Source organism: Notamacropus eugenii, chromosome 4, assembly GCF_028372415.1.
Source record: "Notamacropus eugenii isolate mMacEug1 chromosome 4, mMacEug1.pri_v2, whole genome shotgun sequence".
Lineage (NCBI taxonomy): Eukaryota > Metazoa > Chordata > Mammalia > Diprotodontia > Macropodidae > Notamacropus > Notamacropus eugenii.
This window is the reverse complement of record NC_092875.1, coordinates 85,935,907-86,006,787: the sequence shown is the minus strand read 5'-3', so window position 1 is coordinate 86,006,787 and position 70,881 is coordinate 85,935,907. Positions and strand designations below refer to the sequence as shown.

The 70,881-nt window shown below is 42.7% G+C and overlaps 3 protein-coding genes and 1 long non-coding RNA gene across 7 annotated transcripts in view; 1 reads left to right on the top strand and 3 right to left on the bottom strand.

Moving 5' to 3' along the window:
• The window catches only part of CYC1 (cytochrome c1), a 4,770-nt gene extending 17 nt beyond the window's left edge, over positions 1 to 4,753 (bottom strand). Inside the window, exons 1-7 of the mRNA XM_072602670.1 lie at positions 4,156 to 4,753; positions 1,885 to 2,081; positions 1,566 to 1,692; positions 1,178 to 1,335; positions 870 to 1,030; positions 469 to 569; positions 1 to 315 (exon numbers count right to left, since the gene is read on the bottom strand). The exon at positions 1 to 315 is cut by the window's left edge and continues 17 nt beyond it. Coding sequence (XP_072458771.1) covers positions 211 to 315; positions 469 to 569; positions 870 to 1,030; positions 1,178 to 1,335; positions 1,566 to 1,692; positions 1,885 to 2,081; positions 4,156 to 4,269 — 963 coding nt within the window. The 5' untranslated portion in view covers positions 4,270 to 4,753 and the 3' untranslated portion in view covers positions 1 to 210. The remainder of the gene's footprint in view (positions 316 to 468; positions 570 to 869; positions 1,031 to 1,177; positions 1,336 to 1,565; positions 1,693 to 1,884; positions 2,082 to 4,155) is intronic.
• A 17,722-nt stretch (positions 4,754 to 22,475) lies between these two features.
• GPAA1 (glycosylphosphatidylinositol anchor attachment 1) lies at positions 22,476 to 31,852 on the bottom strand. Of its 4 annotated transcripts, none has more exons than XM_072602661.1 (13): positions 31,765 to 31,852; positions 29,889 to 29,982; positions 29,147 to 29,326; positions 28,895 to 29,006; positions 28,338 to 28,485; positions 28,008 to 28,109; positions 27,306 to 27,502; positions 26,337 to 26,533; positions 24,573 to 24,726; positions 24,287 to 24,379; positions 23,706 to 23,905; positions 23,394 to 23,570; positions 22,476 to 23,210 (listed from the first exon to the last, which is right to left on the bottom strand). In XM_072602661.1, the coding sequence occupies exons 2-13, from the start codon at positions 29,960 to 29,962 to the stop codon at positions 22,967 to 22,969; spliced, it is 1,878 nt and encodes a 625-aa protein (XP_072458762.1). In that variant the 5' UTR covers positions 29,963 to 29,982; positions 31,765 to 31,852; the 3' UTR covers positions 22,476 to 22,966. The 4 variants fall into 4 exon arrangements, with proteins under 4 accessions (XP_072458762.1, XP_072458764.1, XP_072458765.1 ...); XM_072602663.1 differs by lacking the exon at positions 31,765 to 31,852 and adding an exon at positions 31,717 to 31,762; XM_072602664.1 differs by lacking the exon at positions 31,765 to 31,852 and adding an exon at positions 31,742 to 31,760.
• Positions 31,853 to 37,877: 6,025 nt separating this feature from the next.
• Positions 37,878 to 42,228, bottom strand: EXOSC4 (exosome component 4). The gene is made up of 3 exons (XM_072602667.1): positions 42,058 to 42,228; positions 39,870 to 40,076; positions 37,878 to 38,641 (listed from the first exon to the last, which is right to left on the bottom strand). Exons 1-3 carry the CDS (start codon positions 42,226 to 42,228, stop codon positions 38,282 to 38,284), a joined length of 738 nt encoding a protein of 245 aa, XP_072458768.1. The 3' UTR covers positions 37,878 to 38,281.
• A 219-nt stretch (positions 42,229 to 42,447) lies between these two features.
• Positions 42,448 to 70,612, top strand: LOC140500264 (uncharacterized). The gene is made up of 4 exons (XR_011965676.1): positions 42,448 to 43,289; positions 53,712 to 53,955; positions 65,883 to 65,938; positions 70,479 to 70,612. It is a non-coding gene; the product is annotated as an uncharacterized lncRNA (long non-coding RNA).
• The last annotated feature ends 269 nt before the right edge of the window (positions 70,613 to 70,881 follow it).

Sequence of the window (70,881 nt, the reverse complement as noted above, 5' to 3'; positions counted from 1 at the left end):
TTTCTGGTAGAGGGAGGAGGGGACTGGCAGTGCAGGTGGGGCAAAGCCAGTTCTTCTGCCCTACTCCCACCCTTGTCCATCCGAAAGGAGTGGTCAGACTGGGCTAGACCTGATGGCCAGACTGACCATGCCTGTAGGATGAGATGTGCCAGGTTGGGCTGAAGTGAATCAAGCCCAATAGTGAAGAAAGATGTCCATATGAAGGTGCGATCACTTAGGGGGCCGGTATGCCAGTTTCCGACTCTTCAGCACTGACCACTTGTGCCTTTTCATGGCGTAGATGAGGGGGGTCAGCAAAGCAAACATTAGCAGCATCTGGGGAAGGAGACCTCAAAAGGCTCAGGGAGGAACTCCCTTCCTTCCCTCAACATGCTGAGGGCTTCTTGCTCCAACACCCCATCTTTTCCTCTCCTTGCCTCCCAAACCTCCTCCTTCCCCCCATCCCAGCCTCTTCCAGGCCTTTATCACCTTAAGTCCCATGAGTTTGCGATGATCATGCTCTGGTTCAGATGCCCAACGCAGGAAGGTGGCCACATCCTTTGCTACTTGTGACATAGTGGCTGGTGTACCTGTGGGGACCAAAATAGTGACTCAATGAAAGCAAAGTACTACCAATAGGATCTGCTACTAGAGCCCAGACCACTGAAGGGAGCATGGGGCAGGTGCCCTATGGTAAGATAATAGGTTGACAGGACTCTGTGGGTCAGGAAAAGCCTCTTGCAAGGGCCCTGATCTTTTACTTCAACCCTGATAAGGGGACTAGGACTAGTGGGGAATGGGAAGGAGTAAGGCATAGGGAATGGTCTGAGAACAGGACAGAGAACAGAAAGAAAAGAAAACATGGAGGATGGGGATGGTATGAAGCTCACCATCATCATACTCAAGGACCTCATTGTAGATGGGAGGAGCCATGGCAATGGCCTGGCCAGGGAAGTAGGCATTGAAGTAAAGGCCCTCTCGAAGGGAGACTCCAGCAGGTGGGTCACAGTATCCCGTGAGCAGGGAAAAGACATAATCCTCACCGCCGTGCCTGGTCCAGGAGACAGTAGTAAATACTAATTATATCTTCCCAATCCCATGCCCAGACTCCTGATTCACTCACAGGGGTCCCTTTAAGTTCAGGACTTAGCTCAGCTCCCAACCACTGGTTTAAAAAAAAAAAAAAAGGTTGCAGTACCTGGCTCGGATGATGTAGCTGAGGTCGGGGGGTAGTGCCCCATTGTTGGCAGCCCGAGCAGCCTCAGGGTTAGGGTAGGGCTTGGGGAAATAGTCAGAAAGCTTCCCTGGCCTCATGAACATCTCTCCATCTTCATTAGGGCCATCCTGAACCTCTATCTAGAATCCAGACATTAGCCCCTAAATCACCAAGCTATTTAGGTACAGATGATCCCCAGTCACCCAATTCCCCCTTTTCCAAATTCCCCAAAGACTCCCTGGCTATAGCCCAGGCATACACCCTCTCTCCTGTACATCTCCTTCAAGGAGTGCTTCCAGGCCTTTTCTGTCCTGTCTCAATCTCTGAGGACCTAGACCTCTACTCTGATACAGAGATAAAGCTTCCTTACCTCCTCTGCCAAGGCCTTGGCTTCTGATTCAGTGTAGCACACACCCACCAAATGGCGATAAGCCAAGTAGTCCATGCTGTGGCAGGAAGAGCACACCTGCTTATACACCTGGAAACCCCGGCGAATGCTGGAGTGGAAGAGACAGAGAACTCAGGGAAGCTTCAAGTAATTCTTCACTACAAATGAATACACACAATGCACCTCCAGGGTAGACAACTTACTCTGTCCCCCATTCTACCACCTCCCACCCCAAGCTGTCAAAAAGTGCCACCCACTAATTTAAATTCCACAGACTTCAACAGCAAAATCCCAGCCCTACCTGCTATGGTCCAAGGAGGAGAGGAAGCCTCGGTGAGACCAGGGGTAGCTTGGTGGGTGTAGCTCTAGGTCACTGGCACCTACTGCAGTGTGCAGGGCCACAGCAAGCCCTGCACCTCCAGCTGCTAGCACGCCCAGGGCTGATAGCACTACCTTTCGGCCCCTCGAGAGGTTTGAGAATGATGACATTGTGGCAGCCTGCAAGGTACCCACTCAGCTCAGTAATCATGCCACCCTCACTCATGGCTCTCATCAGCTCAGTGCCTAAAGGTTCCCTTCGAGTTCCCAGAAGTATATAAGGCTCCAATTAGTTTATAGCCCACCTCCCCCGCCCTGCCTATTGCAAAGCCCCTATCTCCAAAGAACAGTTATTTACATATAGCCAGATGAACTTCAGACTTCCCCCTTACCCCTCCCACCCCTGGTCCCCCAGGAGAATAGTGGGGAAAAATTAGATCTAGGTTCTACTCTAGACTTAGCCAATGACTCACTGTAACTACACACTAAGCAAGTCCATTCATTAACTACTCTGGTCCTCAGTTTCCTTACCAATAAAAAATGATCTCTAAAGTTACTTTTTCTAACTCCAAATCCTACAATATTCCTATATGGTTGAGGTACTTTCCAGGTCTAAGACTTATTTTACCTATCCTAACTGGAGGAAGGGGAAAACCATCTTCAACAAGGCCTAGGAATCCATTCTTGTCTCCTCTGAAACAGAAAAGGTGACTATCCCCCATCTTTTTCTTCCAATCCAACATGGAGGCCAGCCCCCAGCATTCACCCAACCTTGTCCTAGGCAAGGAATGCATTTTAAGAGGAGGTTTAGACAACGAAGAGGAACACAGGGAAGAAGGGACTCAGAGAGATCTCTTAATTAAGGCAGAAACTCAAGGTCAAAGGTAAGTAGACCAGAACAAGCTGAGGTCATGCCCAGATACCACAATCAGGGAGCAGCACTGTGTAGAGTACAGGTATACAAAGACCTCCATGTCCCTCCATGCAGGATACTCAGGAGGACAACCCAGCTAGGGGCCTTCTGTTTCTAGACAGGCTTGGGGAAGCGGATCTACCTGATTTTTAAAGGATCATACAAATCCTGCTTTAAAGGACCATACAAATCTTACTACCTATCAAGAAGCTAACCTCTCTTCCTCCTGCTGCAACACATCCCTTCTCTCGACACTAAGGCTGCAGGGATGAGAGACAGCATGGCCCCCTCTCTCCTGGAATGCAGGCCTTCAGTCAGCTTCTCCCACTTCCAGGTCTCAGGAGCTCCAGCAGCCATACAAGGCCAAGGTCCCCCATATGGGGGCTGCCAAGGGTGGAGGAATAAGGAGGGAATGAGAGAACCCCTAAATGTTGAGTGGAGTGGGGTAGGCAGACACAGGCCCTAGGAACCCGCAAACAAACCAATCCAAGGGCTAAAACCTACTTCCCCACAGTCAGCCAGCTCTGTGTGAGTCTGGTTTGGGAAGGATTCTCTCTCCGGTGGGATCTCCCTCTCCCAATGCTTAGAGAGGAAGCACTGCCCAGGGCTGGATCCTCCTCTGTACTTTGGGTCAACGTCCCTCCTTAGCCCACAGTCCTGGGTCAAGGTCACCTCAGGTTCCCTGCCAAGGGTAGAGGCATCTAGGGAGGCCAGCCCAAGCTGAGGGGCTCCGTGGCCCTAAAATAATTAGGAGGGGGCCCCACTGATTCAGAGTGGACAGAAAGGTCACGAGGGATCATGCATGGACTGCCTAGGCCAAGGGAGGGTCCGCCCTCCAACTTGACTTGTCCTTGACCTTTCGGGTAACGGAGTGGGGGTGTTAAGGGCAGGCTGGGGCAGACAGGGGACCCCTGGGAGGAAAGGCAGGGTGGGGCGGGGGGCCCGCGGGGGCAGGGAATCGACTCTGTGGAGAGAGGATGGGGGGAACTGAGGCAGGGCTGTGACTCTGGGCAGGGTCCGGGACCAGAGGCATCCAGGTAGGAGTGGATCGGGCCAGCGCTGCGCGGCAGGAACCCTGGGCCGGGGGCCGGGCTCCAGAGCAGAGGCACGTTGCCCGGCCAGGCCTGGGGTGCAGGGAGGGGAGCGGGGACACGGTGCCCGGCCCGGCCCGGGCTGCAGCGCAGGCACCCCGGAGCCGCCCCGGAGCCGAGCCGCGAGCCCGCCGGGTCGGTGCCGGGCCCGAACGCGGGCCCGGCGCCGTGACCTTCAGGCGGCCGCGCCAGGACTGCCGGGCTGGACGCCCGGAGCGGGCGAGGAGGGAAGGGGGCGGTGCACGCTCACCTGGGGCAGCCGCAGCACGAGAGCACCGGGCCTAGCGCCGCCCAGCAGGACCCGGCCGTGGGCGCGCCGAAGCCCCAGCACAGACAAGCGCCCCGCAGCCCCGGACGCCGCCATCTCGGGCCTCCTCCACAACGCCGCCACCGCCGTCCCGTGAGCCCGCGCGGCCCGGCCCAGGAAAGGAGGTCTCGCGAGAGTAGAGCCTCGAGCTCGGGACGCCGCAACGGGGCGGGGCCTCCAGTGAGCCGGCCGGGGTCAGACGGTCCAACCCCAGCGCCACCGCGGAAGGATGGTAGCAGGTGGGGGCGGGGAGAAGTGCGCCTGTGCAGGGAATAAATAATGCCTTAAAGACTTGGAACCTCGAGCGCCCCTACCGCCGCGTTTCCGTGGAAACAGAGGGATGGTGACTGGCCCTCTTCTGTTGTCATAGGAACCGACGTCCTTCCCCCCCATATGGGCGTGCGGCGGTGCCTGCCTTCCTCAGGACACAGAAATAAATGAGGATGAGAGGAAGACGGCTGCTGGAGGACGTCCAGTCCAGTCCAGTCCATCCCTGAGCAGGGATTGCCTCTCCAGCGTCCTCAAGGAACGAACAGAAAAGAGTCGCATTAGACATTTCCACGGGACTTACTTTCCTGCCGCGTCTGACGTCATTGATCACAGGATTTTTTTCTTCTTCTTGGATACTTTGTTTCTTTGGGTCTTCATGGTACTTCTCTCCCGGTTCTCCTCGCCTGCTTAACTGCTCTTTCTTGGGTTCCTTCCGTCATTCATCTTCAAAGTCACCCCCAAAGCCCTGTCGTTGTCCCCTCTCGTCTTCACACTCTCGCTTGGTGACCTCATCAGCGCCCATGGCCTCAAATACTCTCCGCAGTTATCTGGCACCTCATTTTTCCTGAGCTCCAGCCTGACGTCACCATTTGCCAATTTCACTTTGTATCCTAAACTCAACACGTCTAGACCAGAACTCGTCTTAGCGCTCCTCTCAAGGGCATCACCATACTTGCAGTCAACCGTATTTGAAAACTTGCTGCCATCTTTGACTCCTCATTCTCCTTCATCCCACATCAGTTTCCAAATCTTTTCTTCCCCCTCCATGACCTGTCTCACCTCAGTTTCCACATCTATAAAAAGAGGGGCCTGCACTAGAGGGTTTCTGAGGTTCCTTCCATCTCTAAATCTGTGATTCTATATTCCTTCCTCTCCACTGACACAGGAGCTACCGTAGTTCATACCCTCATCACCTCTCACCTGGACACCTATTATAATAGTTTCCTATATGATCTCTCAACTTCAAGCCTCTTCCTAACTCAATCCATCCTTCATACAGCTGCCAAAATAATTTTCCTGAAATGAAGATCTGATCACATCACCTCCTTATCTGTTATTGCTAGGTCAGATATGAACTCCTCTGTTTGACATTTAAATATCTTCACAGATTAGTGGCTCATGGGTAGGCTGAGTCAATAAAATAAAAATGACAATTCTACCCAAATTAATTTACTTATTCAGGGCTGTACAAATCAAGCTAGCAAAATATTGTTTCAGGGAGCTAGAAAAAATAATAAATTCATCTGGAAAAACAAAAAGTCAAGAATATCAAGGGAATCAATTTAAAAATGTGAAGGAAGGTGGCCCAGCAGTACCAGATCTCATCAAAACAATCTGGTACTGGCTGACAGAGTGGTGGGTCAGTGGAACAGATTAGATCTGCAATATACAGTAGTAAATGACTAGTAATCTGGTGTTAGATGAACCCAAAGATCCCTTGCTTTTCAGACAAGAACTCACTATTTGACAAAAATTGCCAAGAAAAGTGGAATATTGGGGGCAGAGCCAAGATGCCTGAGTATAAAGACACATATACTCTAGCACTTTCCCCACAGCCCACAAAATACCTGTAAAAAATGACTCTCAACAAATTCTAGAGCAGCAGAAGCCACAGAACAACAGAGTGAAAGAGGTGTCCAGCCAAAGGTAACCCAGAAGGCTGATAGGAAAGATCTATCTCACAGAACGCTGAGCAGAGTAGAGCCCAGCCCTGACCAAGAGGCACTGGAGGAACAGGAGAATTCTCAACAGAGAGGGTACCAGATCCCCCAACCCATAAGGGACAAAGAAAGCTCCAAAGGTCAGTGGGGGAGGGCTTTCCCAGCTGGGCGAGAGGGGAACAAGGTTCCTCCAGCACTGGTCTCAGGCAGAAGCAGCAGCAGCAACAGCAGCTAGAAGGAGACAATTTGAGTTATTGTGGAAATACAATCAAGATAACACAGAATCTGGCAGTTTCTACATTAAGGGATCAAAGGACTTGAAATATGATATTCCAGAAGTCAAAGGAACTGGGATTAAAACCAAGAATCACCTACCCAGCAAAACTGAGTATAACCTCAGTATTTGGGTAGGTGGAGGGATTATACACACACACACACACACACACACACACACACACACACACACACACACACACACACACACACACATAGACAGAGTACAGGTTGACTTGAATCAGAAGAGATATTCATAAAAAAAATAAAAATCGAGAGGTAAGGGAGGAAAATACTGGAAGGAGAACATTAGAAAAGGAATGGGGCAGGCTTTAACTCGTAAAAGAGATAAGAAAAATTGTGTTCAATGGAGGAGAAAAGGGAGAAGGTGAGAGGAGAAAAGTGAGGCTTACTCTCTTCACATATGGCTTAAGGAGGGAAGAACATGCTCACTAAATTTGGTGTGAAAATCTGTCTTACACTACAGGAAAGTAGGGGGAGGCGACAAGTAGGGTGAGGGGGATGAGGGCAAATGGGAGAAGGGAGTAACTGGAAGTCAACATTTTTGGGAAGGGACAAGGTCCAATGAGAATAAAAAAAGGGGAGGGGGGGACAGGGTAGGATACAGGGCAATATAGTTAGCATTACACAACATGACTATTATGGAAGTCTTTTGTAAAATGACATATATATAGCCTGTATTGAATTGCTTGCCTTCTCAGTGGGGATGGGCAGGGAGGAAGGGAGGAAGAGAAGTTGGAATTCAAAGTATTAGAAACGAATGTGGAGAATTATTATTGCATATAACTGGCAAATAAGAACATAGGTAATGGGGTATAGAAATTTATCTTGGCCTACAAGAAAAGAGAGAAGATGGGGATAAGGGAAGGGTGGAGTGTGATAGAAGGGAGGGTACATTGAGGGAAGGGTAATCAGAATGTAAGATATTATGAGTTAGGGGGAGGGGAGAGACAGAAAAATTGGAACTCAAAATTTTGTGGAAATGAATTTTGAAATCTAAAAATAAATAAATGCAAAAAAATAAAATTAGGTTATTTGTTACCAGTTTTTTTTCAAAAGTGGAATATTGTCACCATATACCAAAACAAGATCAAAATGGGTACACGATTTAGACGTAAAAGGTAACAGTATAAGCAAATTAGGGGAGCATGGAATAGTTTACCTGTAAGATCTATGGGTAAGGGAAGAATTTGTGACCAAATGAAATAGAAAATATTATGGGATATAAAATGGAAAATTTTGATTACATTAAATGAAAAAAGTTTTGCATAAACAAAACCAGTACAGCCAAGATTAGAAGGGAAGCAGGAAACTAGGGAAAAAAATTTATGGCAAGGCCTCATGTCTCAACTGTCTAGAGAAGTGAGTCAAATTTATAAGAATGGGAGTCATTCTGCAATTGATAAATGGTCAGAGTATATGAACAAAGTTTTCAGAAGAAGAAATTAAAGCTGTCAATAGTAATATGAAAAATGCTATAAATCACTATCGATTAGAGAAATGCAAACCTCACACTCATCAGACTGGCTAACGTAACAGAAAGAAAAAATGACAAATGTGGAATGTGGAAAAAATTGGAACACTAATGCTTTGCTCTGGAGTTATGAACTGATTCCACCATTCTGGAGACGAATTTGAAACTATGCCCAAAGGGCTATAAAATTGTGTATACCCCTTGTCCCAGCAGAGTCACTACTAAGTCTGTATCCCAAAGAGATCAAAGGAAAAGGACCTATATGTGGAAAAGCATTTATACCAGCTCTTTTTGTGATGACAAAGATTTGGAAATTGAGAGGATGCCCATCAATTGGGGAATGGGTGAATAAGTTGTGGTACAATATTGTGATGGAATACTATTGTGCTATAAGAAATGATGAGATAGATGCTTTCAGAAAAACCTGAAAAGACTTACATGAACTAATGAAGTGAAGTGAGCGAACTAGGAGAACACTCTACACAGTAATAGCAATACTGTACAATGATCAACTGTGAATGACTTAGATATTCCCAGCAATATAAAGATCCAAGACAATTCTGAACGACCCAGAATAAAAAATGCTTTCCACCTCCAGAGAAACAACTGATGGAGTCTGAACGTAGATTGGAGCATGTTGTTTTTTACGTTCTTTTTTTGGTCTGTGTTTTTTTTCACAACATGACTTATATGGAAATAATGCTTTGCATAACTGTACATATATAGCCTATATCAAATTGCTTGCTTTCTCGATGAGGGGAGAGGAAAGGAAAGGAGGGAGATAATTTGGAATTCAAAATTTTAAAAAACAAATGTTAAAAATTGTTCTTATATATAATTGGGAAAAGAAAATATTAAATATATTTTAAAGAAAAAATTATACAAAATGATCAGGTTGGATTTATAACAGAATGAAAGATTGTTTCAATATAGAGAAAAATTATAAACATAATAGACCATGTTAATAAGTCAATAAAATACATAATTATTTTATTAAATGCTGAAAAGATTTTTGATAAAATTTAATGCATATTTCTACTAAAATTCTAAAAAGCATATGAATATATGAATCTTTTTTAAAATCAAAGACCAACATTTCTGTATAATGACAATGAAACACAAAAAGAAGAGCTAGAAAGGGAAATTAGATTCAAAATCAATACAGAATGTATAAAATTTGGGAGTTCACCTATCAGGACAAAGATAGGAACTATATGAATACAACAGTATATACGTACACATACATATATATTATATATATATTCCTTATAGAAATACAGACCTAAAAAATTGGATTAATAGTAATTACTCATTATTAGGCTGTGTCAGTATAGTAAAAATGACAATACTATTTAAATTAATTTATTATCCAGAGCCATATAAACCAAATGACTGAGGGATTATTTTATAGAGATGGAGCAAATAATCAAACTCATCTAGAAGGGAAAAGAGGTAAAAAATTTCAAGGGAAATAATGGAAAAAAAGAGTTCTATACTAGATCTCAAACTGTACTACAAAGTACTACAAAGTGGTAATGGTTAAAGAAAAGAGGTTGATCAATGCAACAACTTGGGTATGCAACATAAGAAGTAAATAAATGTTGTAGATGGATGTGTTTGGTAGCTGTCTAGTATGTATATATATATATAATGTATGTGTATATATACATATATTCCTATACACGTATGTATATAGACATATACATATATATTCTATGTACATACATCTGGGATGTGACCCATGGTGTGCTAGAACTGGCTCACATTTGCTCACACTAGAGCAGATGGTTAAAGTTTCAGAAATTTTGCAGTCTGGTAACAACTTATAGTTGTTCACTTAGCTCCTGCAGAGTATTTTTAAAAAATGTTATTGTTTATTTTAAATGATTGTGGCTTTAATAATAAATAGTTGACAGCAAACTTATTTGCATTTAGTTCTGATAATGCTAATGCAATGTTGGGAGAAATATATGGTGTAGCTACAAAGGTGTCAAAAAATTTTCCTAAAATACTGTTTAAACCATCAATTGCAATAATCACTTGACAATTCAATATCTGAAATAAAATAAATAATTTTAAAATATTTCTGGATGAATTTATTTTATCACCAATATAATAAAAATAAAACTCAGCTAGAAACGATAACTAAAGAACTGGAAATTACCAAAATTGGCTTAATACTGGGACCAAGATGGGCAGCATGTAGTTTTTGAAATGCTACTGCTGGAGAGAAAGAGAGACAGAAGACAGAGAGAGATAGACAAAGACAGAGAGACAGAGAAAGTCAGAGAGAGTCTCAGAACTCACCCAAGGAAATTTCCTGAAGTCTGGGATAAAGACACAATAGAGCCTGCAAGTTCCACTCAATCTCTTTCCTTCTCATAGTTGGAAGAAGAGAGGTTGGAATCATGCATCATTTCTCTTGAAGCTGGAGGACTGAAGAGCCCAGATCTCTTTTCTTTCCCACTCCCACCCACTCTCCACTTGCCCCTCATACAGGTACTGAGCATTGTTTAATTAGTATCCACCAATGAAGAGAGAGCCCTATTTACCTGGCCCTTTGAACCAAGGCTTACATCAAATTTAATGACAATAAATTTATTAGGAAAAGAGTTAGCTGATTGGATGCAACTCTGCTTATCAGATCATGGCTAAATATTAACCATATTTTGGTTATGGATACGAAACCTGCAAAAATCAAGGAAAGCATTCTATGAAACTCAATTGACTTTATGAAATTTACAACAAAAAGTATTATAGTTTATTATTATTTGTAAATATGGTGCTATATACCCTTTATATAAGTAAAATATAAATACATATATATGTATATGTATAAAATAGAAATACATACACATATATCAAACTTATGTACATAAGGCAAATGTCTGAGGTTCAGCACCAGTGCAGGAGTCAGGAGGACCTGAGTTCAAATCTCACCTCAGACACTTGACACTCACTAGCTGGGTGTTTAACCCCAATTGCCTCATTTTGGGTCATCTCCAGTCATCTTGATGAATATCTGGTCACTAGATTCAGATGGCTCTGGAGGAGAAGTGAGGCTGGTGACCTGCACAACCCTCCCTCACTCAAAACAAAGTCAATGCAAGTCATGTCATCATTTCTCTGATGGCATGGTCTTCTTCGGCAATGAAGGATGAACACACACACACACACACACACACATGTACTGCACCACCTCTCTGACCTCTAAACAAAGGATAGAGACGATCAAAGAAGTTTTAATAAAGTGTATATTTTTTGACCTAGTAATGACACTAATAGGTCTATTCTCCAAAGAGATTAAAGAAGAAAAGACCCAAATGTGCAAGAAAATGTTTATAGCAACTCTTTTTGTGTTGAAAAAAAGTGGTGGAAACTGGAGTGCTCATAAATAGGGGAATGATGGAAAAAATTATTGTATATGAATGTGATAGAATATTATTAGCTTCAAGAAATGATGACAGGGATGGTTTCAGAAAGACCTGGGAAAAGCTATATAAACTGAAGCAAAGTGAAGTGAGCAGAACCATGAGCCCAATAGCACCAATACTGAAAAGACAAACAACACTGAAAGACTTGGAAACTCTGATTCCAGAGGACTCTTGATGAAACATGCTACCTACCTCTTGACATAGAGATGGTGGACTCAGGTTGCAGACTGAGAGACATTTGAAGGGGTGGGGGTGGAGAATGGCTAATATAGGAATTTCTATTTGTTGACATACATGTTTACAGCGGAGTTTTTGTTTTTCTTTGTTTCTCAAAGGAGGTGAAGGGAGGCTGGAAGAGAGAGAAAGTGGACTTTCACTGATTGAAAAATAATAATTTTAAAAAGTGCACAGGAAGAGAACAAAAGGAATTTCTGAGGAAAACAGACAAGCAAGACAACTTTGAAAGCAAATTATTTAATTTATTGTATATTTTTCCAATAAGCAAATCGTGCATGACAGAGATTTTAGAAATAATGCTCTTTTTTGGTTCTACTGTTTAACATAAATATGTACTCTTTTGGGGGTATTTATTAAATTCAGAATGAAAAAAATTGAAAAGAAAGATAAAATGGATGATAAAATTAGAAAGGTTTTGCACAAACAAAACCAATGTAATTAAAATTAGAAGGGAAAGTTAACTGGGAAAATAATTTATAGCAAGTTTCTTTGATAAAGGTCTCAAACCCAATATATATAAAAAACTGGTTCAAATTTTATGTAACATGAGCTATTCTCCCATAGATAAATGGTAAATGGACAATTTGAAAATAGACAGTTTTCAAGACAAAATTCAAATATAAGTTGTGAACAAACATATGAAGAAAACGTTGCTCCAAATCTCTAATAGAAACATGCAAACTAAAGCAATTCCAAGGTTCCATTTTGAACCCATCCAATTGTCAAAGATAGCCAAAAAAAAGGAAAATGATTATTGTTGGGAAAATAAGGCACACTAATGCACCGTTGGTGGAGCCTTGAATGGATACAGCTATTGTATAAAAAAGTACTGATTGTGCATACCCAGCGGGCTATGCCTCAAAGAAAGAAGGAAAGGACCTCTACTATACATATATTTATAAGTAGCACTTTTTATAGTGGCAAAGAATTGAAACTTAAGGAAGTATCTATTAACTGAGGACTGACTGAATGAATTGTGGCATATGAATGTAATTAAATATTATTGTATTATAAGAAAGGACATAAGGGAAAGTTTCAGAGAAAGTTGGGGAGACTTGTATGAGCTGATGAAGATGCAATTTATGTAATAAAAACAACATTGTAAAGGAAACTAACTGTCAAAGACTTAAGAACTCCAATCAACACAATGACCGACCATAATTTCAAAGGACTTGTGATGAAGCACATTATACACCCCTTCGAAAGAGAACTAATGGCCTCAGAGTACAAACTGATACATATTTTCTTCTATCTTTTTTCTTGTTCTTGCCTCTTTTTTTGGACATGGCTAATGCAAAACTTTGTTTTGCATATCTATACATATTTGTAATTGTTTTTACACCTTTCCACTGGGTGGGGGAGAGAAAGAGGGGAAGGACAGAATTCAGAACTGAAAATAAGATAGAATTTTAAAAAGCTGAACTTCAAAAAAAAAAAAAACAACCCTTTAAGAAATCTGACTGATGCAGTGACCAACCACAATTCCAGAAGACTGATGGTCCTGAAGGGGATTATGAACTTAAGATGCAAAATGAAGTACTCACTTTTGGATATAATATAGGCATTTGTTTTGCTTCTATATTTGTTACAAGGTTTTTGTTTTCTTTCCTTTTTTCCCTGTTTGGGAGTGGGGAATGTAAGAAAGAGGACGTTAGGAATAAAGTTGTCAAAAAACAAAATAAAATTAAAGAGTCATTGAAGCATTTTTCAAAACTACACAGACAAGAAGAGAAGGAAGGCCAGGAGAAAACACAGACAAGCAAGACAACTTTCAAAGTTATGTGTTGCATTTATTATATGCTTAAAAGAGATATCCAACCGTATATTATCAACCTCCAGAGTTCAGTCTTAGAAAGATAAACAGAATTAGGCTGGATGCATGTTGATTTCTCTCAAAGAGGGTGGGTAAGCACATGAATATGTGGGAGCTGAAGTTTGGGGTTAAGCTGCACAGATTATAAAGTCATGAAACAAGGAAATGCCCCTGACTCAGGATATCCATCTTTTTGTTGGCCAAGATTACAGTTTCAATAAAGCAAGAAAGTGCCCCTGCCTCAGGATGTCTGTGCAAGCTTAATCTAGTCTTGTAATTGCTGATACAGCAGGAGGAATTTGGGTTTACTCAAAGAGTATGACAAAGGATTGTTGGTATGTCAGTCCAGAAGAGCTCAAATCGTCCTCTCTGCTTGACTAGTCCAGGTTTTCCACCTTCTTTGGGTGATGAGGAGCTTAAGTGAGTCTCACAATATATAGATTTGCAGTTTCATCTAGTACCTATTGTATTGGCGATGCTCATTTTATTTGCTGTTGGTTAAGCTTACAATTTCAAAAAACTAAAAAAGGAAAGAAAACATGAGAAACACACCTCCCTTTCTTGCAAGCACTGCTCTCCCTGGGACTTAAAATGAGCGTAGGGGTTTGGAATGGGTGTGGCAATAGGCAGCTGTGAACCCATAGCAGTGAGAATACTGCATGGTTGCTTAAGTTCTGCAATGTCTTCTGCCTTAGTATTTCTTCCCTGGCACAGGTTTATCAGCAGCAAACAGCAGTTTGTGTGACACGGATATTCCTAGCCTTAGTAGCTACATCATGATTTGAGAGTTCCTGGGTTCCTATGTTGATGCCAGCTACTTTAGTGGGTAGTGCAAACTGTCACTTTTTTTTTCAAATTAAAAAAAAAACCCCTTAAATTTAATACACCAGAAAATGAGGATCTCTATAAACAAAGTAGAATAGAAAAATACTGCCCATAAAATTTCAAATCTTTATCAATACAGCTTTTCCTTTAAGTATATAATGACTTCAACATATAACTTCCAAAGCTGCTCTGGCTATATATGTTTCCTTCTGTACTCTTCTGTACATTTCAAAAAACTACATGCCAATAACCCACTTTATTTTATTTTTCTTTTTGAGGGGCAACTCTGTCCCTAAACTTACTATGAGACCTACCTTTCTACCTCTCCCCCAAAAGGAATTGAAAAAAAGAAAAGAAAAACAAAACCTGGTAACAAATATTCGTAGTCAACAAAAATAAACATTCTCATTGGGTGTGGTCCAATGAGAGGGGTGTGCCCCTCTGAGTCTCTCCACTCTCTGTCAGAAGGCGGGTAACATGCTTCATCAACAATTCTCCTGAAACCTGGCTCTTCTTACTGCACTGATCACAGTTCTGAAGTCTTTCAAAGAGGGTTGTTTTTGTTTGTTTGTTTGTTTTTTAATGTTGTTGCTGATACATACCTTGTTCTCCTGGTTCTGCTCCTTTCGGTTTACTCTGTACCTCTTCTTGTTAATCTCAGATTTCTCTAAAACAGTCCCCCTCCCCTTTTTTTAATAGCACAATAATATTCCATTATATTTACATACTATAATTTGTTTAACCACTCCTTAATCAATGGGCAGTTGATAAGTTTACAGTTATTTGTATGTTAGTCAAACCGTTCTACTCTCTCATATTGAAGAATGCAGGGTTGCTCTCAGTCAGGTGTTAATGAGTAGTCTCCCTTCTCTTCCTCCTTCTCCTCCTCCTTCTCCTCCTTTTTCTCCTCCTCTTCCTTCCCCTTCTCCTCCTTCTCCTTCTCCTCCTCCTTCTCCTCCTCCTTTTTCTCCTCCTCCTTCTTCCTCCTCCTATTCCTTTTCAAATTGTGTGCTTGCAAGGGGAGTTAGTGACAAACAACAACAAAACCAAAATAGTTTACAGCTTCCATATTTTCCAAGTGTGGCCAAGTCAGAAATATAAGAAATCCCCCAAAGTATTTGCCAATACGCATCCTCCAGGAGCCTTCATGTTATAAGAATCTCTGTTATAAGTGTAGTCTACACTAGAATCAGAAGTGGGGAACTTACAGATTGAAAGGAGAGGGTAGAGTGAGGGAGATAAGATCAGACATGGTTGTTGGGGAAACAAGTCCTATGATTGTCTATCCCCAGGTTGCTACCCATTTTCCCACTCTCAGATTGGGTGATCACATGCTCCTTGAAGTCATGACACCACCCTCTCTCCCACCTTTCTGCCTCTCCCCCTCTAGTTAGCTATGTGGCACAGTGGATAGAGAGCCTAGAGTGAGGAAGACTTGAATTTAAATCTGGCCTCAGACACTTATTACCTGTATAACCCTGGGGAAAACTTTTCAACCTATGTCTGCCTCAGTTCCTTACCTGCAAAATAGAGAGGATAATAATGGCACCTACCTCTCAGGGTTATTGTGAAGATTAAATGAGACAGTATTTGTAAAGCACTTAGCCCAGCACATAGAAGGCACTTAAGAAACTTTTCCTCCCTCCCTCCTCTTTTCCTTCCTTCCTTCTTTCCTTCCTTCCTTCCTTCCTTCCTTCCTTCCTTCCTTCCTTCCTTCCTTCCTTCCTTCCTTCCTTCCTTCCTTCCTTCCTTTCTTTCTTCCCCAGAATACCTTCTGCTACTTTGGCAAGTACTACAAATTGAAGTACTGATTACTCATATGAGAAGATCAGGAAAACCCACTCTCAGGATACTTCTTCTCAGGCTACCCCTTTGCCATGGGATTTTGTAGAAACTCTATCAATGTCCTGACTGCTGCCGTAATGCAGGAAAAGATAATTTTCAGAATTTCTAGTCTCATATCTGCGTTCAGAAAGGAGACCTAGGTTTTTAGCCTGGATAACTGGGAGAATGGTTGGAGGAATGATATTTAAGTAGCCTAGAAATACAAGTTGGAGTCAATTAGCAAAGGTATTTGAATTTGTATTTTATCTTAGAGGCAAAGGGAAGCCAATAAAGCTTCTTGAGAAGATGAAGAACATGAGCAGGTTGACAGTTTCATAGAGGGTGGATTGAGGAAAGAGAGACTAGATGCAGGGACATCAATTAGGATGCTATTGCAATAGTCCAGGTGAAAAAAGGTGAATTTGAGTGATTGTGGCATGAATAGAGAGAAGGGAATAGATAGATGCTGAGGAGATGTTATTGATGAGGCTTGGCAGTTAATTCAATATGGCACTGAATGAGAGTGCAGAGTTGGCTCATATGTTTTCAATGAGAATGAGTGGAACAATGATGGTGACCTTGACAGAAATAAGCAAGTTAGGAAGAAAGGTGGGTTTAGGTCAAAAGAGAATGAGTCTGGTTTCATACATTTTGGAGTATGAGACATCTTAGAGACCATCCTGGTGGAGATATCCAGGAGACAGAGATGTAAGGACTGGAGTTTAGAAATTAAGGCTGGATATGTGTATTTAGGAGTCATCTGCATAGAGGGGATAATTGTCCCCACAGGTACAGTTAGAGTCACAAAGAGAGACTATGGTGAGAAGGGAAGCGTATTAAGGACAGGCATATGTCATGGGATGCAACTAGACATAGATGGTGGGACATCCTACAAAGGAAGCCAAGAAGAACCAGTTCTATTCCCTCAGAAGGCTTGTTAAGAAAATCTTGGCGAGTTCTAAAGTTTATCAAATTATCTTGTAGTACACTCTCTGGGCTCTCTCCCAATTCCCACAGCATTGGCAGGTTGAGTCCCTAAAGAGCAGTTACTATTTCTCCCCTCAGGCTTCTGGTTGGGGTGAGGGTCAACCCTAGGGGGTTGAGGAATCGAATAATGAGATTCTGGATGAAGAATTTTTTCAGATGGTCTTTTCAAAAGCAAGGGGACCCAAGTTTGTCCTGGACAGAGCCCCTATAGTACGACATATCTCCAACTTCATTCACGTTGGCAGTTTGGGTCCCCAGAAAAAGAATTCTAGGAATAACTTTAAGAGACTGCAATTTCTAATATAGTTGCCCACAAGCCCTCATTCAATGTATTCCACATTGGTTATTTTTCACTTTGCCCTCTAGTCCTAGTAAGTTGGGGACAGTATTCTTCTATGATTTCTAGTTATATGATATCCACATTCTTTTTATCATGACTTCAGGTATGCTGATGATTCTTACCTATCCTTGATTTATTTTCCAGGATACTTTGTTTTGGCATTAGACACTTCACATTTTTTTCTATTTCTTACAGTCTTTTGACTTTGAATATTTCTGCTGTCTCATGGAATCGTTAACTTCTCTTTGGTATATTTCAAATTTCATAGAGTCTGTTATTTGGAGAAGATTTTGTACCATTTGTATTAAGCTGTTAATTCTCTTTCCAACTCTTTCTTCCAAAACTTTAAATTCTTTTCCAACTCTTTCCACTTGACCACACTTTCATTTATTGTTTGGCCTAGAGGCTGATGGGCTACCCAAGTCTACTTACCTTTCGCAGGTCTTCGGAGGCCAACCGGATAAACGTATGGAGAGAAGAGACTTTCCAGAGTCGAACAAGGGTTAGGCTTTATTCAGGGTCTTAGCTACATATCCATACGCAGGGCGAGTTCTTCCCCAGGAGAAAGGAACCCTCCTCCTCCCCAGGGGCAAGAATCATACAGCAAGAGGATGGGAGCAGAAGAGGGGAGGGACCCTCTTTCCTCTTAGGGCCCCGCAGCAAGAAGGGAAGAGAAGAAGAGGAAGAGGACCTTTAGGCTTTCCTGTCCCCACTTAAGCTCTCCCAGCCACATAGTTTGCATGTGAATATCGTGAGTGCTCTCAGCCCCTAGCTAATTGATGATGGGTGTGCTCTGACCACGGACCAATCTCAAGGGTGGGATGCTCTCCCCAGCAAGTTTCCCACTGAGAAGAGGTGGAAATACACGAGATATCTAGTGTTTCTTGCCTCATTCCCCAGCTGTTCCCTGGGGGGCCTCGTAAGAACTCTGAGGTTTAGAAGTCCTCACTTTTACCTGCCCGAGACTGTCCACGTGAAACTGAGCTTACATCCCAACAATTTATAATTCTAAATTCTATTTAAAACCTTTACTTCTTTTCTTCTAGGATTTCTAATTGACCTTGTGGCCAAGCTGTGCTTTTCTGTGAGGTTTTGCTTATAGATGTTTTAGAGTTATCCAGCTCCTCTGGCTTTACCTTGGGTGTTGTTGACATCAAGATAATTCTTTATCATAGGAGTATTTTTGTGTTTGTTTTTCTGGTCTTACTTTGGACTTTATGCCAAAGTCAGGCTCAGCATATTTCTGGAGGGAATGTTTGGCCTTTGGCCCTGATTTGTATTTTCTGAGGTTCTCCAATTAAATGTTATATTCTTCATAAATTACAGAGGTTGCTTAGGCCAAGGAGCTGTAAATGTTCAGCAGGTCCTAAGCGGTCTATTCCTGCCCTCTTCGACTGAGTTTTCCAGGCTCCAAACCCAGGCTTGGATCTAGGCAACACAACTACAGACTAGCTTCTATGTGGAACTCCAATAAACTGTTACTGGCCCCAGCCTGTCAGTTAACTGGAATGCTTTGCAGTTTCAAAGTAACAGTATTGCAACCCCTACCCTGGTCACTTATTCTTGTGCTGAACTCTAGATATAGTTCTAGGGTCAGAGCAACAGAAATGTTTTCTATCTCCTTCCACAATTTCTGCCCCAATCACTCGTCTACGGACCAGATTTGTGATCTTGGATTGGAAAAATTATCTGACATAGTTTTCTTTTATGTTTACTGCTCACTATATGGCCTGGTGGTCTTCCTACAGCTTTGTTGTAGTAATTGTGAGGACTGCTAGGTTGTACTGCTTCCTCCTACTCCAGCATCTTTTCTGGTCTCTCTAGAACTATTTCCCTTTTACCCAGGTACCCTGAAGGTCTTCCCGTCCCAGTCTGATTTTTTTTTAAAGGGGCCAACCCTCGATTAACTACTTAAAGAGGCCTATTCATTGAATGGGTGTGTCTCACTCAAAGTGAGAATGTGATAAGACCATAACCTTAAATGGTCAGGGCCTCACATTGTAACCTGGGTCATCTCCAGTCATCCTGATGAATTCCAGGTCACTGGACCCAGAGGGCTCTGGAGGAGGAAATGAGGCTGGTGACCTTGCCCAGCCCTCCCTCACTCAAAACAAAGTCATGTCATCATCTTGATGTCATGGTCGACTTCGAGAAAGGACAAACACAATATCCAGCCTACACCCTTGGTTGACCAATTGATTCAATCTAGAAGTCCAACCTTTTTGAGCTCATATAAGTTGGTGTTGGAGTTTCTGTCCTCCCCCTTTTACTTTCTTTTTTTTCCTTTTCCTAAAAGATGGAAAGTTGTGTGAGGGTAAAGGGGAATAAATGCAAGCTACCACCAATCCTACAACTTGCTTGCTATTTGAAAGCTTTATACAGTTTTATTTTTGTGGCTATGTTGTTTTCTAGTTGTATATATTTCAATACATTACATGAATTTTTAAAAGAAAAAAAGTAAATGAATGACAGTTGCAGATAAAGATAGAAGAGTCTAAAGATGAAAGGAGTTTTAAAAGTAGAGATGAGAGGGTTTCTATTTTTAGTAATTTGGGAGCATAGTCAGATCATAATTCTAGGTCTCTACAAACCTGGCAAAACTCAGGAGTTTGATCAGGTTGGAGGGAGGGAGGAGGTTACTCAGGTCTATTTGGATAGCTATCTGGTAGCTACAAGCCCACTGTGAGAATTTATCTCCTGACCATTGCACTGCTTTCTGTAGATTACAGAAAGCAAGGGAAGGAACCAAGCGTGGGTAGATAGAACTATGGCAGTGTTATCACATGTACCTTTAGCTCCCACCATCTATACACTTTTTACTATTTACATTAACTTCTATTCATCCCTCATGTCATTAGAATTCCTTATTTATTATTAAATTTTCTTTGACTGTTGTTCATGCGTACTTCAGTTTCATCATTTTTTCACCCTGCTTTATTCCATAAGGGTCTTTCCAGATTTCCTTGTATTTCTATAGTTGTCCAACTTAATTGTTTTATAATATTCCTCAACCACAACTTAACTAACTACTCTTCTATTGTTGGACTTAAATTTCTTCTTATTTTTTTTCCAACTACCTATAATGATGCTAGAAAAAAATACTCGACGGGTTTTTTTCTGTTGTTTTTGATACTATAGGGTATGAACTATCATTTTAACACTGGAACTATTGGGTCAAAGGATGTGGTTATTTTTTGCAACTTATGTACCACCACATTGATTTCAGGAAACTTCCCACAAGCAATTAATTCATTCTTGGTTTTCCACAACCCTGAACGTATTGAATTTAATTGACTTTAATTTTTTTTCAATTTTATGGGTGCCAGGTGGCATCTCCAAATTGTTCTAATTTATATTTCTGATTATTAGTGTCAAACTTGACCTTTCTTCTAACAAATCAGAATGTACATAATTGACTAGGGAATGACTCATCAGAATTGTAATTTCCTGTGTGTTAAAGTATAATAAATTTCATTTTTGGTGATATCATATGGTTCTCTCAATGTCCAAGAAAGTAAATATTCTTAAAGTATGCATGATATATAGGCTTCTGTGTAGTCTATAAGCATCTGGCCTCTCATTTCTAAATACTAAACCATATATTCTAAAATTTTGGAATTCTTTTGCCATTCTTCTATGCCCGCTTTTGCATGAAAGTCATCAAGTATCCAAAGATATGTGCATTTAGTTTGAGGGTCATATCAAACTCTTCATAGAATTTCTCTACTGCTTCATTTTCTGCAACAGAAATTGATATATAACCTACAATCATTTACCAATACTTGTCGTGAATCCTACAATTTAAGATGATCAGACATCTATGAAACATTTCTTCATGCCTTTGGATGCATGATAAAACCAAGCAGAGAAGCAGGCAGTGTACAATAGTGACAAGAACATTGGATTTAGATCCAAAGGGATCCAGATCAAAAAGATCTGGACTAAAATTTTAGCTGTTACTCAATGATCTGAGCAGGTCATTTGAGCCCTTTGTGCCTCATCTGGGAAATAGGGATTAGATGACTGGAGATCCCTTGCAGCTCTGGATGTGAACTTTGCCAACTCCTTCATTTGCCTCTCCAGGGAGAACCTGGCAGCTTTCCATTCCTTTAGCTGCAATGTCCAGTTGTCTTCCCATTTATGGTGAGAATTTCCAAGTCGATGTGATTCAGTTTCTCCAGGTGTACCTACTCTCAGGCACTGGCAAAAATCTCACACCAAGAATGCCAACAACTAAACTGCTTACACACAGCTGGGGAAATGAGATGGTTCTAAGCTCTCCCTGTTCCTTTTCCAACACCCAGTCAGCAAAGGACTGAGGGCTGTTTGGCATTTTTCTTCATGGGTTGTCAGTGAGTGACCAGGATATTTTATACTTTGCTAGGTAGATCTTGGTCAGTGGTGAGACCCATCCTCAAAGCCTTTTCAGCATGCTACACCTGACAGAACTTGTACTACACAGACTCCTAGAGCACCTGAAGTCACCTCACACCATCATGGGGTGTAAGAGTCACATTTTGTGAAACTTCATCAGTCAGAAAATGGTAACAGTTACTATTTACATGGTGCTTAAAGGTACACAAAGTGCTTTACCTATTTCATCTCCTTTGATCTTTATAATAACCCTCTGAGGTAGGTATTATCATTCTCCCCATTTTGCAGATGAGGACCCTGAGGTCTTCCAGAGTTCAAATTCAGCATTCTACCTACTATGATCACCTAGTTGCCGTAAGCAATGTGGTGCTCAGAACTTGAAATAATGCTTTATATGTAGTAGGAGCAGGTAATGCATTGGGACCATCACCTCCACCTGGATACCAGGCCTCTCCTCATGTAGCTGAAAGTTCTATTAGCATTTTGTGTGGCCCTTTTACAGCACTGATTCCTATCAACCTTGCAGTCCACTAAAATTCCCACATCTTATGATATTGACTGATACATAGTGGAGTTGGTGCTCTCTTCTCTGCATCCCCCCAATTCTGGGAGCTGAAGTGTTCTCTCTGTGGCTGTTGACCTCATCACCTATTATGACTCCCCCCCAAAGGATTAGATTAGGAAGAAGAGGCTCAGGAACCAAGAAACCCACAAAATCCACACACAAAAATCCCCCAGACCTGTTTATTTCCTTGGGATGGGGGAGAAACACACAGAGAGGTCCTCCCAAAGCAACCCAATCAAACTGCTGCTTTGGAGCAGATGTGGACCTCCCTTTCCCCTCTTTAGCCTCCCTGCCCCCACTGTAAGCAGTCACACAATCCTACTTCCTTCCAGCAGTAGATACTGGCCTAGGTTAACGAGTCCCCAGGTAGTATTGAAGTAGGGATTGCTAAAGGCTGTGGGAATGTCTCCCTCAGAACTTTGGCCTGCAGGTAAGACCTGAGTTAGAGTCCCAGCTCTGTTAACTCACTGTGTGACCTTGTCTTTTCCCTGCTCCAATACCATTTTCCTCTTTAAAAGATGAGGTTGGACTGGATGACCCTGAAGAGCCCATCCAACTGTACGTACATTTATAAAATTCTTCACCACAGACATGAGGGAACTACTCCTCAGCTCCCTCTTGGCCTGAGGGATAGTGAGGGGGTGGGGATGGGGTCACTATTTCCAGAAGAGGACATTCCAAAAGAGAAGCCAGCAGGGGTAGAGGCCTAGGGAGAGCAGTGGGAAAAGCAGGGCGCCATAGAGGTGGTGATCTAGGACACCTTGGGCCAGAGCATTGAGGAACAGCTGCCAGCCCTCAGCAAGCGTCAGGGGTGCCTCCTGCAGCTCACGCCACAGGAAAAGGCTGCCCAGGAGTGTGGCTCCTGGACTCACCAGCACTAGTAACACTGCATACAGAAACCTAGGAAGAGGAAAAAGAGGCAAGATCAGGGGATGAGATTTCCAGGAAGGAGAGGCCCCTATGGGAAGGAATCCAGGAGATGGGAAATTTCCAGGTTGGGGGTGGGGGTGGGGGTGGGGAGGGAGGAAACACTGGACTGTGTAATATGCTTAGGGTGGGAATAGAGGGTAAATTGGGGCAGACCTGGGTCCACTGGGCTGTGTGAGGGCAGCAGCAGGCACCATGGTAACAGCAAGCAAAAAGCCCAGAGAGAAGTTGAAGAGGGAGATACAGCCCAGCTGTATTGCCAGGTAGAGCAGGGCTAGGAGCTTCAGGGCCATCCATCCGCTGTCTGGGCCTCGGGGAGTGCTGCTCACAACCCTGGGGACAAGGAGATGCGGCTCAGAGGTTTCAGACCACACACTGTCACAATCTGAGCCATCCCATCCCCCCCATAAGTCCCCCTACTTTTATTTCAAAATAGGTGTGGTGAGTCCCATTCCTGTAGGAGCTCACCGGTGGGTGCTGTGAGGCAGGGCCAGACCAGCCACGTAGATGGCGAGCAGTGTGAGCACCACAGCCTCAGCCTCAGCCACAGGGAAATGTTGGGCAGCCACATGCTGGCCCATGACAGGCAGCAGGTACAGGGCCAAACCAGTGGCCTGAGATATTAGCACAGGGGCCACCAGAGGGGTAAGGGCCACACCTCGGGCATCCTAGAAAGACATAGGAGATCAAAGTTATATACTTTGGGTCAAATCACATCCTGGGGGTAGCAGGGAATTACAAGGAAGTAGCATCACACTTTAGGGGGAAATGCAGAGAGTGAGTTACAATAGAGGAACCAGCAGGGAACCAGTATCAGAGCTGCTCCCCAGGGTATCCTAGGTGTGTGTGCTGGGGCTAAGAGGACAGGACCCAAGTCAGGCTGGTAAAGGGGAATGGTTGGGGAGGACAAGATTTCTTCCCCTTCAGGGCTACATTTCCAAGTACAATGGCAGGTTAATCCAAGTCATTTTTCCCTGTCCACTGTGAATGACTCTTACCGCCCCCCTCCTCCCCCCCCCCAGCCCACTTGGTTTTTCTTTTCCTCTCACCTGTCCAATAGGTTGGGCAGGGCTGTGATTGGGGCCTGACTGCTCCTCAGGGCCGAAGTCCACCTTATTGAGCTTCACCCACAGTTCCAAGGCATGACCCAGTCAAGGGCAATGACAGGACTGGGGAGATCCTTTCCATTCCCACCCTACCAGATCATGTGATTCCCAGCCTCTCCTGCCTTCCCTGTCCCTTGTTCATCAGGGGACATCCCTTGAGTCCCTAGGCAATCTCCCATTGCCACCTCTCCCCCTCCCCAACACCCAAGCACAACACAAGGAAGGATATCTTCAGACTAGGGATGAAAAGTAGGAAGCCGATGGCAGGCATGTAGAGGCCAATGGAGACAAAGCGTGACAGCGATGGCAAGAGGTAGAAAAAGTAGGACTGGTGCAGTCGTTCAAGAAGATTGTTCAGTTTGCGGAACATTCCCTCCAAAGTCCTGGGGAAGGAAGGTGATCCACTCAGTCATCCCCCAAGAAAGCCCCTCTGACACAGAACCATAGCTCTCTGTGCCAAGATGAGAATAAGCTGGAGTGGATCCTTTAAAAGCTGTCAGAGAAATGGAGAGGCAGCGGGATGAAATGGAAGGAACACTGGGCCAGGGGTGGAAGGACTTGAACCCAAGGCCTGGCTTGTGTAGCTCTGGCCACGTCAATTGCTCACACTGCGCTGCAGTTTCCTTGTCTGCAAAATGAGGTTTGGACCGGATCAAGGGTTCTTAACCTGGAGGTCTGTGACCTTAATTATTAAACATTTTCATAAGTGCATTTCAGTACTGTCAGTTTCTTTTGTATCCTGCTTTTTTTTTTTTTAATGCATTTAAAAGCATCCTATGAGAGCCATAGCTTCACTGGAGGATTTCAGGTACTACAAAGGTTGAAGACTCTTGAAGACCGAGAGAATTTCTAAGGTCCCTCCAGGTTAAACAATGAATTATCTTTAAAATGCAGAAGTGTTCTGTAAATCCCTGAGGAGTCTCTAGTGAAAAAGGATTGAAAGCTTCCTTAGGGAGAGCTGCAAGGGCCAGCTCAGGGTCCATATTCAGAGGAGAGGTAGGTTCTCCACTGCCTAATGCCAATCTCCCCTTCCAGCCTCATCTCACATTATTCCACTCCATGCTCCAGCCAAATCAGATTCCTTTCTGGCTCCCAAACATGACTTTTGCTTTCCCCCTGACCCTGGCTCCATGTTCACATTGGTCATTCCTAACCAGTTTTTAAAGCCCTTCTCAAAACACTCTTTTATGAAGTCTTCCCTGATTCTGCTTTCCCCCCTCCCCCATCCAAGTTGGTAAAGACTTTACTGCTCAAACCTCACAGTGCATTTTACTGCGAAACTCTCAAAGCCTTCATCATGCACTATGGTGCCCAGAGCTATCTGCATTGGTGCCTTATTGTCCTAGACTAGTAGTCTAGCTCCACTAAGAGCAGGGACTCTAGTTTTTCTAAACTTTGTATTTCTTCCAGCTTTGGGCATATGGCTCTGCACACAGTGGGTACTAAATTTCTGGGGGGTAGATGCAGTGGGGGGAGGGGAAGAAGAGGAGGGAAGGACCAGGCCATGTGACAGAGAAGAAGGCTTTCATCCAGAGACAAGGGGAAGGACAACCTCTGTCCCAGGCTGAAGAGAGGAGACAGATAGGGCAGTCTGGACCCCCAAATCCCCATGCTGTGCGGGGGTATGGGAGGGAGCTACAGTGGCTAAGGTCGGGGCAAAGAAACTCTTGAAGAACAGTGAAATTAGCCAGCTACTAAAAAGCTAGAGTGAGCAGAGAGAGGAAGGGAAGGAGGTACATTTTGGTATAGTAGAAGATTTTTGCATTAATTACCTTGTAAAGAAGGGTGCTTTGTAATGTTTAAAGTTTTAGAAATGTCAACTATTATTATCAACAAAGTGCCTTAGTTACAGTGGTGAGAGGAAGGCTACCAAAGATCAGACAAAGCAGAGGCCTAGCTAGAAGTCTACCCAAGATCCACTGACTTTCTTTGGTTGCCTATCCCTGCAAAGGGGCGCTGCCCATGTCACTCTTACTCCTTTCTAGCAACTTACTTGCCCACAGCAGTCATGTCGTACTTATACTGGCGGAAGCTGTTGATACCACGTAGGGTGATAGCTTCTACGTGGTAGCGCAGGAAAAGGCCATGGGGCCCATGAGGGCGGCCAGAAGCCTGACGCAGGACCATAAGCATCAACGTCTGCAGTCCATGCAGGGAGTCTCCCAGAGATGCCCAGTCTGAGTGCTGGAGCTGTGGAAGGAGCACAGGGTCAATGGCCTAGAATACCTTCCAACATGGATGGCCATGGATAGCTATGGGGAAGCACAGAGATTTGGGGGTTCCCAGGCAAGTATGTAGGTACCTATGGAGATAGCCCACTGGGTCCAAAAACTAGAACACCCCCAGGGGATCCAGGGAACCCAGTTTGGAAGCTGCATCTATGGTAAAGCATAGAGGCTCAGAGGTCTAGGTCACCCCACCCCACCTTGGGGATACCCTGCTTAGCCTGGGCCATTACAGGGGAGCATAAGACATCAGGGTCTAAATATCCCTAGCAAAAGTACTCCATCTAGCCCTAGCAATTACAAGGGGAACACAGGGATTCAGAGTGCCAGGGAGCCCCCTCCACTGGCATACCATCTAACCATTATGGCTATAGGGAGACACAAAGGGATTAAGGATCCCCACAAAAAAGACAGTCCATCTGGGGTATAACAACTGTGGGAGGAGCAAGGGAAAGCAGAATCAGAAGGGCACAGTGATGGGATACAAGATTACAGGGTCCAACAGGATCCAAGGTCAGGGGAAGGGATGAAGACTCCCACCTGGGATATATTATCTGGTTGCAATAGCTTTAGAGAACAGAGCAGAGAAAAGGAAATGGGTAATAGCAGGTCAGAAGGTGTGAGACAGAAAGCCAGAACACCTTATGTAGCACTGACATCTATAGGAAGAAGGGACAGATGGAGGAACACCCCCATCTAGCCAGGGTAGCTAAGTGGAGAGCAGGGTTTGGTACCACCTTCCCCTGCAGTGTGCAGAGCAGAGACTCCTTCTGGCAGAAGGCGTGGAAGAGATTGAGAAGGTCCAGGTTAGGTAGCTGCCCATTCAGGCCCTCCACAGCCACATCCAGGCTGGTGACCACATCACTATTCAGCTCCAGGGCCACTGCTGCCTGGATGGCTCCTGCACGGCCCCGCAGTGCAGATGACTGCATCCCTGCAGGGAAGGGAAGAAAAAAAGGGCATGTCATCACAGTGGAACTCAGAACTGAGATTACCTATATGACCTGAGTAAGTCACTTAACCTCTGGCCTCAGTTTGTTCTTGTGTTAAATGAAGGAGATGAACTAAAAATGACAACTGTCTTAAAGTGGATTATGTAGGCTGCCTTAGCAAAGAGTCAGTTCTCCTTCACTGGAGATCTTCAGTTGGAGACTGAGGAATGCCCTCTGGGATTTGAAGAAGTGATTTTTTGCTCACAGATGGGTTAGACTAGGAGATCCCTGAGATCCCTTCAAGTTCTGGGATTCTATGGTTCACCCTAGTTCTTAAGACTATATTCCTTAGTAGTCAAAGGGTGGGGTGGGCAATCACATTTCTACTATGATGTGATAAGGGGAGCAATGAGGTTACACTCATGGATTTAACATCATTATCAAGAGAAGGGGTTGGCTGGAGCTTTATATGAGAAAGGGACCTGGAAGAGTACCAGGGGGTCCTACCAGTAATGTTAACATCATGGTAGGCTTCAAGCCAGGCCTCTGTGCCCAGCAAATCATGCTCCGTTACCAAGAAGATGATGTCCTTGGCCCAATAAATCTGACCTGGGCAGAAGGGAAGGGAAAAAAGAAGAGACAGTAGGAGGCAGTCAGTTACTTGGTCAGGGCCACTCCAGGGTAAACCTCATGGAATCAGTCCTGGTCCACACCCCAAGGGTCAGTCCCAAGGGCTCACCCCCTATCCAGAGTCAGCCCCAGGAGGTTACCCCTGGATCACTCTCCCCAGCTCACTTCTTTACCACCCTCCTCTTTACCCACCCCCCATGCCCTTACTCCGAAAGTAAGCAGCCAAGGACAACAGCAGTCCTACTGCCTGGGCATTGAGGGTTTCAGGGCTGGAGGGCACAATGAGCACCAGTGACTCAGTGCTGGCTGCCCTTGGAGCTCGTAGGATTCCATACACGTTGGTACCTGACACCATCTGCAGAGGGACTAACACAGGTCACCATGTGGGAAAACAGACACACAGTGACACAGTTTATTTTACTCATGACCTGCAACTAACACTGTTACTGCTCTATTTCCCATTGTCAGAATCCTGATTACCCCTACCGTGGTGTTCCTCCTTCCCATTCCAGTGGGCCCTTAAAGTGACCTCCATCCTTTCCAAATGGCCTATGCCATATTTCCCCTGTATCTCCTTGGAGTGGTCCCCTCAACTCCTTTACTGATGCCTTTTGAACCCATAGCAGACACTAAATTCCAAAGGGACTCCAAACTGTCTCCTCTATGTCCTGTAAGTGGTTCTTCTGTTCCCCCCATGGTATTCCTTCTGTTCTCCTGCATGACCCCACAGTGTCCCCCCATCCTCCCAGTGGGCCCTGCAGTACATATCGCTCGTGGGTCTCATCAGGGAAGGGCAACGTTCGGGAGAAGCTTTGACTATAAACTTCCAGTCCCACAGAACGCATGGTCCGCTCCAGCCAGGCCACAGGCAAGCTTCTGTTTAGGGGAAGAGAGGAGTGGGTCAGGATCCCTCAGGGTTCCCTTCATGAAGAACCCTCCAAACCTGCCCTCTGAAAGGAAACCCATAGATGCATAACAATCAAAAAGGGGATCTTCCCATCTGATCTGCTACTCACCCTGTTTTCCTGCGCTGGGCAATGAAATCTCTGGCAAAGCTGAGGGCACGTTCTCCACCCTCAAACTGCTCCTCCACCATAGTGGAACCCATAGCATTCTCTGATATGTAGGTATTCTGGGTCAGTGGTGAGAAGGCCAGGCCCAGGAACCAAAAGACACCAGCCAAATAGCTCACCACACTGATAAAGAAATAGGTTAGGGGGCACTGAGACCCTGGCAACCACCTGCCACACAGCTTACACGAGGAATGACATCATTGTCAATCCTTTCTCCAAGGTTTCTTTTGCATCATTCACCTTGTAAGAGACAAATCCAAGGAGTTCACCCTTCTAAAACCCGGGGGAGCAAGAGGAGGGGAAGGGAAGTCACTGAGGCAAGGGAAGCAGACATAACCTCTAACCCCTAAGGCACAGATCCCCACCTAATATATAACAGCTTTCTGGGGGAGTCACTCTTTCCTGCCTCTGCTCCCCCTCCAACTCCCAGGGACTGAAAAACCTGGGTTTGGCAGGCAGGGAAAGAACTGGGAGACCACAGCTGATATTTTTTTTGGTCAGCATCTCTTACATACATACATGCATGGCACATTGTGTATATGTCTAATTCCAGGTAAAGGGAGGTAGGGAGGAATGAAGAGGGACACTGGACATGGCCAAGGACCAGAAGGGAAATGGATGATTGAGGAGCCAGAAAGAAAGGAGTGATCAGATGGCTGAGGGTTGAGCTGGGCAGAACCCTCACCAGAGTGGAGTGTTTAGGCGCAGTAGCAACCGTGCCAAGGCCCGACGCCTGTGTGAATCCAACAGGAGCCCCATAGCTAGGGGATGAAGGGAACCTGGGGAAAGGAATCAGAGGAATGTAATCAGCATTTCCCACCACCATCCACCCTAAGATTCCCTGACTTCCTCAATCATCATCACCTCTTCCACCCTTAATAGGGATCTCCTTCTACCCCCTTCCCAATACAATGACCTGCCCAACATTTCCTACTAATTGTACTCAATGATCCAGTCACTGAGTTACACACACAGATATAATCGGTCACATACACAGTAAATGCCAGAGTTGGAAGGAGGTCAAGTCCATCCTTCTCATCTTACTCATGAGGAAACTGAGGCTCAGAGAGGTGAAGGGATTCACCAAAGACCACACAACTAATAAGTGGCACGGCCAAGACTTGAACTCAGGTCTTCTAATTCCAAGTCCAGGTCCCTTTCCACAACACTATGCACATTCTGCCACACACAAGTATAGAGTCAGATAGATACAATTCTTTGCCCCCTCCCACATGGAGCATCTTCCCCTTCAAGATTTATGGGCACACACAGTGACACACACAATCACACAAAGTCCCATGTGTGGAGCATCCTCTCCTTCAAGACTCACAAGCACAGTCACCCAAACACACTCATACATAGTCTCATACCCAGAGAGCATCTTCTCCTTCAAGATCTGCCAAGACACGAAATCACACACATACACATAGTCATACACAGTGTCACAACTAGCATCTTCTCCTACAAGATCTGCAGGAACACACAACCACATGCCCATATACAAAATTTCACACATGAAACATACTCCCCCTCCAAGATCAGCCTGCATATGCAGTCACATACATGATCACACACAATCTCACTGTCTCCTGCAGAGCATCATCTCCTGCAGGATCTGAGCATGCAATCATGCACAGGGTGTGTGTGTGCGTGTGTGTGACACACACACACGCACACACACACACAATCTCAAACCCAGAGCATTCCCTACTTCAGGAACCAGAGTTTGTGAGCATGCGCAAGGCACACCAACACACAATTTCACGCCCAGAGCATCCTCTCCTGCGGTCTCTGCAGAAACAGCCATGTGAGCATGCGCAGGTGCGGAGAAGACAGATACACACAAACACACAGTCTCACACCTAGAGCATTCTCTCTTGCAAGCTTTGCAGAAACAACTATGTGAGCATGCGCAGGCGGGACAGACATACAGACAGACACACACACACCGTACAATCTCACACCCATCTTCTCCTGCAAGATCGCGGGAATGGGAGCATATGAGCATGCGCAGGTAAGAAAGAGACAGAGAGAGACAGAGAGACAGACACAGAGAGAGAGAGAGACAGAGAGAGAGAGACAGAGACAGAGACAGAGAGACAGACAGAGAGACAGATAGAATGACAGAATCTCACACCCAGAGCATCCTCCCCTGCAAGATCTGCGGGATGGCGAGCATGTGAGCGTGCGCAGGTGTGAGCCACAAAGACAGACAGACAGACACACACACACACACACACGCGCACACACACCACTCACTCTCACACAAGGAGCATCTTCCCCTCCCAGATCCTCCTCAACACGCAATCACACCCACGATCACGCACAATTTCGCACCAACATCCTCTCCTGCAGGAATCTCGGCACAGTCACCACCTCAGGAAGATTCCCTCATACACACAATTTGACAGACAGACCTACACGCACACGAACGCACGAACACACGAACACACACACACACGCACACACGCACACACACAAAATGAATGAAGGACGTGGGACGATGGACGCACCCACACCTCCCCCAGCCCAGCTCACAGCCGCCTTTGCTTCTCACTCACCAGCCTCGGGACACGCCCACTTCCGTCCAGGGCGCTCTCACTTCCGGGACGCGAGCGGAGCACGTTGGGAGTTGTAGTCCCCGGGCGCGGGCCCCTCTGCCGGATTTTCTGGAGGACGCGGGGAGGCGCGTGTTCCTTCTTCTCTCCCAGCTCTGATCCTCCTCCTAGACTCATTCCCTTCCCTTCACCACCTCCAGTTCCTCCTTTATCCAGCTGCCCGAGTAATCTTCCTTTGGGCGTTCTGTTGCCTGTTTTATAAAAGCCAAATCTACAGGCATCTAAAACCTTTCGCAGCATGGCTCTAAGCCGTTTCCCCAGGCTCATTGCACATTACTGCCCTTCACGCACACTCCCCTCCGATCAATTAGCCTACCAGCTGTTCTAAGCCTTCTAACGTGACATATTCCGCTCCCAAGCATTTGCACAGCCCGTCTGGTCCCCCCAGATCCTTGTGTCCTGCCTGTCTTCATCCTCCTCCCCAAATCAGCAAGTCTCTGTCCTCCTGTTGTAACCCTCCTCCCAGCCCTCCCCGAGCGGAGCTGTAAACTCAGGGGGCAGAGACTGTTTCCTTTTTATGCGCCCCGTGTCCTGCAACATCATAAGGGTGGTTTAACTAACACTTATTGTTGCTGCATTTATCTTGTCCCTTTACTCAAAACCCTTCCTTAGCTCCCATTAAAGCATGTGCGGTTCTTAGCCCGGCATCCAGATTCCGTCAACGCGTGGGTCCGGCGCAGCTTTCCTGCTTCTCCCACTCCAGTCGCTCCATGGCAGCCACCTGACAGCTGTTCGTGGATCTTGTACATCTGGACGCACTCACTCTCGTCACTGTGACTAGGGGGATCCCGCTCACCCCCAGCTCCGTCTGTCTATCAGAGCCCCTCTCTTCCTCCCGTGTCTAGGCCAGGGCTTGGCACGCAGTGGGCACTCCCAGAGCCCTTTGCTTGGACCTCGTCTCCGCACTCATCCCCTTCTCCCACAGATCATCACTTACAAGCATCTCCCTCCTCCCCTGTTAGATCACCAGCTCTCTGAGAAGCTGGTGCGTCATTTTCCACCTCTGCATCTCTTCCAGTGCCTGCCACAGAATATCACACCTAGTGCGAAACGCTTAACGTTTGTTGGTGTTTCCCTTCTCCCAGGCACAACTTAGATGTCCTTTCCTCCATAAAGTTTCCACTCCTTTCTTTCGCTTCAAGCTTTTTTTTTCCTTAGAATCTTTTTTTTTTCCTTTGGAGGGTGGAGGAGATTGATGATTGTTTCTGTGGCATTGTGGTTATGTACTATCTTTCCCTGCCATGGGTCATGTGATCTCTCCTGGGGATGGTACATGGTGTTACCTAGTTAGTGGTTAAATCGAAAGGTAAACTAAAAGCTTCTTTAATCAAAAGGTTTAATGATTGGTCTAGAAGTCGTTGGTTAATTTGGCTGGAACTGCAACCTAGATAAATGGACTTTGTCTGGAATGCCTGACTAGGTTAATGAATCCCAGGTCTGCAGGGATATGTTCCAAGAAGGATACCATTATATATTCAGGTAAGGTAGAGCAAAGTTACTCTAGGACCATGGCAGGAATTAATACAGGTCAAATAAAAATGAAGAAATGTTAATTAAGATAGTTTTGAACCTTTAAAGCCATTCACTCTAACAGAACTGGGTAAAATTCTTTTAGCTATTCACGGATCATGTGCATCTTACTTTTAGAGCCAGACCTAAGGCAGGATAAGTTAAACTTTCACTCAGGGGCTGAAATTTAGAAGGGGATCACTACTCCCCCAACTTGGTAACAGATAATTTAGCTACTTAGCATCATATATTTTTACCAATTTATTTATCCAGATGTTTTTTAAAAAATAATTTTTATGTGTTATAAGAGATGATGAACAGAAAGACTTCAGAGAGGCCTGGAAGGACCTATGAACTGATGCTGAATGAAAGGAGCAGAACCAGGAGAACTTTGTACACAGCAACAACCACAGTGTGTGAGGAATTTTTCTGATAGACTTAGACCTTCACAGCAATGCAAGGACCTAAAAAATTCCCAATGGACTTTTGAGGCAAAATGCCTTCCACATCCAGAGAAAGAACTATGGAATTGGATCGCAGAATGAAGCAGACCATTTTCTCTTGTGTTACATTTTGTTCTATGGTCTCTCCCATCCATTTTAATTCTTCTATGCAACATGACTAAGGTGAAAATGTATTTAATAGGAATGTATGTGTAGAACCTATATAAGATTACACGCTGTCTCTGGGAGGGAGTGGGGAGGGAGGGGGGGAAGGAAGGGGAGAAAGAGAAAAAAATCTAAGATACATGGAAATGATTGTAGAAAACAAATAAAATAATTTAAAATAAAAATAAAAACTATTTTATTTTTGTATGAACCTAAACACACAAAAAAATTCTCATATATACAGTATAACATGAAAAAGGGTCTAATATGAAAATACTAATATTCATGTCATCTGGCTTGCCTGTAAAACAAAAGGGCATACAATAAATTCCACATTATTTTCAAAACTGTCCTCTTGCCCATGCTTCCTTTTGTTCTCTTCAGTGAATTAAACAAAAAGTTTCAATGGCTCTTTTAATTTGGCATCACTATTGCTAACCTCTAACTCCATCCTCCAAATAAAAACCAAGAGGAAAAAAAGGAAAAACAATTCCTTGTAATAAATAAATATAACCAAGCAAAACAAACCCACATAATGGTCATGTCCAAAAATGCATCTCTTTTTGCACCTTGTGTCCATCACATCTCTGTCAGAGGGCAGATCATATGTTTCATCATAGGTCCTCTGGAGTCATGGTTGGTCATTGTCTTAATCAGAATGCGTAAGTCTTTCAAATTTTTCTTCACAGTTGCTTTTTGCTTTTTTTAATAAATTGATGTTTTTTTTCCCACTTCTCTCTGCATCAGTTTCATACTACCCAAGAATCTCTGAAATTTTTTCTTTTCATATTATGTATGAAATACATGTATAAATACATACATATACAATAACATTCCATTACATTCATATAAATCTTTTTCACCTATGCTTTAATTGTCTGAAAGGCAATCTAAGGCACCCCCTTATGCGTCTAGTTTATTTTCTTTTATTTTCCCTTTTAGTCTCCCTCCTCCCCCTTTTAAGAACAGGAAGTTTGTTTTGCTTACAGCTATTCCCTCTGTGACTTTATCCTCCTTTTTAAGCCTTTCTCCCTATCTGTGATTTTTTTTCCCTGTGAGTTTGATATATTCCTACATCAAATATTGTATAGAAGGATGTGTGTTCAATCTTGCTTTGTCTGTTTCAGATAAATGAGGTTGATTTGATGCTTGCGCCTCTTTCTCTTCTTTTTTGTACATTCTTTCTTCTCATTCACTCCAATTAGGAGAAATAGCAAATTCCACTCCCTTATTCCTCCTTTCTATACTAGTATATTGCTTTTTACCTTTCCTTTTTTTCCCCCTTCTTAAAATCACATAACAGAACAAATCCATCCCCCAGCATGTGTTTTTTTTCCCTTAAATTCCCTCAAAATCCTATAAAGACATAAAAGTTCTGAAGGTTCTTGAAAGTTCTTGCTTCTTCTCTATTAGAATGTTAGCACTACTTCATTAATCAGCATTTTCCAGTTCATTTAAATTTATCTTCCTAGGTTTCTTTGGACTTTTGTATTTATATTTCAAAGTTCCTTCTCAGCTCTGATGTTTTCATTAAATATTCTTGAAAGTACTCTATTTCATTAATGGTCCATTTCCCACTTCCCTTCCCTCTCCCCACCCCACTCCCAGTTCCCTATGATTATGCTCAGCTTTGCAGGGTAAATTATCCTTGGTTGTAAGCTTGTATCTTTTGTTTTTTGGAATATCATATTCCAAGGTCTCCTGTCATTTTAAGTAAAAAGTTGCTGAATTTTGTGTGATCCTAACTGTGGTTCCTTGAACTCTTCTTTTATGGATTCTTGCTATATTTTTCCTTTGATGTAAAAGCTCTAGATTTTGGTTATGACATTCCTGGGACTTCTCCTTGGGGATTCCTTTCTAGAGATGATCGGTGGAGTCTTTCCATCTTCATTTTACCCTCTGGTTCTAATAGATCTGAGCATTTTTAATTTATGATTTCTTGAAATATAGTGGGGATTTTTCTTAATTCATAGTTTTCAGGGAGTCCAATGATTCTTTAATTATCTCTCCTTCACCTTTTCCCCAGGTCAGTTGTTTTTAATAGATTTTGCATTTTCTATTTTTCAATCTTTTGATTTTGTTCTATTGTTTGTTGCTGTCATATGGAGTCAGTTTTGTTTGTTCTAGTCCAGTTTTCTGGGAGCCCCTTATTTAGATAAACTTCTCCACTTTCTCTTCCAAGCTATTCATTCTTCTAATTCTTTTCTCCAGAGCTTTTGATCTTTTGTGTGTTTATATGGTCCTTGTGGAATATCCATTTTCATTTAGACATTGCTTGCCCTTGTTATGAAGCTACTTGTTCCTGTTTGGGATTTCCAGATCTGCAATAGTGTTTTGCACTGCTTGGTGTTTTCTTTGATTTACTCATCTCTCCAGCTTTAGTTCTTGAATAGAAGCTTTGTGCCAGGGCTGTGCTCTGTCTCATACTGTGAGGTGGATTGGTTTGCCTTGTGGTGTTTGGTTCATCTTAGATCTCCTGGGTTCCTCCACTGAACTCCACTTTCGGTGGTTGGGCCCTCTTTGAGTTTCAGGGTAATGGATCTTCAGGGTCCTACATGACTTCTCCGGACAAGAATGCTAGGGGCTCAGAGCCTTTGGATGCCTATAATGTCCTGTTCTGAGCACTACTGTGCTACTGCAGTCACTATCACTCCCTGGGGCTTTCTTGGGAGAGGGGAGAAAGATGAAGGGGAACTCCAGTCTTGCTACCTTTGGGCAGAGAACATGGCAGTTTACAGCTCTCTCACCCTCTCTGGGAGAGTGGAAGGCTACACTGGGCTAGGGCTTGTGTGTACATGTGTGAGAAGGGGCTGTCCTATTGCCAACAGGCTTCTGTCTGGTTTTTTTGGTTTTGTTCGTGTAGTTCTCAGGTGGGAAGTCACTTACTGTAGTTTCTCAATGGATGTCTAGATCATTATTCCAGGTAAATTTTAGGTTTTTACTATAGTAGGTATGTGGGAAGGGGTGGTTTGCCACCATTCAGGTAGCCCTCTTGGCTGAAAATCTTAAGTTTCTCAAAGGACCTTATATATATTTTGTCCCTGTACTTTTCTTAACACTTGTATCATACTTATTTGTGTGTCATATCCAGCCACACCCCTCCCCCCCATTAGCCTATAGGTTTTCTAAACGCAGGGACTTCACTGAATTTCATCTTTATATGCCCTGCTCTGAGCATATAGTAAATATATTAATCAACATTTAACACCCGTTTTCACTAGGTTCTCCCTCAGAGACTACAGTGTTACTGCATCTTTAAAGGCCAAAAGGAATATTGAGAAAAAGCAGTTTTTGCTAACAGATGGTAGGTCTGTTGAAAAACATCTTTCTACAAGGTACTTCTCTTAACAGAGAATGTATCTTATCTTTGTCCTACAAAGAATCTGTGGAGAAGTCAAAGAGGAAGAATGTGGGGAGAAATTTCTTTCTTGTTAGAATATTTTAAACTTGGCATTCTAAAGAAACAGATTCTGTAAAGAATCTGTGAGAAGCTAGCAAACACAGTGTAGCCTAGAAAGATTACTGAATAGAAGGCAAAGAAAAAGGATGATTCTAGCTTATTTCCTAAGAGATTGAATGAATCTAGCTCTTATTTTGATGAGAATTTAGGAAGAAATAGGAAAAAAATTCTTAAGAGATTTTAACCAGTATCTAGAGTGAACTGAAAGTTGGTACTATATTTCTGGAATTGAATGAGTCATTTACTTTTATATGGAGAGTTTAAGGTGATCCTGGTTATGAATTTTTCTAGAGCCAAAATAATGTAAATAATTGTATACATTTCTGCTAGTTCTTGTTTTAATTAAAGACTTATGTCAATTCAGTAATTTTAATATTTGTTCACTATATCGAAAAATGAGCAATTGCTACTGGGAAAGGAGGTTTATCCAGTTCAATAAATAATTAACATGCAGTGATTTGGGTAAGAACAAGAACTAATCAATGAGATATCCATTTTATTAATTAGTAAGGAATTATTCACCCATGCTCCTGGATTGCTTTAGCACTGGGCGTGATCAAATTAAATATAGTAAGTCAAGGGGCAGGCTAAGGAGTGACCCCTCTTAAGCTTCATTGACCCTTCTAAATCTTCCTACACTTAGTAAATTGAAAGGCTGTGCACAAATCTCAAATACTGCTCTAATAAGCACTGCCACTCCTAGGGGGCTTCCCATGTGTGGAGCCCATCTATCTTGGTGGGTCTCAAACAACCATCCCTGAAGGGAGGGAAGGACTGTTGCCCTTGGAGAAAAAGATCTGGCGATGACAGAAATGCAGAGTGAAGGCAATGGAGGTACTGGCCTTGTAGGGAAGAATTGAACGACTTTATTGCAGGGTCAAGGTCAGTCTCCAAGGAGCAGGGCAGCCTCACGGACATGCTGCCTGACCACTCGGTCCAATAAGGCATGAACATCTCGGGCAGCCCGGGAAGCTGCTTCTAGTACCTGCTGCAGGTGATCTTCATGTAGCCGGGCATCCATCTCTAGCAGAGCAAGCTGGCCAGAGGCGGGGAGCAAGGCCAGAGCCAGCTGCGGTCCACCTGCTGCCTCCTCCACGTGGCTCAGGTCAGCCAGGGCTGTGCCATCCACGAAGCCGGCTGAACAGGCGCACACAAAATCTCTCATTGGGATCCCTGCATCCAACACGGCTAGTGTAGCTGCATTCACACAGGCTGCATAATTACCACCATCTGCCTGTAGCACCTAAGGTTACATGGCAAAAGGATTTAGAAGGGAAAGGATCTAAGGGGTCTTTTGATCTAACCCCTTCATTTCACAGAGGAAAAACAGTGAATCCCAGGGTGCCCGCTGCAAGGCATCAAGAGGAGACTATCCCCTTGTCCACTGGGGCCATCCTCCACCCATGTCCCCTGGACTTCTCCTGAATCCTCTTCTAATTCCCTCCCAGACACCAGTCTCTTCCCTCTGGTCAGCTCACATTTATTTTGTTTATACCCATATGTGGAAATCTTTCCCCCAACAGGATGTAAGCTCCTTGAAATCAGGGATGGTTTTATTTTTATCTTCATTTCCTAGGCCCTGGTACTGTACCTAGCACATAATTTCTTAATAAATGCTTCCCTTCCACCCTCCCCACCTTCCACTCCCTTCCCAAATTGGCTCCTTTCTGTCTACTCCATCTGCATTTAGAAATCCTGTCTATTGTTCCAGGCTCAGTTCAAGTGTTACTTCTTCCAGGAAGTCTTTCTTGATCCCCTTCTCATCTTGGCCAAGTTGGGAGTGCCACCATCTGAGATCCCGAAGCACACTTTCAACACTCACAACCCTAGTCACACCCCATCTCATACTATGGTTATTTGTGAGAATAATGCTTCCACATTCCATCTAGGAAGCCCCACCACAGCAAGAGTGATGTCTCCTCTTTTGATGCTGTATCTACTCCTGAGAAGAGTATCTGGGCTCAGTGAGGGTGTGCAGACTACAGTGGAGCCACTGGAGGATGAGAGGCAGATCTATACTCTGGTATCCTCTCCAGTAGCCAGAGCTTCTTGGCAGTAGAGGATAAAGAGCCCATTGAGTTTCATGGGACAAGGACCATGTCTAGCAAGGGTTAGGAGACCAGGGGTCAAGTCTAGCTTTACTACTAAATTGACTATTGGGCAAGGCGCTGCCATCTCTGGATCCCCTTTCCTTTTCTGTCCCATGTCCTGGTTCTGATACTTTTACTTTGTATCACCCTCACAGGAGCCCTGTGAAGGAGATGGGAGGGCATTATCACCCCTGTCTGACAGATAAGATAGATAAGTAAACTAAGTGGTACTAGAAACCACGTCTTCTGACTCAGGGTTTTCTCAAGGAGACAGACCTTCCTAAATACCTACCCCATTTTATACCATCCTGACCTTCACTTATCTAAGCCAAAAGTCTACTACTTCTAACCTTTTCCTCCAATACAAATTTTCATCTTTACCTGGACATAGATGTCAATCTGGGAGCGAGGGTATAGTTGGGTCAGGATGGCAGCCTCAAAGGTCTGCCTCAGCTGGAGGCCCATTTCACAGGCCTTGCGGTCCCCATGTGGCCGTCGCTTCCGTTCCCCAGTGCTGAAAGTGGCCATGCTATACTGGCAGTTCACCAGTGCTCGGTCTGGCAGTGCTCTTGACCGAGAGCCCCGCATCTAGGAAAATTAGGGAGGGGAGACATAGGAATTTATTAAGTAGGAGCTGTGGGAGTCACCCCCGCTCCCCCAACCCTCCCTTTTATCAAGCCCTGGAGAGTAGCTTCCTAGTCAAATAAGTGACAAAGCCAGCATATTACTCCCAAGGAGTAAGGAGACCCAGGTTTTAACAGAAACCCTACTAACTTATGTGCCTTTCAGCAAATTCCTTAAGCTCTCTGGGAAGGACTTCTCATTTTTTTAAGTGAGGAGGGCAGGGTAGATAACCTCTAAGGTCTCTTCTAGGTCTAACCTTCAGTATTCTTATAATACTCTATCTCCTGACACACTGGGATCATCCTAGAGTGTTTATTTCAATATTCAAGACTCCTCTACCCCACCAATGATCTTTTCCTTTCATTAATACCCATATTCACTTCAATACATAATGACCTGTCACCTCATAGATCTTGGGCTTATCAACATCCAGGGAATTCTCCTTGATTAACCTTACCCCTGCCCTTCATGGAATTAATTCCACCATCCTCATCCTATTTTCCCAAGGGAATCAGGAAGTGCCCAGGATTCTTCCTTATACCCTTCTACAATGGACTATTCCAAGGAAGGGCCTAGTAGGCTCTCTATCTCCTTTTCCTATGGGCCTTCAGCTTCTGTTTAAATAAAGGGTCCAGAATGGGCTAAATGATTTCCTTCAGGGAAAGTCTCAGCATATGTAGCACAGCTTGTCTTCCGGAGTCAGAAGGGTTTGACTTTGTCTGGCAGTGGGAGATAATTATTGCATCTACTATCATACATTATCCCCCACCCCTACGGTATACGAGTGAACTTGAATGGCACACACACACACACCCGGAACAAAAGATAATCTCTGGACCAGATTGCTCTCAGGTATTCATAAAAGCTCAGTTTTCTTGAGGATGGAACTTCTGCCTAAGTTCTGGGGGTCCAGACTGGGGAGGCCAATATGTGAGCAGATGAGCATGTTGACTTGTGAGTTACAAGAGGCAGATACATGGCAGATGTAGACACATGTTGTAGCTCACATGACTGAACGACAACAATAAATAGTGCCTATATGTGCCAGTAGTAGTATTATCCCCAATTTACAGCTAAGGAAACTAAGGGTAACTTTCCCAGGGTCACACAGCTAGTGTCAGGTGTTCCCAAGCCCAGGCCCAGAACTCTGTCCACTGTTACTTAGTAGCCTGAAACTTACAGAGTAGTCAGATTTGCCTTTGGCAACATGTACTACTATAAGGGGCAAAGCAGGCTTAGGTCCGTATTGACATGAGTTTCCTTGCTGGGAGTCCCATATATCAAAAAAATCACAGGTTCAGCCCGATCCAACATAAAATAATCATATACCTCTCCTTTCTATTGTGTTTGTCCTCGTGGCTTCCAAGGGAAGTGTGAGGACTGTTAGAAAAACTTTATTTCCCAAAAAGGGAGACTTTCCAAAACATAGGTTTGACCACGTTAACTCCCTGCTCAAAGTGCTTCAGTGGCCCTCCAGGATCAGCCACTGGACAAGCATTAATTATCTATTTACTTCCTGCCACCCACTTTGCTTACACCTCGCGGTCTCCGAGCCAGTTAGGGGAGCAGCGAGATGACTAATGCGGTGATAACCAGAGGAGACCGTAGCAGCGACTCTCGGCACCACCGGGGGGGTGGGGGTGGGGTGGGGGTGGGGGGGGGGGTGGGCGGTGGAGAGCAGATTCAGAAATGACGTCATACCAAAATCCCGCAGCCTCAGTTCTCAGTTTTCTCCCCTAAAGAACCGCACCTCCCCCCCATCCCCATCTCAACCTCCAGGCTTTCTCAAGGAAGCTCGCGATTGGTCCGGGACCCTGTGAGGTCACGCCCCCTTCCCAATGCAGAGGGAGCTCTTTTTTTCAAGAAAGGCCGCGATTGGTCCGAGACCTTGTGAGATCACTGCCCTCTTCTCCCTCCCGATAAGCATCCTGAGGTCGCCTCGCACCTCGTGGGGTCCATAGACCACGGCCAGCGCCTTAGTGTTGCCTTGTTCGATGTAGGCCGAACCATCTGCCTGCGCGAAGACGCCCATCCGTGCCTGGATCTTGCGCAGCTCTCCAGCCCGCCGCCCGTCCACGCGATAACCCTGATCCGACAGCAGCTCCAATCCCGCCATGCTTGTTGTAGCCCCTTCTAGCCTATCCTGACTACACCTCCCGGCGGCCCCTACTACTTCCTGCTTCTATCCCCGCTTTCCGGCGGCCTCGCGCTTCCGGTTTTCTGCTCTTTCTGACACCGACGGGGTCATGGGGTCTAAACCAAGGAAGGACATCAGAAGACGTCTAGTCCAACTTACAAAGGAGAAGACTGAAGCCCAGAGAGGCAAAAAGACTTAGTGGAGGCCACCCACCTAAGAGACAAAGCTGGGATTGCAAACAGCGCCCCCCTCCCGCTCAGACTACATTTCCTAGCGGCCCCTGCGCCGCTGCAGTTTCTAGCTTCCGGTCCTTGGCGCTCAGCCCTTAGGCGGTCCCCCGCCGGCGCGGACTTCGAGCGCAGATTCCTAGCCGAGGATTAAAGACGCTGCTGGCCCAAGGGTCGGAGGATCCGTTTTGGTTTCCAGTACCGCCTCTTGACTCTTGTTAGCTAGGGGACTTCGGACAAGCCGCTTCGTCTCTCCAATCCTCAGTTTCCTCATCTGTAAAATGAGACAGCTGAACTGGCTGCCCTCCAAGGTCCCTGAAGACTCTCAATACAGTGTAATACGGTAATTGATCATCTGAAGAATGAGAGGCAGTGTTGACAGCGCCTGCTCCCCACCCCCAATATCGTAGGGAAGCCATTGAGTCAGCTCTGAAGGACCATCTATGGAAGTTGATCTTATGTGATATCCAGTTCAATCGGACAGCCTTTCTTAAGAACCTGCTCTGTCCCTCAGTCCGTCTACAAACTGTAATTAAGTACTTTACCATGTGTTCAGACACCGTGCTGAGCGCTTGAGATACAGAGAAAAGCGATGATACTCCCCCCCCCCCCCTTTAAGAAGTTGACTTTCTGATGGGGACGCGTCATGCCAAAAATCATCTGTTACAAGATACATGCTGTGTAAATTAATGGTAATCCCAGGAAAGGCACTAGAAGTAGACAGGACTCCGAACGGCCTCCCGCAGAAGGTGAGATCTGAGCTGAGTCTTGAAGGATAGGAAAGCCACGAGTAGAGGGAGCCAAGCGTGCCAGGTATGGGGAAGAGCCATTGCAAAGGTACAGAATCAGGAGATGATTTTCAGTCAGGGGATAGAACGTCCCTGAAGGAAGGAGCAGTGAGAAGGCCAATATGCTTCTGGATTATGGAAGGGAATGTCAGGCCCTGGGGGGACAAATACAGTGGACATTGTGCAGGCATAAATTACATGTATGCATGTTTAAGTAAGCACAAGATGATTTGGGGGGGCACACCAGTAAATGGGGTAACGGACCCTAGATGCTGGTACCTATTGGACATGAGTGATAGCTAAGGTGTTAAAAAAAATGACAGGATCCAAAAAGATGTTTCAAATTTGGGATGATTGACTAAATCTAACACTAAGAAATTAATATGAAATGATGGAAGTCCTAAATTTGGGTTCCAAAAATTATTTTAACAAGTCCAGGAATTTGGGGATAGGCAGGGGCAGGGTCAGAGACTACGTCAGAGCACTTAAGGGAAGGGAAGAGGCACGTGTATTGTGCCTATTATGGGCCAGGGCTGTGCTAGGAACTTTTAAAAAATATATATTATCTCATTTGATCTTCAGAATAACCCTGGGAAGTAGGTGCTATTATTATACTCATTTTATAGTTGTTATTGTGTTTGTCCTTTGTTCTTGAAGAGGACCATGACATCAAGATGATGACATGACTTGCGGTTGACCTTGATTTGAGTGAGGAAGGTCTGTGCAAGGTCACCAGCCTCACTTTCTTCTCCCGAGCCATCTGGGTACAGTGGCCTGATATTCATCAGGATAGCTGGAGATGACCCATAGTTGAGAGAACAGAGACAAATAGAGGTTAAGTGAATTGCCCAGGGTCACACAGAAAGTTTCTGGAACTCAGACCTCAGCTCCATCTAGCTGCTTCTAGTTAATGTGAAAAGTGAAAAGTATGGGGGAGGGGGAAGGAGGGAGGTGTTTTTCTAGATTATAAACTGTATGCACCAAAATGTGAAATTGCAACCCAAAATGCTAGGGGAAGAGTGCCCCTTGAATGCCTAGTCCAGTTCCAGGGGCACCTAGTTGGAGGAAGAGGAACCTAGGCCAACCCAAAAGGTCCAGTAATACTCCCCCGCTGCTCCCCCGTACCCTCATAAATCCTCTTGTGTCTCTGAATGAGGGCTGGGACCAGATCATTGGAGACAAAGGTGTAGTAGAGTAAAATCCTAAATCCAAATGGTATAACTTTGTTGAAGATTGCATGCTAGACCTCAAAGATTATCTAGTCTAACTTCTTGTGTTATGGAAGAGCTAACAGAGGCCCAGATAAAGTGAATGCCTTGCATCTGGCTACTAAGTGAAAGAGGTAGGAGAATGAAAAGAACATTCAGTCATTGACTATTTTGTACAAAGCAGTGGGCTAGGGCAGATAGAGTTTAGACAAGAGACAGTCCCGTCTTTATGGAGAGAGTTTCTACTCTGAACAGTCAGTCAGCAAAGATTTACTCTGGCTTCTATGTGCTAAGTGTTGGGGACACAAAAGTAAACCAACTGTTCCTGACCTCAAAGAGCTGCCATCTCAATGGGTAAGACAACATGTAAATAGATAGGAGATACATACGGATTAAATGAAGGTGGCCTCAGAGGGAAGGCACTAGATGGGGAGAAATGGTAGAGGGGGACATGAGGAAAGGCCTTTTGCCAAAGGTAGAATTTGAATTAAGTCTTGAAGGAAAGCCAGGAGATGGAGGTGAAAAATGAGAACATTCTTTACAAGGGAGATAACCAGTGAAAAGGTATGGAGTTGTGACATATAAAAAGTTCAAGGGACATAGTTTCTGAGTAGTTAAGCATTTTATTAATCATGCTGCCCTATAATTAATAAAAGGGATCAGTGACACTCTCAAATGCCAGAGACCCTTCATGGAACCCACCCAATGCTTATATGCCCTTGAAAGAGTGGCTGTTCCTGAGGATGGCGATCTACCTTTATTGCTGGGGGTCTGTGACTTTGGTCTTGTCATTTATTTCCAAATCACCCAGAGCCTTTGGCAGTTTAGACAAAGGCTGTATCCCTTTGCCCAGATCTGCCTGAATGGAATGAATTGGGCCCTGAATTCACCTTAGATTAAATTCTTTGTAAGGTTTTCTAGTTGGGTGAGGCAACAAGTCTAGGTAAGGTAAATTTTTGAAAAAGATCAGGGATCTCTGCAGTAATCAAGAGATAATGTCCAATGAGGGAGAGCAAGGAGGCTAGTGTGGCTAGATTAGAGCATCTGTAGAAGGGAGGAAAGGATAAGAAGATGGAAGGGACCTGGTTCTAAAGGGCTTGAAAAGCCAGACAGGATCTAATCCTACAGCTAAAAGGGAGCCATTGGAATTTATTTGAAGTTGGTATTGAGGAGGATGGTGATGACATGGTTGGATCCATAGTTCAGGAAAATCACTTTGGTGGCTGAATGGAGGATGGATTGGAGTATGGAAAGATTTGATGCAGGCAGACCCACCACAGCTTATTGCACTGGTCCTGGGATGAGTTAGTGAGGGTGTGCACCAGAGTGGAGACTATGTCAGGAGGGAGGAGACATAGGAGAAATGTTGTGAAGGTAGGAATGTCCAGATAACACTTTGGATATGTGGGGTGAGGAAATGAGGATAACACTAAGGTTGCATGCCTAGATGACCAGGACAATGGTTCTGTCCTTGACAGTAATAGGGAAATTTGGAAGAAGGAGGGTTTTAGAGCAAATATTTTGGACACAGGTGTCTAAGGGACATCCAATAGATTTCCAGTTGTTGTTCATCTTTTGTTTTCAAAGACCAATGATATCATGAGGTGATGTCTTGAGTTGTGCATGAATTGGATTTAGGTGAGGCCATCAGCTTACTCTCTCTTCCACAGTCATCAAAGTCCAATAGTAGGACAAAAGTCAGGATGACTGACAATTGCCTGGGATGCAGTGGATGACCTTGGAATCTTCAGTGTCTGATTGAGCTCTAAGAGCTTCACAATACTTCCTCCATAGCACTTAGAACAAATTGTTTTCATCCACCCATTCTGCCAGGGGAAGTCTTCATATGCTTGAGATAGATATGCTCTAATTCACTGATGAGTTTGAGGCCTGTCAGCCACCCTCAACCTGGTTTAGGCCATCTGCCAAGAGAGTTTTACTGGGGTGTGGTTGCCGTGCTTGTTACAGCTTCTTGGAGCCACAGGTGAGAGGTGAACTTAGAGTTGGTGAATCCAGGACAGAGCTCAGGGCTGGACAGATCTGAAAGTCATTTGCATAGAGATGATAATTGAACCCTTGGGAACTGATGAAACTGAGAAAGTATACAGTGAGCTTGACCAGGAAAATCTTACAAAGGAGACCTCAAAGTAGCTATACTAAGAGGAGAAGCAGAACGAAACAGTGTCATGAAAGCTAGAGGGAGTATCTAGGAGGAGATGGTCACCAACAGTGTCAAAGCCCGCAGAGAAGTGTATGGGATGGCTCAGGTCCCTATATAAATGAATTACTCAGAGGCCTCTCAAAGTGATGACAGAAAAGTGATTATTTGATTCTTGAGAAGCAGGGCTTACCTGTAGGAGTAGGAAAGCTGAAGACAAAGAAAAGGGCAGTGATTTATATAGACCCTAACGCAAGTCCCTCCTCCCCCCACTGACCATTATCCTCATTAGCTGAGAATATGGTCTTACATTCTAGACACGAAATCTAACCAATCTCTTTTGAAATGAAGACATCGAGGAATTATGTGAGTTTTGTCCAATCATTGAGACCCTAACGCACTACACAGTTTTATATCCTTATATGGAACTATTCTATTCTAAAAATATTGTAACCTTGAGCCTTTAGGCCTTACCTCACCCCTGGGAGAAGAATTACAATCTGAGGAGTCTTCACTAAGTCTATCCCACTCAGAAGTAAGGAAAACGAGACAACAAATGATAGTAAAAGTAATAGCCATGTCATTCAGCTGTATCCAGTTCTGTGCGACCCCATGGACCATGCAGTTTATGGAGTTTTCCTGGAAAAAATACTGGAATGACTCGCTATTTCCTTCTTCAGTGGATTCATGTAACTGAGGTTAATTCTTTTGCCCAGGGTAACACAGCTGGTAACTGTCCTACCTCAGATCTTCCTGACTCCAGGCCCAGAGCTCCATGCACTGAGCCGTTAGCTGTCTCCAGTAATAACAATAGCTAACATTTGTGTAGCGCTTACAGTATTGCAAGGTGCTTTGTGTATATTAGCTCATTTGATGTAACTTTGATGCATAATGTTCCCTAGTGAAGAGGTACAAAGTTTCAGGTGAGGGCAAAAGAGGAAAGCCTTTCTTTTTAATTCTTTTTTTTTTTTTTCCATAATAGTATTTTGTTTTTTCTCAATTATATGTAAAGATAGTTTTCAACATTCATTTTTGTAAAATTTTGAATTCCAAATTTTTCCTCCCCTCCTCCTCTCCTCTGCCACAGGACAACAAGCAATTTGATATAGGTTATACATGTAAAATCATGTATAGAATCAAAAGGGAAAAACCACGAGAAAGAAAAAACAAAAAGCAAGTGAAGATAGCATGCCTTGATCAAGAGTCTTTTGGAGTTGTCTTGGATCATTGTATTGCTGAGAACTAAGTGTCATAGTTAATCATCTCACAGTGTTGCTGTTGCTGCGTACAATGTTCTCCTGGCTCTGCTCACTGTGAAAAAACTTTCTAAGGGAGTATATTTGAGCTTGGCTTTGAAGAATGAATAGGAATTAGGGGAGGGGGAGGACATGTTTGTCCAGTTTGGCTGCAGTGCCAGGTGTCTGGAGGGGAGTAATGAGATAACTAGAAAGTTTGAGTGTTGTCTTATTTTAGAGGATCAGACGAAGGAGTTTGCTCATATCACCCAGAGAGAGTCAGTAACTCTCTGCATCTCAAGATCATCTGGAATTCTCAAAATAAAATCTGAATATAGATCGTGTCTACATTTCTCAAAGTGTGGATGCAGGTAACAGTCCTCATCTCCCTTTCAGGCACTCAATATACATTATGGGTAACTGGAATGTACATTCTGAGTAGATGGTATGGAACAGCTTTTATTTCACCAACCGATGAACATGTGCAAGATGTGAAGAACTCAAATTTCTTTACCCTGAAATATCACTCAAGCCCCTTCTTCCAAAGTCCTCACTTTAAATTCAGTTTTTCTTCAGAAGGACATTACTGATAATGAGATTGCATTGACTTCTTATCCTGGTCAGCCCCCACATAAGTTTGCAAGTAATTTAATCTAAGGTAGGGAAGCCCATTGTGTTCTTCTACTCAAGCTGTTTTTAAGGAGTTGTTTTCTTCAGTTTTTGTGCTTTCTTTTGTAAGCTGTTGACTCTTTTTTCATAATTTTCTTGTATAACCCTTATTTCCTCTCCTGATTTTTCTTCTACTTCTCATACTTGATTTTTTTGGCAAGGCCATCTAGATTGAATGACTTGCTGGTAAGTGTCAAGTATCTGAAGTCAGCTTTGAACTCAGGGTCTCCTGACTCCAGGGCCAGTGCTCTGTCCACTGCGCCACCTAGCTGTCCCTCTCTTACTTGATTTTTAAAATCCTTTTTGACCTCTTCCAAGAGGGCTTTTGGGTCTTGAGACCAATTCATATTTTCCTTTGAGGCTTTGTATGTAGACATTTTCACACTGTTGTCCTCTTCTGAGTTTGTATTTGGATTTTCCCCATTGCCACAGTAGCTTTCTATGATTAGCGCTCTTTTTTGATTTTTACTCATTTTTTAAAAGTTGAGTACCCCTGGAGTACAGGGGTAGCTGTTTCTCTTTTGATCAGCAACCCTGAGGGTCTTCCCCTCCCAGTATGATTTTTTTTTTTTGTTAATTAAAGGGGCCATCGCTTGACTCAGTTCTTTAAGGGGCTTATTCACTGAATGGGCATTACCTCACTCAAAGTGAGAACATGGAAAGGCCTTAGCCTAAAATGGTCAGGCTCTCCCATTGCATCCTGGGCCATCTCCAGTTTTGCTCATGAATATTCGGCCACTGGACTCAGATGGCTCTGGAGGAGAAAGTGAGGGTGGTGACTGCACAACCCTCCCTCACTTAAATCAAAGTCAATTCAAGTCATGTCATCATTTCCCTGATGTCATGGTCCTTTTCAAAAGTGAAGGACAAACACAAACTCAAGCTCGAGTGGAGACAGATTCTTTTGTCTAGATAGCCCAAGAAAGGGAGTGTTTGGGTACAGAGATATTTTCTCTGTCCTGGGGTGAGGGAGTGACATACCTTATTGGAAGGGTACATGGACAGCCTGTGGACCCTAAACTCAAAGGTAGCTGAGGTCCAGACTGACTCCCATGTGTAGACATATGTATGCTGCTTACTTTGAAAGAAAAAAACACTGAGACAATCTGATCCTGTTTGTCTTTTTCTTAGACTGAACTCTGAAAGTTGACATTTTGGTGCTGTGACTTGAATAGGGCAAGTGACTGGAGACTGGACTTTTCTGACAATGCTGGGATTAGGAGTCCAGGACTTATTCTCCTGAAAGTTCCAGTTCCTTTGTGTTCTGTGTAGTCTGAATTTTTCTCTCTGAGCTGGCTCTAGGGGCAAAGACCACTCGCAGAGGTCTTCTCTGAAAGGTAAATGGATACCTTCTGCAATTAGGTCATGGTGAATCGTTCTGATGACCACTAATATTGCCAGCACCAGTGAAAAGGTAATTGGTAGTCATGGGTTATTTATCTAAAGATAACCCTGAATTTTGACTGGTCTAAATAGGTTTATCTTAAAAAACAAACTAGGCCAACAAGAAAATTAGATTTGCGCACTTTGTTGTTTGTATCTGTCTTGTCATTTTGTGTCTCTGTCTGTGTCTTATGTTTGTGCTGAAAGATTTAAACGCAGCCAGCCAAAATAATTTCTAAGGACTGTAGTTAGAGAGAATACTGGGAAAGATTTATTGACTTTACTAACTCCTACTTTCCAATGGAGATTATGTTATAAGATAAGAGGAAAAACCAATAAGACTTTTTTTGGGGGAGTGGGGATCCCAACACTGGCCAAGTTGGGACTTCAAAAGTAAAGTTAGATAAAGAAAGTTATAGAACCTCTATAAACATCTTAATAGATCTGGAGGTTGATAAAAGATTGTTGAAAATGTGAACTCTTTTTTAATTCTTTTGGGTTATGAATTTAATTGTTAAAAGACTGATATAAAGAAAATAATAACCAGTAACATATTAGTAACTGAGTTAGTGCTGTGGGAAACAAGGAGTTGTTTCTCCAGGTTAAAACTCTCAGGTTTGAATGATCAGAGTTGTGACCTGGCATGGTCAGATTAAAGGTCACAGACTTGTGTACAGGCTTGATGAGCTGTTTTAGGGGAAGCCTATCAGAGAGGAGAACATGAAGTCATGTGGTCAACGGATGGTGTGGTGGGAATTCTAAAATTCGAAACAGTATAAAAGGGCTTGCATTGCTCTGAACAAATTGTAGTCTTCCTGTAGCCTTAGTTGGGAGCTATCAGAATGTAGAAGGCACTCTCTCCTCCTGAAGAGGGGTGGAGTCAGCTTTGGCCAAAGTGTTCAATTCCTCTGAACTCTGCTGTAATAAATTTTCCTTGATAACTTTTTGTGTGTCAAGTGTGTTTCTAACATTGTATCTCAGTATTTTAAGATTTTAGGATCTAGTCCCATGGTAGGTAGTTAAGGTGCAGTAAGTTTACTTCAATTCACAAATAGAAATTGTAAAGGAAAAGATTTTTAGAAATCAATCTGTAACCAGCTATAGCCTAAGAGTAAAGTTAGACAGTCATCTGGTTAATCATGTCTATCCACCTTTCAGGATAAATCTGTAGGAAGATCTTATTTTAAAATCCAACACCACATAAATATTGGCTTTGCTAAAGATAATTGGTTATTTGTGATTTGTGATTATTATATAAAATCTTAAATGTTTCCTTGTACTGTTTAATTATTTTATTATTATTTAAGTAACTCTGAAAGCTCTAGAGGTTTCTATCTGTGTAAACTGGCTGCATCCTGTCAGCATTAAATCAAATTCCTAAGGTCTCTTTGCTTGGGCCAAAAGCAGCAGTACAACTTACAGTGTTAGGATGCCTTAGCCCAGCACATTTTAAGCCAACCTGATGATAACAGGTGTGATTTCAAACTCTTTGTAAAACTTCATATGTATTTCCTAGTGTATGCAGCTTGAAATTCCCTGGAGAATGAGAATGGAGAGCTGGAATGCTGAGGGTGGCTCTTTATCTGATAAGGGATTCCAGCTCTTTAAGGAAGTAGAGGAAAAGGTTATTTGGGGCTGGGAACTATCACCATGTGTCTTTCAAAAAAAGAAAATACATGAATTTATGGATAATAATCTTTTCTTTTAAGGTGCTAACAATGTTAGGCTTTAGTAATTAAAATGTTACCATTTGTGATTATAAATCCAGATTTAATTTATTTTAGGTCAAAATCTGTTCTGAAGGAAATAAGAACAGGATCTGAGAGTGCTTTCCTTATCAAGATTATCATGGAAATTGCAACCTAACACAAAAAGATATGTTACTTGGCATTAAGAAATTTACTAGCTGTACGACCCTAAGAAAGTTCTATTTACTTCAGTTTTCTGTTCTGTACGGGGATAGTATAGAGCCTGTGTCCCAGGATTGTTGTGAGAATCACAGTATTTACATTGAAATCTTTAATTAGATGTAACTGCGTCATACTTGGTAACCGTATCTGGATTTTTAGTATGATCAGCTTACAATGCCAGTGGTGATATGATGAATGATTTTCTGTGTAAGGTGATTTGGAAGTGCTTCCAACTAGATTAAGGTCACTTGATTGGTCATTCATTGGTTTTGTTTCAGGTTTTGAATTATGGTATTGTTTATGGTTATACTTCTAAATTTTCTTATATTATGTAATTCAATAAACAGTTATATCACCTATGTTGTTACAAAAAAAATTTCTCTTACAATCTAGATGTTGTTAGATTAAGAATTATGCTGTCAAAAAAAAAAAAGAATGAATGGGTTAGATCATTTTATCAGCCCTGCTGGTTGTAGAAGTACTATAATTTAAGAAGTTGTAAACTTTCAAGTTTTGTCTATATTTAAAAAGAACTTTCACCTAAAATCACTTCTGAAAGTTATTATATTGTTAAATAAGCTTTTTGGAGTTATTGTTTCAATCAGGTATTTACAAAAGTAATTATACAAAGAAAAGACCTTTTGAAAATATTCTTATGAAATTTTTCAGTGTTGTGGAATTCCTACTGAGTAAATATTTTGAGGAAATTTTGCAAGGTCTGGTAAACTTTGTTATTGTGATAAGGCTAATTTAATTGGATGTGTTCTTCTTGGCTTATAAAAACCGAATCTTCTCCACGTTACAAACACCTTTTTGACTAAAGAATTTAGGTAACTAGGAAATTTCATGGTAATGAGGAATTTAATTTGTCATATTACTTTGGGGATTTATTTATATTGCTTAAGAGATATTTTTCACCAGCTAGGTTTTGGTAAATTTCAATTTAAACATTTTTTTTTGCTATGGTTGAGAGATACCTATCATTTTAGAGGTTTCCAACTAATTTACTTCATAGAAGTTTAGTGATTATTCCTCTTAGCATCACGATAAATTTTAAGCTGTTTTTAAGGAAAGTACTTTTATGAAAAAATGTTTTGTGTGACTTTTAGAAGGCCTACTAAATTTTCATTTGCAAGCTAATTTGTTGTGTTAATAATTTGATATTGATAACTATCATGGCCAAGGCTACTATGAATTTTCAAGTTTTGTTCCTAGATTTGTTGTGTCCTTGAACCGGCCTTAAATGAGTGTTTTCAGAGAAAGTGTCAGAGTCAGTAGCTCAATGGAAGTAACATTAGAGAGCTATGGCTAGTGATTAATACTAAAACATCTGAATTAGACTGTTAAGAGCTGTAAGTGGGAAAGATCTTGTTTTGATCTGAATTTATAGTCATTCCATGGACTAAACAAGAGATAGAATTATAAGTTCAAACATTATCATGTAGAAGATTCAATTCCTGAAGTGTGTCGTCCTGAGTGTGATTAGAGAAACAAGTTTGGGAAACAAAAATGTAAATCTATTAAATTGTGAGGTTAAAGTCAGGAACCTCTTTTGTCTTTATTTTAAGGAATAGGATTTCAGTACAGACAGTTATGTTATTTTATATTATCTTAATGGGAAATCTAATTTTGCCTGTGTTTGCCATTTAATCTGGAATTAGAACCAGTGTAGAAATGTATGCAAACTACTTAAGACTACTTAAGATGTTCTCATAATCATATATAAAGGGATTCTGAGAGCAGTAGTAGTTTTCTGTGATCAATCTCTTACTATTACCAATATGGGATTATAGTCAGATCCTTGAGAACTGGACTCTGATTATTGGAACTTGCTATTCAAGACCTTATGAGACTATTAACTGACATTATTGAATCTGACTTCAGGTATGATTATCAAGGAAAGCTATTGAGCCAGTGATCCATGATGCCAACAATCCTGTGCGATTTTCAGAGTGTATTCTCCTGGGAAAGGCTGGAAGAAAGACTATTTGCATGAGCCGAAGTAGGACTCTTCTGACTCAATTTCCCCAATATGACACATGGAATGGAAAATATCCCACTTGGCTGACTTGAAGCTTGGCTCAATGCAATTGGCCATCTATAATTTTTGCCTGGAATTGACATGAAGGTAGAGAAATATTATCCCCTTACTGTACCACTATTATTCTTTTATGGCAAGTTTCTATAATCATGTTAGATGATCAGCATGAACACAATATTAAATTTTTATCTTTTTAGCTAATATCCTAATATGGGAGCATATATGAGTTGCTATAGTAAGATGCAAGTATAAGATTTGAACTATTTGGCCTTGAATTTTAGTACTTTCTACCTTCACACAACTAATAGATTAAGTATTTAGTTCACTTACTTTTGTGGTGTACTTTCTAGGGATGTACATATTGATAATGAGGTTGATGCACACATTGTCAGAGCTAACTCAGTTTTTGGGAGACTCTGAAGAAAAGTATGGGAGAGAAGAGATATTAGACTGACTTCCAGACTGAAGGTCTACAGAGCCGTGGTGCTGACCTCATTGTTGTATGCCTGTGAAACCTGGACAGTATATCAGCACCATGCCAGGAAACTGAATTGCTTCCATTTGAAGTCTTAGGAAGATTCTGAAGATCACCTGGTAGGATAACGTACCAGACAGTGAGGTCCTTACTTGAACTGAACTGACAGGCATGCAGTCTCTGCTTCAGAGAACTCAGCTCTGCTGGGCTGGCCACGTTGTTCAAATGCAACATGTATACTTGCTAGAAGGACTATCTTATAGAGAACTCATACAAGTCAAGTGTTCATATGGTGGTCAGAACAAGTGATACAACGATACTCTCGAGGACACTCTCAAGAACTTTGGAATTGATTTTGTGACAGGGGAGATGCTGGCACAGGACCGCTCAGCATGGAGTGCCCACATCAGAAAAGGTGCTGTGCTCTATGAGCAAAGTAGAATTGAAACAACTCAGAGGAAATGCAGGATGCACAAATTTAGAGTATCCACCCCAAATGTTCCCAGGGACTGTTTGTGCCTGACCTGTGGTAGAACCTTCTGAGCTCATATTGGTCTGATCTATCATAGTCAGAAACACTGAAACTTGACTCTAGTGTAGTGATATCATTTTGGTCCTCTTTGAGAATGAAGGATAACAACCAACTAGCCTTGATAATCTGTTAATAGTTATATGTTCCATTATAAGTTAGGGTCCTTTAATTCCTCATAATGGTATGGGGATAATTAGGTCAAAGACTTGTGAAACCAGGATGTAATTCTGTTGTTTAGTTAATATCATAACTATCGTAGTAATGTTATAGTTAGTTATCTCAGAAGAAGAATGACTTGTGGTATCTCCTTAAAAGAAACATACGCTTTAATTAGAGGTTATTTATTTGAACATGTCTAGAAGTTGGAAATGTTTTATTGTAAATAACTTACTTGATCTGCACTGTTTTACTCAATGTATTTATGTATAGCATCCCTGAACCTTTTGTTACAAAGGTAGTTACTCTGGTAGGGGCAGCTAGGTGGTGCAGTGGATAGAGTACCAGTGCAGGAGTCAGGAGGACCTGAGTTCAAATCTCACCTCAGACACTTGACACTCACTAGCTTCGTGACCTTGGGCAAGTCACTTAACCCCAATTGCCTTATCCTGGGTCATCTCCAGTCATCCTGATGAATATCTGGTCACTGGATTCAGATGGCTGCGGAGGAGAAGTGAAGCTGGTGACTTGCACAGCCCTTCCTCACTCAAAACAAAGTCAAGTACAAGTCATGTCATTATTTCTCTGATGGCATGGTCTTCTTTGGCAACGAAGGATGAACACACACACAGAAAAGACCAAAGTTACTCTGGCAACTTATAAATGAATTCATGTGTGTATTGGAGTCCATTTTCTTACACAAAGTATTCTGTCATTAATTCCTTAGTGGAATCTCATCCTTCTAATGGAGGAATGGATAATGCAAAGTATAAAAATTGGGTTCTGATTTTCTGTTTTTATTTGAGTTTCTTAGATATATTGACATTACAATTAGCCAGACTAAAAACGTAAGTTCCCTAGTCTAAAAGGTTCCAAATTTGATTTTATGATAATAGCAACGTAAGGGTTGAATTAACTTTCATTATTCAGCCTGATTATTGGCAAAGTAATCTAAAATTGTGTTAAGACCAATTTTGTATGAGATTTTTTACAAAGAAAGAGCATTTCCGTAAGTGATCTGAGTCTAAGAAGCCAGTAAGCTGGAAATTGCTTAGACCATGCCCACACCAAAGAACTTCATCAGATGGTCATATGGTACACTGAGAACCAGACAGCTGTATGAAGTGAGACTTCTGAGCCTTAAAGGGACTATTTTATTCACTGTTTAGTTTTATCTTTGTATCTTTTATCTGCAAGGTCTAGTTACTACAAAGGACTGCCCCTTTTGGTTTTGTCTACGTGTTGATTAATTTCTCTCCCTTTTTTTGTTTACTCACATTGTTACTCATCATAAGTCCCAAAACCCTTGATGAAGTATTGGCCATATCAGTTAGTGATTCATTGAGGAGGCCACGTCTCTCATTAGAATCAGATGGGGGAATGTGAAAAATGATTATTAATGACCAATGTCTTAGAGATTCAGAGCTTTCCCTATCCCTCTTCTTCCAAAGTTCTCCCTTTAAATTCAGTTTTTCTTCAGAAGGACATTACTGAAAATGAATTGACTCTCCTTATCTGTCAGTCCCCACACAAGTTTGCAAGTAATTTAATCTAAGGTTGGGAAACCTATTGTGTACTGCTCAAGGTTGGGTGGGGAGAGATTCTTTTGTTTAGATAGTCCGAGGCTGAAAGTAGTCTGGTATGACTGGAATGGTCTGGTATAGAGATATTTTCTCTGTCCAGGGGTGAGGGAATGATATCAGTCCCTGTTGGAAGGGTATATAGACTGTGAACCCTAAACTCGAAAGCTCAGTTCCAGACTGGCTCCCATTCATGGACACATGCATGCTACTCACTTTGAGAGAAGTAAACACTGATACAACGTAATCTTGTTTGTCTTTTTTAGACCGAACTCTCAAGGTCGACACTAGAAATGACTTGTATATGGGTCAATGTTAAACTAATTAAATGTGTTTTTGGTATATGAGTCTAAATCACAGAATACAGTACTGTACTATTATTATTTTACAACAAATACTATGTAGGATTATGAGTACTTTGTCAAAAGTGCTCATTGAAAGCTATTATATTCATAGGCAGATCTAGGCACCACACTTTAGAATGCACTGGAATTCATTTAGAGCAGGAATTTTTTAACCTTTGTATCCTAGATCTCTTCAGCAGTCCAGTGAAGCCTGTCGACTCTTCTCAGAGTGTGATTTTAAATGCACAAAATAAAATGCAGAGGATTGCCAAGGAAACCAATTATACTGAAATACAATTTTACAAAACCCTAGGTTAAGAACTCTTGGTTTAGAGTAACATGATGAGGATAGCAAGCAAGTATAGACAATGGCATAAGAGGATCTATGGGAGGAACTTGTTAGCCTAGAGATGACAAGACAAGATGAGATGACAAAATGATGAAGCAGCTAGGTGGTGAAGTGACTGAGAATGGAGTCCAGAAGACCTGAGTTCAAATCCTGTCTTGGACACTTGCTAATTGTAGGGCTCTGGTAAAGTCATTTAACTTATGAGTCTCAGTTTTCTCATCTGTAAAATGGGGGTAATAATAAGGCCTAATTTACAGGGATGTTGCAAAGATTAACTGGGATAATATTTGTAAAGCACTTTGCAAATCTTAAAGTACTGTTCTCAGTAAGTCAAACATATTGGCTGTCCTCCAGTCCTAAGGCCCACCCACTTCCAAGCTCAGTGCAAGTCTTCTTGTTTATTGACTTACTGACAATCTGATAGGTAGAAAGACCTGCAAATGTGGCTTCATTCTAGTCTCCTGTTCCTGTGGGTAATTCTAATTGACTAATTGTTGTGTAGTCATTTCAGACCCTTCATGACCCCATTTGGGATTTTCTTGGCAAAGATACTGGAGTGGTTTACCATTTCTTTCTTCAGCTCATTCTGCAGATGAGGAAACTGAGGCAAATAGAGTTAAGTGACTTGTCCAGCACAGCTAGTACAAGTCTGAGGCTACATCTGAACTCAGGTCTTCCTGAGTCCAGGCCTGATACTCTATCCACTTTGCCATCTAGCTGCCAGTTGACTAATAACTAGCAAGTAGGTGCTCGAGTTACACTAAAAATATCTTTCCACCTAAGAAACTTAACCTGCTTGGTCACTAACACTAATAAGGTTAAAATGTAGTCCAACAGTGACCACTGAATTTCTTTGAGATATTGCTATCAGAATAGTAGGTTTTCATTTCTAATTGGCTGGGATTTTTGCCTTTTCATCAGGGGTCTTTCACTTTTATATATATCCTGTTTTTTGGATCAGTTTTGGTTACACATAGGCCATGGTCTGATGTTTCAGTTGTATGCCGTTTGTGTGTGTGTGTATGTGTGTGTGTGTGTGTGTGTGTGTGTGTGTATGTGTGTGTGTAAAGATAGGTAGTTTCCAATGATGTCTGGCCTGTGAAACACTCATTCTTATAGGGATACAAACATCAAAATATTGTCTTCCGTATTGTTTGTTACTATAGTAGTCTGTTACTAAGCCAAGCATTCAAACTCTGCTTCAGAGAGTGCAACTCTGATGGACTAACCGCATTATTTGAATGCAAAAGGTATGCTTGCCAAAAAGACTATTTTGTGGAGAACTCACATGGGGCAGGATATCACATGGTGGTCAGAAGAGGTGATACAGGGGCACTCTCAAGGTCTCTCTTAAGAACTTTGGAAATGTGTGACATGAGAGATGCTGGCACAGGACCGTACAGCATGGCATGACCTCATCAGAGAAAGTGTTGTGCCCTTTGAGCAAAGCAGAATTGAAATAGTTCAGAAGAAGCATAAGATGTGCAAATGTAGAGATTCCATCCCAAATGTTCACACGGACTATTTGTGCCTGACCTATGGTAGTACATTCCAAGCTGGTATTGGTTTGATCAGCCACAGTTTGACACCCTGAAACTTGACTCTAACATAGTGATGGTCCTCTTTGAGAGCGAAGAACAACCAACCAACCAGGCCTGTTACTACATCTCTTTGTGGTGTGCTGCTGACCTAGAATCCACAAAGAAAAAAAATGTTGAACCTAACATCCAGTGTCCTGTTCTAGTAAATCAAGGAAGTCCTGGGTAGAAACCTGCTGAACCAGGAATGAAGACCCGCTGATGAGCAATATGCTACTCCAGCTATAGACCTATAAGAAATAGTCTCCCACAAAGGAAATGGTCACCTCTGGTACCATCCCACCAACTGACCTCCCCAGAGGTGATACATGCTACTTCTCCTTGTAAATGTAAATCCTTTGCAATAAAATATTGTAAATGTTAAAAAAAAATGAGATGATATATTTAGCACCTATTCTGTGCTTAGGGGGACACAAAGACAAGTGAGATGTGACACCTTCCTTGCTGTCTCCTGAAAAGATGTAGACTCCAGTAGAGAAATTCACAAGCTCCTAGGAGAATATCTTCTCTTAATAGCTTACATTTTTGTGTTATCTTCATGACCACCCTGCAAAGGAGATAAGGAGATAGGATTAAACTAGTTTTTCTTGGCTGCAGAGGATAGGACTAGGAGCAATGGGCTTAAGTTTCAATTTCAGACTTGATAAGAAAAAGACTTTTTAACAATGAGAAGTACAACACATATACACATAGTCTCTCTCACACACATTAAATTAATATACAGTACTAATATATAATATTTAATATATATTCATATAAAAAGGGACAAAGCTTCAAACCTCAACCCAACCCATATTATGTTATGTCACAAAAGAGACTAAAGGCGTGCCATATGGGGAAAAGGGAGGAAAACCAAGGACTATAACAAACTGTGAAAGGAAAGGTGGGGGGGGTGGTCAAGTTTCCTTAGAATACATTCTCCCAAAAAATGCCCCCACCCAAAAAAAAACCAAACAATGAGAAGTACAGTAAAACCTCCATTTACAAATTTAGTTCATTCGAGATTCTGTTTGTCATGTGGTTTGTTTGTATTGCAAAGCAAATTTTCCGTAGGAAATAATGTAAAGTTGGAAGATCGGTACTACATCCCCAAAAATATTTATATAAAAATAATTCTTTACAATTTTAAGTAAGTTTTTTTGTCTTTATTGCGCCTGAAATACAAAAGCAATGATTAGTATACAATATAAACTGAAAATAAAATAGATTAACTTGCACTTTACTTTTGAGAAGAGTTGTGGCTGGCGTGAAGGAGACAAGAGGGGCGGGGAGGAAGAGGAGAAGGAAGAGGAAGGGTTATTGCTTGGAAGAAGAATCTCCTTCCATGAGAACATAGGGGATTTCAACTTGGGAGTGTTCTCTCTTATGCTTCTTTCACTAAAAGGAAGACTTACACTACTGCCTTCACTTATTTTTCATTTTTTAAAATCTCTTTCATGTTTTGACTCACTGATTTTTCTTCATTATGTTTTCTTCTGACTAGGAATCTATCTAACAACACTTCTTTTTTACATTTTTCCAGAATGTCAAGGAAATGTGACATTGCATTATCTTTAAATATTTGTGGCTGTCATTGCTACAGCCTTATTTGGGTGATGTTTTTCAACAAAATTTTGCACTGTTACCCACATCTGATAAACCTCCCTAATCTCATTTGATGTGAGGGATTCCTCTGACCTCTCAACCTCCTTAGATGAGATATCCTCCACAATTTCTTGCTGTTGCTCCTCATGCAGATCCATCGGTATGTTTGTCGTTAGCTCCTGGCTGTGTTCCTCCACCAGCTCTTGAATGTTTTCAGCATCTACCTCCAGTCCAAATGTCTTGCCCAAAGACATGATTTCATCAACAATTGGTTCCTTTTTCGGGAATGACCCCCTCAAATTTTCTGCGGCAGGTAATTCTTAGAAATCACAAACTTTTCAAATTTACTGATGCTTTAGCATCTGAGCTTGCTGCTTCACCATGCTGTACAACACTATGGATGCCACTTTTCTTTTTGAAATCATCAAATCAGCTTTGACTAGCCTTGAAACTTTCTTCCTCTGACTGACTTGTGCCCAGCATCTTTGAAACGAAATCGGCATGCAATGCCCTTGCCTTCTTCCAGATAATGTTCTCAGTTATGGAATCACCTGCTAACTGCTTTTCTTTGATCAACATGAGAAGCAACTTTTCAACATCTTCTAGAACACGTGGCTGTTGCTTTCATATTCACATACCCTTTCACTGAATATACTGCCTTTATTTCATCCTTCTTCTTTAAAATGGTGCAGATTGTAGAGGCAGACCAGTTATAAAACCGTGAAAGGTTGGTCACACGCACACTATGTTCATGCTTCTCAACAATTCCTTTTTTCATTTCCAATGTAATGGTCTCCTTCTTTGCACCTTTCTTTTCAATCTTCTTCACTGGGGCCATTGTTACAAATATTGTTGTAGATCACAGTCACTGCCATACACTTTTGTGCAAAGTACTACCATATGTATGCAGAGTACTTTCGCACCTATGCAAATACATGTGAACACACTTGTAATGGTACTGTGAAGAGCAAATGATGCTGTCCTCACAAAGGGTCAATGCCAGAATGAGGCTGATTAGGTGATATACCAACCTGAAGTTCCTTTGTTTGACATACGAAAGCTAACAAAAAAAACATTGCCCTAGTTGAGCATCATTCCTTCTCAAGCTGTTCAAGTCCAAACATGATGTTTGTTCTGTGAATTTTTGTTCTTCCTGCAAAACAAATTTAGTGAAAAATGTTTCCTCATCCAGCAAAGCATACATAAACCAGGTTACTCTGTAAACCTGGTTTATGGGTTGTACATAAACTGAGATTCCACTGTATCTAGAAGTTGGACAGTTTGAGTCAGGAGGTAGAGTTTGCCCTCACTAGAGATCTTCAGGAAGAGACTGGATAATCCACTTATTAGGAATTCCATGTCGAGGGATTGCTGTTCAGTTTTGAATTGAACTAAATGGTCTCTAGACTCTTCCCAGCTCTGAGATTCTGAGGTAGTCTGGCTTCCTTTTAGATGCAAATGAATCACTTGAATGCTTTAGGGACCAAGCATCCAGCTTTAGCACCTGAGTTTATCTTTCTCTTCCGGGGTGGACAGGGTATTTAAGGAGCACTAGCACCTCTGGTATCAGAAAGTGCCAAGCCCTTTTTAGGGCTGTTCATCCACCTTTGGTGACTCCCAGAAACTAGCTTGCACAGCAGCCACACCCCAGTAAAGCTGTCTTGGCAGAAGGCCTAAACCAGGTTAAGGGTAACTGATGGGCCTAAAACCCATCAGTGAGTTGAGGGATGGCTACCTGAAGCATGTGAAGACTTCCTTCAGCAGAATGGGTGGATAAGAACAATGTGTTCTAAGGGCCATGAAAGCAGCTGAAGTAGGTGCTGTGGAGTGCTTAGAGCTTAGTCAGACATTGAAGATGCCAAGGTCATCCACTGCATTCTGGGCATCGCCAGTTGATTTGATTTTTGTCTTGCCACTGGACTTTGATGAATCTGGAAGAGAGATTGAAGCCAATGACTTTGTGTATTTCTGCTTCTCTTCAGTTCACGCAGGTATCAAGACATCACCTCATGATGTCATTGATCCTCCGAAGAACAAACAGCAAGATCTTTCTCTTCCACAGTCTAGAGAAAGTAGACACAAGGTGAGGGTTGGGAGAATCAGAAATATATAGCCTGGAAGTTAGGGAGGCATAGGGAGTTGTGGGGAACTCCTGCTCCATTTTCCTAGGCAAAAAGAAATTAAGGATGATAATAAAGAGTAAATCTAGTCTTTGTATTATCATTGCCCTCCTCACCATCTGAAGTCACCTATATCCATGAAGACAGGTTTAAGACTAACTAGACAAGAGAGCTAAGAGAGACAGGTCAAAGTCCTTTCACAGTTCAGTGAATACCAGCAAGACTTTATCAGACACTAGTAACTCTTAACTTTCTTGTGTTTATCATTCTGTCCTTTTCTTTAAATGGATAGCCATTAAGTGTGTGTGTGTGTGTGTGTGTGTGTGTATATGTGTGTGTGTATCATGGCCTCTTGTGGATAAAGAGCTGGCCTTGAAGCCAGGTACCCTTGTGCATCTGACACATACTGGCTATGTGATCCTGGGGAAGACACTTAATGTCTGAGAGGCAAATCTCTAAGACTACATGTTGCAGATAGGAGAAGGAGAGCAGGCTGGATACAGCCCTGCTTTGGATCCCTCATGAAGAGAGCAGTCCCTTCATACCTGCCTATCTATCCTGTGGGACTTGCTCATCTCTTCTTAGCATCTTATTCTCCCCTTCCCCACCACTCTGTCACTGTTAGCTGCAGAGACAGGAGTTTCCAGTTTTATTCTTGTCTTCATTTTATGGGTTACTATGGTCAAGGACTTCATCAACAATTGCCCAGTAGGCATCTCTGTACTTAACTAGGCTGAATAATCTGTGCTGAGGATGTCCTGAAAGCTTTTCCAATATGGTGGATGCTAGGAGGGCACCTGCAACATGATGCAGGATGACAGGGCAATCAGGAGAGCCCCCCTCCCATCTGCTGTAGTGGGGACATTTTTCCAGCTAATGAGGAACATGTGCTTGGCCCCCTTCCTATGTCACATGTTTCTCTGGTTCTATGATGAAGGACTTTAACTTTGGGATGATTCAGTGAACTCTTATTGGTCCCTGTGGAATTGTACTTTGAAATGATGACAAAACCCCTTGTTGATCCAAGGAGCCCAGAAAGAGCTGCCCACTCAGTAGATTTTAAAAGGAGGGATGGCTTCACTTTTGCCGTATTCCCTTCTATTCAATCCCCTCCACAACATTCCTGACAAGTGGATCATCCTGCTTTGGCTTGAAGTCCTCCAGTGAGAGGGAACTCACTACCTCCCAAGGCAAACTATCTCATACATCTGGATATAGCACATTGTTAGGAAGTTTTCTCTTTGTATCACCCTGAAACTTCTGCCCATTCCTCTTAGTTCTGTGCTCTGTGGTCAAGCAAAATTAATCCAGTCCTTCTTACACATGACTGCCCTTGAAATACTTGATGACAGCTATCATGTTTGTCTTGTTTTCTTATGGTTCAAAATAAACAGTTCTCCCTCAGTCTTCCCATGAGTAGGTCAGGATGGGATTCTCCACCCCAACCTCTACCCCCCAGCAGCTATGGTGGTTGTTTGCACATGGCAGTGAGAACACGTGCTGTCTAGGTGATCCTGAGACTGGACCTCTGTCCCAGCCTAATTGTCATGGGCTGCCTGAGTCATCTTACCTTTTCCCAGGTCTTCGGTGGCCAGCTGGATAAACGTATTTAGAGAAGAGACTTTCCAGAGTCAAACAAGTGGTAGGCTTTATTCAGGATCTTAGTTACGTGTCCATATGCAGGGCGAGTTCTTCCCCAGGAGAAAGGAACCCCCCCTCCTCCTCAAGGAGCAAGAATCAAACAGCGAGAGGACGGGGGTGGAAGAGGGGAGGGATCCCCTCTGGGGACCCCTATCAGGCTTTTCTGTCCAGGCTTAAGCTTTCCCAGCCGCATAGTTTGCACGTGGATACTGTGCACGCTCTTAGCCCCTTAGCTAATTAACAAAAAGGTGTGCTCAGATCACGGACCAATCTCAAGGGTGGGATGCTCTCCCCAGCAAGTTTCCACTGAGAAGAGGTGGAGAAACAAGAAAGCTCGAGTCTCACTCCTCAATTCCCAGTTGTTCCCTGGGGGGCCTCATGAGAGCTCGCAATCACCTGAAACTGTTCACGTGAGAACTGAGCTTACACCCCAACAGACCTCAAGTTGAAGACTTACTGTTCTGCATCATGCATCCTCTTATGAGGACAGGTTACCAGAAGTGATCCTGAGATGGATGTGTCTAACTTTAGCAGTAATCTCATGCAGACTAGAGATTTTGAGTTCAGATGCCAGACTGGATCCCACAGGAGTGATCACTGAAAACAGTTTCTCCAAGAAGATCAACGCAATGAACAGGAGCCAGTGTTGTGCCCTGGCTTGCCAGAAGACATGAACCTTGGATGAGGTGCTCAGACAGTGAGGTGAAAGGGAAGTTAGAGCAGATTTGGGGTGAAGGGAACTGCCATCATTACCCATATTACATTGGCATGAGAGTAAGACTTTGTGCAGGAAGGATCTCATTTGGGAAGTCATGCAGTGTTTTCAGTGATCCCAAGCTGTTTGTTGTCACCAGGCCCACCTTTTTAACATCAACATTCTTCCAATGATGCTGAGTGACTGCAAATCATAAACTCTCACGACCTCAGGAGAATCAAAATGGCAGGTGGCCCAAAGGGCACTGGAAAAACACAGTGGTGTAGACTGACTGCTACATGTTCCCAAGGATTACTTGCCTTCAAGAAGTTCAAGAAGTGGCCTAAAAAATAGCACTTGAAATTCCATTGGTTGTAATTCTTCTTTACAACATGACTAATGTGAAAATATGTTTAATATGAATGTATATGTAGAGCCTCTATCATATTGTATTCTGTCTTGGGGAGTGGGGAGAAGAGGGAGGAGGAGAAAGCTTAAAACGAACTGAATGTTGTAAACTAAAAATAAATAAATTAATTAAAAATATATAAAAATTTAAAAAAATAGCACTGGAGGTATTTATAACAGGAAACAAAATGAGTTGGTCAAGTTTCCTTATTTGTAAATGGAGCCATTGGACTACATAATGTCTAAGACATTTTCCTGCTACAAATCCTATAATTGTATGAAATGGATGGCCCCTCTCCTAGAGTGGTATCCACAAGATATTAAGACACCGAGAGGAGGGCCTCTAACATTCAGTAGACCTCAATGGAGGATTTATGGAAAAATTAGATGTTTAATTCTAGAATGATCCTTAGAGGTTTAGTCCAACTCCATTTCCCTCTCTCCCCAAAAATGAGGACCAGGCTCAGAGAGGGTAGGTGATCCAGGGGATAAGGAGAAGAACCTAGATTCAATCTCATGCTATCCAATTTCAGATCCAGCACTGGCTCACTACGCTGAACTGGCTTCTTTCTGGGTGAGAAGGCACAAGGTAAGAAAGCATGATGGAATTGTCCTGTGCACTGTGGAGAAAATATCTACACTGATAAAGTCATGGATTCCTTGAAGTAAATTTTCCCGTAGTTACAAATGGCAAACCCCTCAGGGCCTCCTTCTTCGCTTCTCTCTCTCTCTCTCTCCTCCCCCCCCCCCCCCCCCCCCCCCCCCCCCCGCTGCCATGCTGTCATGGGAGAGAAGAGAGGACAAGACATAATAGAAACCAGCATATTCTTTCATAGGAGCCTCAGGAGAGAAGAACCTGGTGAAAGAGGTCAGGGTTAGCAGTTCATAAGCAGGAAGATAAAATGACAAAGGAAGTGACTTGGCAGTTGCTCTAGGGTCCTAAAACTGCCCCGCACAACATATGCGCCTGTGCTTTGGCAGGCTGCAAGTAGCCCTCAGGCTGTATGTTGTGCAGGCCTGTTCTAATCCTGGAGGATTGTCAGCATTGGGCATGATTATACTGCTGTCCAAGAGCCTCTGATTCTTTGTGCACTTGAAGCCAGTTGGAGCAGAGGGTGGAGGAAAGAAGAAAGCCTCTGTCCTCACAATACCCTGGAGTCCCACAGAGCCATCCTTGCATAGTCCCTTGAGAGGAGGCCTTTGCATCCCAGGCACCTAAGGTGTTCTGGCCTTTGGTAAATTGAATCCACCCCATTGGCTCAGGGCATGTCTCTCGTCAACAATGATAAAGAGTTTAGGAGTGAGATTGAGCGACTGGTGCAAGAGAATGAGCTGAGGAGGCTGAGAATGAGCTGATTCAAGAGAACCATGAGCTGAAGTCAGTACTCAAGAGCCCCGGGGGCAAGGCCAGCTCATTGAACAGTGGGATTCTTATGACACCGGCTGTCTCCACTATATAGATTCCCAAATGTAGGATCATCAAATTCAAGGACCCAGAGAGAGGTGAGTGGGCCTTGAAAGGGCATTTTAGGGGACCAGCATGCTGCAATAGGGAGTAGTTAAATGATGCAGTCACAGGAAAGGTGACAGTATTCAAGAAAAATATTCCCAGAATTCTTCTATATGCCTTCTTTTGTTACAATATGAGGGAGCATCAGGAATTAGATTACAGACTCATCAAGACAGTTAGAAGAGGAGAAAAGCCATCCATTCATCAGATATATTTTAATTATCTCCTATGTGCTCTCTGAGGAAAAAAGAGATAAGTAAGAGATGAGACGTGAACCTTACCTTCAAAGACTTCCCAGTTTAGTAGACAACACATGACAGATATCAGAATTTGGAGGCACCTCCAGGAGGTCACTCAGTCCAACTCATACCTGAGTAGAACACTGCACATCATGCCTAATAAGTGGCCCTACAGCCTTTGCCCAGGGACTTTTATTGAGTGGATACCTACTCAGCCTATTTCACTTTTGGCTAGCTCTGATTACTAAGACACTTTTCCTGGCATTAAGAAAGGCTTAAATCTGCCTTTCTTTGTGTAGTTCTGTCTTCTGGGGTCAGGCAGAATAAGTCTGATCTCCTTCCAAATGCTTGAGGATAGCTACCATATCCACATCCCCAGTTCCTTCAACTGATTCCCCGCCCCCCCCCTTTTGTATGATATTGAGGCACTTTATCATCCTAGTTATCCACATCTTAGCTTATCAATGTCTGTTTTAAAATGTGGTGTCCTAACTTAGTACTCAGATGTTGTCTGAATAGGGCAGAGTACTATGAGCTCCCTAGACTTGGACACTGTCTTTTCCTCATGGCAGTCCAAGACAAGAACACATTAGCTTTTTTTGGGTGGCTATGGCACACTGTGAATCCTATCAAGTTTGATGTCTGCTAAAACTGTCTAATCTTTCTCAAATGAACTGCTATCTAGTCAAACCTTCCAGATTTTATATTTGTGCTATTGATAATTTACCCCAAGTGCAGGACCACGTTTCATCTCATTTGATTAGTTTTGACCCAATATTTTAGCTTGTGGACATTTGGAGGATCCTGATTTTGTCATCTGTATTAGGTTTCTCTTCTAGCTTTGTGCCATCTATAAAATCTAGGCATGTCACCTATGCCTTTATGCTACTGATTTTTTTTTTTTAATGTTCCACAGTCCAGATTCCTGAGATACTGCACTAGATACCTCCTCCCACATTGACACCAGATCATTCATAATTGTCCTTTGGGTCTGGCCATTAAGTTAGTTTGGAATTGACCTAAATGAAGGGAGGGCAGGGAAGAGTTAAAGACAGATGTACCTAAAGGCTATCCTTGAGTACTATCAAACATTCTTGAGCTCAAGCTGTAAAGAGGGCAGCCATGCTCTTACCCTGTCTTCACACCAGGCAAATTTGATGCTTTATGTATCTATGGATTGGTCCCCAGGAAATGCTCCACAGGCCATGTACCCTGTATCCAGATGTATCACGCTACACCCATAAGCATGAAAGTTAGCCTCAAAGTATTTTTTAAAAGTTTAAGTATAGTTTTTTCAATTAACAATAATTTATTTTCTCCTATTTCCACTGGACAAAAAAAGAAAGAAAAAACAAAGCTATTTAAATAAATATGCACATTCAAGCAAAACAAATTTATTTCCATCTTGGCCATGTATAAAAATATGTCTCTCATTCTGTGCCTTTAATTTGTCATCTCTCTATCATGATGTATACAGTATGCTTTGGACACTGGTCTTCTGGAATCATGACTGGTCACTGCACTGATCACAGATCTTAAGCCTTTCCAAATTGCTTATCTTTACAATGTTGTTGTTATAGAAATTGTTCCTGTTCTGCTGACTTCATTCTGTAACAGTTCATACAAGTCTTCCCAGTTTCCTCTGAAGCCAGCTCCTTTATCATTCCTTATGGCACAATAGTTATTCCATTAAATTCCTATGCCATAACCTGTTTAGCCATTCCCCGAGGGATGACACCCCTTAGTTTCCAGTGTTTTTTGCCACCACGAAAAGAGCTGCTACAAATATATATTTTTTGTATATGTCTTTCTCCCCATTTGTTGATCTCACTGGGGCATGTTGAGTCAAAAGGTATGAGGTTTAGCAATATTTAGGGGGTATAGTTCCAAACTGCTTTCTAATTGCTGAGTCATTTCACAAATTTAATAGTTCAGCCACAAAGTATGATTTTACTCTTCTAAGAATTTCCAGAGGAATGAGACCACAGCAACCAACACAACATCTAACAAATACCTTTTACTGCAATCCCAAGGCCATTCTATTGCAGAAGTTACACTTGTATTTCACACCCAAGACATGGAAAGTGTGGGGGGAAACAGGTATTCATTGTACAGGAAGAGGCTGTTGTAAGCAAGGGTTACTCATGAACAAGGATCAGATCAACTTCCCAGAAGAGTTAAAATCTGCATATAGTATGACTTTATGCCAAGAACATTGGCTTTTTAAGGATTGAAGCCACATAAAGTTAGTCAGGAAAGACTTTCTGGAGAAGGTAAATATGTATTTGTGTTTGAAATTGGAAAGAATTTGTAGGAAAGGTTATAGGTGGTGAGGAGAGTCATGGTCTTAGAAAAATTTAGTGATCTCTGTCCTTTCCTATCTGTCTCTATGATCTCTCCATCCTTTGATAGAGGTGGAAGCATAAATGAGGGACTTGTCTCCCTCGGTTGCTGGATTGTTTCTCTTAAGTGATAGGAATGCTCTCTAAGCCTGTATTTCTTTGTCTTTCTCCAAGCCAGGGGGAGGAGAAGTTTGAAAAGGAGACTAAGCAGGAATGTGGGTGGAACTCTCTACAAAATCCTTTTTCAGTGACCCTAGGTTCTTCCGAAGTAGGCTAGGCAAGAAGCAAGCTCTGACAGGTTGTACCTTACTGGAAAGGCTTCACAGTCTGCAGACTGGGACTGCTTTGTAAGGACCAGTCTTGTTACATGTGGAAAGGTTTATCACCACCACGTGGCAAATTCCTTAGCCATGATGTCCTATGAAGAAAAATGAAAAAAAAAAATCTAGTTTTATTTGGTTCCCTTGTTCTTCCTCCATGGTGGGGAAAATGGACCGAGGAGGCTGAGAAGCATATAAGTTTTTAGGCTGTCACTAACATAAATTTTACTGTTGCTACTTTAAATAAATGTGAGATACCAGTTGTCAATATCCAGTTATCAATGAGTGGGCATTGCACTAGAGGAAATTAATCTAGTACCAGCTAATCAAGCTGATGAATCTACATATGCACCAGATTCCCTTTACACTTGACCTTCCCTATATAAAGGAAACCAGAAGACAAAAGGAAGGTGAGGCTAAGGGAAGGGATGTGGCTCATAAACTTTCAGGGAGGCAGCTAGGCGAAATAGTGGATGGCATGTTGGACTTGGAGTTAAGACCTGAATTTGAATCTTGCCTCAGACACTTACTAGCTAGATGACCCTGGGTACTTAAGTTCTCTCTCCCTCAGATTTCTGTTTATAGAATTATATATAATGGAAATAATAGCATCTAACTCACAGGGTTGTTGTGAGGATCAAATGAGAACATGTGAAGAACTTGGCAAACTTTAAAGTGCTATATAAATGCTGGCTATTTGTTGTTGATGTTGTTACAGGAGAGGCAAAAGGAATTGGTTTTATTGTGGATCCAACAGCACCAGGAAACATCATTTCATGGAAGATGTGTTCATTTCATCTTGAAGCACTCATGATAAACATTTGCCAAAAAAAAAAAAAAAAAAGATAATCCTGAAGATAACTGGAGCTTATGTGGCAACATCTGTTGCAGAGGATGAGGAGGACATCAAAATAAATGTTGGAAAACGGCTCAAAAGAAGGAGACAAGAGAGGCTAGAACCTTGTGGATCAGAGAGAAGCCTTACATACTTTTATCTTATGACATGCAGTAATAACAACTAGCAATATAAGTAATTTTAAGGTTTGCAAAGGGATAACAAATGTTATCTCATTTAATCCTCACAAGAAGGCTATATGCTATTATTGTCAGCATTTTAAAGA

Excerpts from the sequence above, each read along its gene's own strand:
- GPAA1 (XM_072602660.1), bottom strand. The coding sequence starts at position 30,251 with ATGAGTAAGATGAGAAGGATGGACTTGACCTCCTTCCAACTCTGGCAT. Across the intron at positions 24,380-24,572 it reads TTTTCATCCCTAGTCTGAAG|GCCTTGGAACTGTGGGTGAA; the intron begins ATATCCTTCCTT and ends TGACTGGGTCAT. Across the intron at positions 23,211-23,393 it reads ACACAGCCCAGTGGACCCAG|GTTTCTGTATGCAGTGTTAC; the intron begins GTCTGCCCCAAT and ends TCCTCTTCCTAG.
- EXOSC4 (XM_072602667.1), bottom strand. The coding sequence starts at position 42,228 with ATGGCGGGATTGGAGCTGCTGTCGGATCAGGGTTATCGCGTGGACGGG. Across the intron at positions 40,077-42,057 it reads TGGTCTATGGACCCCACGAG|ATGCGGGGCTCTCGGTCAAG; the intron begins GTGCGAGGCGAC and ends TAATTTTCCTAG. Across the intron at positions 38,642-39,869 it reads AGATTGACATCTATGTCCAG|GTGCTACAGGCAGATGGTGG; the intron begins GTAAAGATGAAA and ends ATGTAACCTTAG.